We start from the raw sequence: 72,089 nt of genomic DNA, 5'->3' as shown, positions 1-72,089 counted from the left end.
AAACAAATGTGCTAACATTTAAGCTTAGACAAAGAACAATTGTCTAACACATTGACAACAGTGATGATAAGGCAGAAAGCAGAGATGAAAATTCTAGTAGTATATGAGAGTTTATATATCCAGTGATTGCAATTGCAAGATGGTATTAACAGAAAAGCACAACCAGTCTAACTTAACATCTAAACAATAACTCTACAATTTTGGACTGACACATTCATCATATTAATTATGGCATACATAACTAAGATGGGTGAGAACAGAACAAGTTGATAGCTTTACGCTATTTTACATCACTCAACCAGCAATGCATATTAATCATATTCATTCCAAAAATGGACATTTAGACAAAGGAGGAAGAATGTTGTAGCACCTCCTTGATACCATGGAGAAAATGATTTCTTCCAACAAATTGCACAACAGCTCTACACTGGGGGCATAAGACACTTGAATGTTTCTTCTGGCACCTCTTTAACCACTCTGAGAAGCACCCATTGCTGATAACATCAAGAACATATGCAGCAGAAGATGATTAATCCAAAGCAAATAATCCACTTCTTTTTAACTAAAACTAATTAGGCCAGCCAATAAAATTGTCAATGAAACTGAAAATTGACAAACCAGAAATTATGAAGGCAAGGAGCTGCAAGGAATCAGTATTTGAGGGAGGGGCACATTAGTCATAGCCTATTAGTAGTGTCTTGAGGAATAAGTTAGAGTTAGTTATGAGACTTTTTCTATAAATAGACCTCATTAGGAGGAGTAATTATCATGTTGAATATTGTGAGGATTCTTATTGGGAGAGAGTGAGCCTCTCGAAAGCTCATGTTAGGAGAGCATCCACCTCTCTAAAGTGGAATTATCGTTTGATTAGTGTTATTCACATATTATCAATATAATCAGCATTATTCTTCCCTAATTTCTGTCATATTTAGAGCTGTAATCTGGTCAGAAACCATGCTAATTCCTAGCAGGAGCTACTGTCACAACATCATGCCAAACATTCAAGCAAATGCAGCATTTTGTGTGCTCCGAATCTAGAAATATCTGAAGAAAAAAAAACCACATTGGCAGACATAGTAAGAAACAAAACTTAAACCTCCAACTAGTCAAAATAGAACCTTAAACCTCCAACTAGTCAAAATAGAACAGTTCACAAACTATTAACATAAACCAACCTTTAACTTATTCTCAAAGCGTTGTTCTTGGACAGGCATCACCTCAAATTTAAAGCTAAGATGCTCTGCATACCAAAAAAAAAGGAAATTAATTGAAACCGTAAAGTCGTAAACCTCAGAATGTTACCAATTGCTAGTGTTTTATATCATGTTTGTATATCTCTGAAAACTCTACATATAGCATATGGAGACCTAGATGCTGTAATGCAGTATAAGGAAAAAGTAATGTATAAAAATAAATACATACAAACACATTTAACAATAAAGCAAGCAAGAAGGATGTCTTATGGCTGACAAATTTATTTCTAATTTATTTATTCAATTATGAATTGAATACTATACGCAAATTAATACGGTTCTGAGAAGATACAGGCCAGTTGGTTCATCTCTTCAACTGTACAAAACCCCAATGTAAGGACGTCTATCCTCCCACTTTTAGCTCCTTACTTATGTCAGTCCTCCGTACGAAATCTCACTATTCTTTCCTCAAGTGCACTCATATCAGACACACACACACACACTCTTATTCTATATGTAGAAAAGAGCTCATATGAGAGCACCTCTCTTATATGAGAATTTAATTTAAATTCAAGAATTCATCTAAGCATAAAACTCAATATCTACTGTCAAAATTAGCTCCTTGATGTGTGTCCCTCTTTCTATCTCATTACTCTTAAATCTCTCTAGTTGCACACGTTTCTCTCATTCTTCAAACTGATTACAGTGAAACACCACTGGCTACTAGAGTTGTCAGTCTTGTCACCTACTGTCACAGAAGCTATAGTGCTGATGACAGCAAAAAAAAAACTTGTGACGCTGGTAGTTATGATAAGGTGACACTCCCTCTTTCTCTCTCCAAGTCTGAAACCAGGAAAAATAGCTTGCTCTTCTACTACCTGAACCACCAGTCCATCATATTACTCACCATCCAAAATAACCATTCTAAACGCACACCTTATTCCTGAGTTTTGCAACCTAAGCACTCCCTAAGATATTAAAAGATAGACTTGCTCTACCATTACAGGATCTAAACCCTTTGTTTTGAGTTACAAAGTATGTAATAGACCTCTAATTAAGAATTTAAGATGCCTGGCTGTAAAGCCTGTGATAAGGAATGTGTGACTTATGGGTGTGCTTATAGTCAAATAACGTGTTTATATTATCCTTGTAGAAAAAATACAAGAAATTGAAAGCTTTGAAAGGACTCAATGAAAGGTAGATGTCTATGCTAGTGAAATCCATCGGAACCAGTCAAGCCATTTTGATGGTATTCAGGAGTGCAAATAATGAGCAGGAAAGTCAAAGGGGTCTTAGTGAGTATTTTCATTCATAGTTTATGGCAATTATATTAATTATAAAGCTTTGAATTTCATAAGACAAACTATCATTGAGTTTATATGATAGATAAATTGATTAGTTGACGGAATATATATGTAAGAGTTCAAGATAGTTAACTAGTTTCACGCTTGGTGAATTAAGCTGGCTTTAAATAATGTCCTTTTGAGTTTCATGAGCAAATATGATATTAATTCATCATGAAAACGAATTGGTATACAACTTTAGTCTGGTTCTATGATTTAACCTATATTGAAAATCATTTAGTTTATATAAGTTTTAAGACACCAAAACAGCCTAATAAGTAATGCCCTTTCAAACAAATGTTAACTCCACTTCCTTTGCCAATAATTTTAAACAAACAAGACAAACATTGAGGATTAGCCTACAATTTGATATGTAGAGCAGAACATGCATTTTCATGAAAAAGAAAAAGTGAAGCCTTGGTTACATGATAATCATGTCCTCGTAATATTGAAAACCTTCTAAAAATCAATAACTGACCTACTTTAGTGGAAGCTGGCACTATTTCACAGCCACACTTAATACTAACTACATCTTCACTCTCCAGTATAGCCCCATCAATGAGTATAATACTTGACCTGCATCATAAGATCACCAGAAAAAAAAAAGTAAGAAATCAAGGATAAATCTGTAATGCAAAAGGATATCTACATTTCATAACAAGAAAGAGAAACAATTAGCAAGAGATAAGACACTGACCTACATTAAATACAAGGTTATCTGAAAAGGTAAAGGAACAACAAAAATCTGGAATGTAAATGGTACCAACACTTCAAAATAAGAATGATCAAAATATATTTACTCATGGTTGGCACTAGGCCATGGTGAGCTGGTGCGCGACCCATGGCATGGTATGAACAGGCACCAGGACAATGACATTCAATATCCTGAGTTACGACATTATACATAAGTGTCATGCCAAGCCAAGTCATGCCTTCTCCACCAAGAATGCAGCCCAAACATGGCACAAGAGGCAGCCAGCAGGCCAATGGTTGCCATGAGGACTTTCTTAAAGGAACATTCTATACAGCAAATGATAAATTGAGACTCACAGTATCCTAAGAATGAATACCCTAATTATGGGGTTTCAAGAAGACAGGGGGAAGAATATCATCACTATTGCTTTTATAGTAGATATAATCTATTTTGCACACCCCAAAGTCTCTTTTCTTCCCTTTGACCTTCAGGCCCTCCATTAGTGGTTAGTAATGGAGCGATGGGTCCAAATACCAAGTTATAAATTTCATAATATAATATATCCCATTATCCCAACCGAGTTGTGTCAAAACAGTAACAACAAAAAAGTCATCTAGAATTAAAGTCAATGCCTTGCTTTCAATAGGGTTATCTTCCACCTTTTGACAGCTCCAAAACTCATACACCTCATTTTCAGCTCACCTATATGGTATCTAACAACCAGCTTACCAACTGCATGCTCTGGACCCTAACTCACATTGCCCTATTCTGACCTAATCTCCCCAAAACTATGTTTCTCTCCCTAATCCTCTTCTTCCCTCTTCTGTCTAACTTTCATTTACTCTTGCAAGCACATCCAACCAACAACTACCACTGACTCTTTTTGAGGAATGAACACAGTCAATATATACATTTAACCATGTGACTCATGGTTCTCCTGCGAATCAAGATAACCTCAATGTGGCAAAGCTTTGACAAGCCTCATATAACTACCATGATCAGGAGCAGCTACAGCAAACCTTCAACTATTTGAACCAGTTTCTGGCTAACTTACTCTTTTGATCCCTTACTGACTTCCTGGACATGATCATGGGTTCTTTAAAGATTTATATTCTTCAACTATTTGAACCTATCACATCATGGATTCTTTTAAAACGCAAGGGCATACACTTTTGAATCTATCAAATAAAAATTGTATTCATGGCCAAAACTCAATGAAAGTAAAACTAACATCTAAAACCTTAAGGCATAATGCATGTAATTGCTTAAATGAAAAAACAGTCATTCATGTAAATAACATTCTACACATGATCCAATATTAATAAAAAAAATATAAATTCATTCAAAAGTTTTCATACATCAAAAAATCATATCAAGTGATGTCAAGAAAACTTGCTTTTATAAAAATATATATACCTGCCCCTCCCCTCCCCTTCCCCCTCATATATACGGTATAACTCAAAAATCTACACAATTTATTCTGTCTTGGTAAAGCACCACATCAAGATCTATTGGCTCAAAAGGAAACAAGACAGGATGTGTACCTTTTGTTTCTGATAGTGGCTGAACAACGATCAGAGTTCCTTAGTATCTGGCACCATTCAAGGTTATCAGGAGTAGTCGAGATCTGTGAACATACAATTGTATCATCTGAGCTAATCTCAATGCTTGCATAGCTTGAATCAGATGGCACTACAAAGATGCAAAAGAAACTAAAGGGTTATTTGAACTCATATGTTAAGAAAATGAAACCAACAATAACTTATATTCAAACTCATATGCTAAGAAAATGAAACCAACAATAATTTGTATTCAAAACATAAAAAATCCGTATTCCCTGGTTCTAAACAAAGGTCCATTCAGTGGAAAACACATGATCAGTAATGGCATCAAAAGTGAAATGAAAATATGATGATGCCTCACTGGATAAATCTTCCCAGCTAGCTTTTAAATATTATGTCATACACTCGTACTCATCTAGCATCCAATTTTCTAATTTGAATCCTGCTACAATATGCTTTAATAAGGTGTTTAATGGAAGCATCTGGAGAAAACTCTTGGTTTCAAAACCAATTACGAAACAAATAAAATAAAAATGAAGAAGAAAATAAGAAAAGAAAAACAGAAGGAACCCCTTAAAATTGAACCGCTTTGATATTGGATTGAGGCAGCAGTTCCCATTACCTGTCTGTCCTCTCTACAACTATAAATGTCCTAATTCCTAAAGTCATAACATAATAAAACTGTTCAATACAAGCATGCAGGTTGGTCTGTTTTGGCATGATTTACAAAAAGAACCAAGCTTAGCAAAAAGCCAATGTCTCAAGGTAGCAAGGTACTACTCGAGCAGGAATTAGCGGTAGCCACAGCGATTTTGGGATTAGACAAGTTAATCCAATGACTGTAAAATTAAATTTCAATATAGTTACAGCTACAAGACGGAAACTTTTGGATGGGAAGAAGTGAAGAACAATGAAATACCTTCTTTTTTTTTAATTGAAGGAATGAACAAGAAATACATCCAACAAAGGTATTGGCAATTTGGCATTTAGCAAAAAGACATTGTAATTAGTCTAATTACCAATAAAAATGTTATTCCATAACACTAAATTTAGAAATTGTAACACTTGGAGACATAAATTGGCACAATTGCGAAAATTAGAACCTTGAAAAAATCTATAATTCTTTCAAATATCAGTAATCTACTTCCAAAAGAACAATGCAATCTTGTAAACAAAGAAAAGCATCCCAACCAAAATCAAACACCAAAAAAAATGTACACAGTTATTAACAAGATTATTTCTAATAATTTACAAAATGCATGATTACAAAAACTGAGAAAAACCCAGTTCATAATTTCTTAAAATTCACAATTCTAACGTATAACAGCATTGAGGGTCAATCAAATTAGGAGGGTTTTCTTCCAAAAAATACTACCCAGAAAATAAATTTCAATAAAATGATGGTATAACTATTTGATAGAGAGAAATTTAAATAAGGAAATTACTGTACCAAGTTTGGCCCAAACTTCATCAGAGGAATTTGAACCCGATGATTGCCCAACGTCCATTGATTTTTTTTTCAGGGTTTGAATTTTTTTTTTTTTTTGGTTTATTTTTTCTTAAATTTTTTTTGAAGAAAAAAAAAAAGAGTTGGGTTTTTAAAATGGTGATGAAAGTGGATTGCCACTATCAGAAGCTTGTGAGGGAAGATGGAGACGAAAAAAACGAAACCGATTGCTACCGGCCCTAATATATATTATGACAATTTTATGTATGGAAATTTTGTCTATACTAGGGCAGTGAAAGCGCGCGTTGCACGCGGGATGGTCAGCCCTTTTAGCTTAATTTTTCTTGAATTGTGTTTGCACTTGTCAAGGAGTTAATGAACTGATAGAGGAATATCTCTCTATTGCTTAGCCTTAATTTTTCTTGGCTTGTGTTTGCACTTTACATGGAGTTAATCGTTCGCTACCGAAGGCTCTTATCTTTGATGTTGTAGAATATTCTCAGAAATGTGATACAACATGCCGCACCCTTATTTAAGTAGTGAAAAAACACAACGCGCTAACACTTTATATAGGAATTTATGATATTAATATATGTTTTGCGCTCACTGACCTAATTGGAAACAAAAAGGTATCATATAGCAGTATATGGTACATCACAATACATATATAGTAGTGGCATTAATACATATTAGTATTCAGATACACATGATTTCACAATGCTCAAAAGTTAACAAATAATCAGAAAATGAACTCGGACAAAATGCTTCTAACAATTTGGTTTTGCAGTAAATTAACCCTATGCAACCCATAATTCCCTTAATAATTCCCTTGAATCCCTTCTTGCTTTCTTCCCTTTTTCACCGTAGTCAGTTTGGTTTCCTTTCTTTCTAGTACATCTATTTCGGCACAATCATATATTAATTTCATTGGTTTCAATGTCCTTTAAACACAATTATGCGTAAGTCGTTAATTTTGACCTTCACAAAATATAGAAAAAAAAACTCCCACATAAAGCAACAATTTTTCATTGTCTAGTGACTAATCTTGTCATGTAATAAAATCATAATACCCATTAAATTAAATATAGAAAATTTTAAACTTTATTATTCCATTCTTCATTTAATTTCTAATTAATTGATGGGTCTTAAGAAAAATTACAACATTACACTTGGGAGTAAGAAGGTAAAAAAAACATTTGAAGGGGTATAATAGTCCGTGCATTATTCATAAGAACAATCTCCCACTTTTTATAAGGTAGGAAAATACTCTAAAGATAGGGTTATTTATAAACAATTACCCGTTTTTTTTTTTTTAATTAGTTAACAACTACCTAGAAATTAAGAAAAGTTTGGGTAACACTACCCATTAACGTTTTCCTCCAAAAAAAACGTTAATGGACCCACTTTTTCACTTTTCCCACTTAATTAACACCCTAATTACCTTCTCTCTCCTCCCTAATTAACTTCCCCTAAACCCTAAAAATCAAAACCCGCAAATTTAGACTTCCTACCAATTACAATGGTCAATTAGACATTCTACCAATTACAATGGTCAATTAGTAATTAAAATGCAATTGAATTCATTTTCAAAATCAAAATAACCGAAACCTAAAACTCAATTGAACCCCTAAACCCTAAAAATAAAGCCCCCAATTTTTTTGAACCCATAAACCCTAATACGAATCACTAATTTACACCCTAAATATGTAAATTGCGTTCAATTAAAACTTGTAAACAAATACAAGTTACAACAAACAATATATGAATTAATTAAAAGAAAAGTGTGAAACATTACATGAATAATTGAGAATTTGTGTTCAATTGATTAAGGGCCTGTTCTCATTGACTGAACTCAGCTGAACTGAACTGAACTGGACTGAACTGAACTGAACTGAACTCAGCTGAACTGAACTGAACTGAACTGAAATGAATATTTTATAAGAGAAGGAAATTAGGAGCTGAACTGAACTGAACTGAACTGAATTGAGCTGAGCTGAACTGAACTCAGCTGAACTGAACTGAACTGAACTGAACTGAATTTCAACGTAAGAGAACAGGCCCTGAGTATGTTCTCTTGAATTTTTTTAAGTGAGATTGGAGGAATTAGGGAGGAGAAGGAAGGTAACTAGTGGAATTAATTAAGTGGGAAAAGTAAAAAAGTGAGCCCAATAACGTCTTAATTGAACGGAAATGTTAATGGTAGTGCTACCCAAACGTTTTGTAACTTTCGGGTAATTCTAAACAAATAAAAAAAAATGGGTATCACAAATGACCCTATCTTTAGGGTAGTTTTAGACAAAATTTCCTTTATGTATTTAAGATTTGAAAACCAACTTTTTTTTCTTCTTGTTTCTCTGCTCACGCGGTTGTACGGAGTACTTGTTAATTTGTTATACTACGTAATTACGTATGTACTCTTATGACTTAGATTGGTTATGAACGATAAATTAATTGCCAGAGGCTCAATGTTAAATTGAATTTAAAGGGAATTTTTAAATGTAGTGTTTCTTTGTATTTAAAAGTTTTTCATATTTAATTTAAACGGTATTTATTTCATAAAAAAATCAAAACCAAAGGACTTTTAAAGATGAATTTAAAGATTGAGGGACTACTTAAGACATGTTCTGATTAACTGAATTGAGCTAAACTGAACTGAATTTATTGGAGCTGAATTGAACATTTTACGAGAAAATGAAATTAAGAACCGAACTAACAAGAACAAACAACCTTGCATTCCCTCCCTTTGCAATACGGCGGAACTCGGTTGCCAAATTGTTTTACAAAGGGTTCTTGTTTTCGCTTGTTGTTGTGAGTGTTGAGAGCAGTGGTTTGGACGACACATTAATTTCTTCATTATAGTAGAATAAGAGGGAGTAAGAATAAAGATCATAAGAGTTGGATGTATACGGAATTGGTTCTTGGAAATAGGATTTAAAGTATTGACATTTTGAGGTGGAAGTTCAATTTCGTGACATATAAAGGTAGACAATTTCAAGGGCTTAAGACACATTCTTGGGGGTTAATGAATCGTACTTGAGTAAATTTTCTAGTTTAAACAGTCTAGGTGTATATGGAAAATAGTGTAGTACTCATAAGTCATGGGAAAATTTCAGTATTTCTCATATTCGTGCCCTGCTTGGACCTATGGCTATAGGCAGCATTTAGTATTCAGTGGTCGGGGTGAGCATAAAGGAAATATTATCAATGTTTGGGGATTAGATTTCCATTCACGGATCACACCACTGCAACTTCCAAATGTTATCTTCATACTTTTAGTGCAGAATAACCTGTTGCAGCGTTAATCTGTTATGCGTTTTCCCTTATGAACTTGAAAAGAAAAGAAAAGAAAAATAATTAAGGTGCTGAACATTTCTGCCATAGCAGATATTACCACTGTTAGAAACATTGGCCAATTATGTATGATTCTGGCAATATTAAGCCATCAGCGACCTGAGTTGGAGAATTCATGTAGGAAGGATCATCTTGTGCCTGTGAATTTCTTCAAAAGCCTTTACAATATGCATAGAGTTGGAAGGCAACTGTAGAACTTCTAGGACGGGTGAATGACTACAAAGCTCTCACTTATAGACAGAACTTGAAAGCAAAGGATGTTGAAAAGTACAGAAAGGCAGATGTATATTTTCATACTCTGAAAGCATTCTGACTAATGTCCATGTGCTCCTGATTGCAAGAATCAAGTGAGAGCTCAGCACAAGGTTTGGGTTTGTTTCTAATGTGCTCTATGCTCATGGTTGCTGAGCAATAGTAAGTGGTTGAATTTTGTCCCCCTTCTTTTCTTTTACCCCACTTTTGCACTCAGCAATGGATGGGAAGTGGATGTCTCACCCCTTACTGCTCTCCCAAAATAAAAAAAAAGAATTTTTTGGATTCCTGGTCAATGTAGAACTCTAGAAGATATTCAACTTTACAGCTTGTTTGTCAAGTTAATTTTCTCCTTCTGTTCAAGCATTTTGGGTTGTAAAAAAAGAGATTGAATAGGAAGTACATATCCCAACTTTTCACCACGGATCTATCTGTGCATTGGGAGGTAACGACTTTTTCGTTACCCCAGCAATTGACCTAGGATAGTTATACTAGACCTAGCAATTGATTTAGGCTAGGGAAGAGGGAGTCATTCGCTGTGCTTAACTTAGGAGCAATCTTGAATTCTTAACAATCCTCAATTCCTCACCGAGAAAGAAGGTTGGTTAAAAACTTAAAATGAGTCCTATTCAAAGAGATACAATAAAGGCCTTAAGGGAGGGCTATCTTAAAAAGATTCATTTTATTTTTTACTTCGTATTTTTTCGGGAGGGGGTGTTTGTTCTTGTGTCTTCTCTGATGTTTTTTTTTTGTGCAGTGGGGCTATGTTGTAATTACAACTCCGAACGATGTCCTGGACCATGAAGAAGCCATCAAACAAAATGTGGGGGGCAAGTTCTTGGTTATTTTCATTGATTACAAACTTGATACGACTTCTGTAGTCAATATACTGGTGGAAATGATTGTGGTTATGAGATTGTAGCCCCTATTTTAACAAAGTTGCATGAGACAGAAGTTTGAACTACTCAATATCACATCATTTTCATGTTTGAAGATGCTACTAATTAGGTCTCGGCCAAATATCATGTATTCTTCATTGTGTCATTATCCCGGATTAGTTTGGTGCAGAAATGATATTCTACAGAAATTCATGTGAAAAGAATTCCTATGCCTATAGGGGCTTCAGCAATTACTGTATAATCTTCTAGTGAAAAGTTGAATGGTTTTTTGCTATTATTTGAATAAGCTCATAAACTCCAGATATGGCTCTAGATCTTATTTTATTTATGTCACTCTTCAAGGAGGATAAAATACTACAGAGTAACAAATAGGGCTTAATTTACCCAAATTGTTCAGTTTTTGGACTAAATTATTGCATTTGACAGTAAAGATTAGTGAGGTATTGAAGTATTGACAGCAAAAGGAATGATGAAAGGTTGATTGATAACAAATAAACTATGACAAGAAAAGGCATTGCAGTGATTATCATTAATTGAATCTCTTTAGAAAGGCCCTACAGCAAGGCTGTAACACGTTGCCTAAGATTGCAGCGAACTAGAATTGTTCATAATAATGGTTGTTTTTATTTCAACGAAAGACAGAGAAAAAAAAAAAAAAAAAAAAAAAATAATAATAATAATAATAATAATAATATTTAATAAATAAATAAAATTGTAAAATATGAACTACATGCTGCTGGCTAAATTGCTTTGTCAACATGCAAAGGGATGAGAAAGAGAAAACAAACTTTGCTCAAAAGGTTGAGGAAGAAGATGATAAGCTTTTCTAAAGTCGGTGTGTCGAGATTGTGTCGTGAAAGTCGCGGTCGTGGTACCTAGCTTGAGTGTCGTGAGTCAATGCATGTCGAGTTCAAGGTCGTGTTTGCACGTTCATGGTCGTGGTTGTGTAACTTGTACCTTGATAGTCCGTAGTTGAGTTCAGTAAGTTTGAATCAAGGGGGTGTGTTGGTTGATTAATTCAAACTTAATTGGAGTATTTTTAGGAATATAGTTTTTAGTGTTTTGGTTATGTACGTAGTGGAGTATTTACTTGTCATTAGTGGGTCAAATATAGTTGCATGAAATTAGGATATGGTGGATTATGCTTCCATCATTTTAGCTTAGTGGTTTATCATTTATTCTCTATTTAAGTAGTAGTGCAATACGTTAGTTTGTGTGTGCAAGTGAATAAAAATTCAGTTTTTGTTTCTCTCTCTCTTTAGTTCCAACATGGTATCAAGAGCTTCAGGTTAGATCCGGGAAGGGAGAGAAATGAAGGAAAAAAAAAAAAAGTCGTGAGTGAAACAAATTAAAATTATCAGTCGTGTTTGTTGTGAGTAAAAGAGTCGTGAGGTTTGCGTGTAAAACACATTAATTGAGTTTTTTTTTCTTTCAGAATGAATTTTATTTTTTGTGTGTTTAGTCATTGTAGAAATGAGTGTGTTTAATGGGTCGATGGGTTCTTATTTTATAAGTTGTCGCGGTCGTCGCGGGTATGCAAGTGGTCGTAGTTATCGTCGAGGTGGTCATGGTTATGAAAAAGATGGAGGTCGTGGTCGAGGTAGTCGTGGTCGTGGTCAAGGTCGTGAAGAAAGTGGTGGTCGTGGTAGTGGTCGGGGTCGTTCATCAATGAGTAGTGTTCAATGCTATTATTGCAAGAGGTATGGTCACAAAGAAGACCGTTGTTGGGATAAGCAAAGGGACGAGCAAGGTGGTGAACAAAACAATTTTGCTCAAAAGGTTGAGGAAGAGAGCAGACTCTTCTAGGTTCAAGTGTTTGTTGTTGAAGAGAGCAAGTCGTGGTCGTGTACATGCCTATTAGTGCATACAAGTCGTGATGTTTTTGGTGTCGAGATGAAGTCGTGTTCAAGTCGAGATTGCAAGTTCATAGTCGTGAGATTCTTGGAGCAGTGAGTGCATACAAGTTTTTTTTTATCTTTTTGAAGCAAGGGGGTGTGTTGGTAATTGCTTCAAATTATTAGTCGTTAGTATTTCCTATGTTCTTGTTAGTTGTTGTTAGAGTATCCTTATTATAAGGAGTATAGTTAGTGGGTCTTAGGATATTTACTAGTAGTGGGTTAGTTAGTGGGATATACGTAGCATATTCTTAGAATGATGCAGTTACTTAGTCCGGGTCTTTAGGCATGCAGTATGTTAGTGGATAAGATGGTATTTAGTCTATATATAGGTTATGTACTTTGCTTTTTAAAAAAAGATATGAAGTTGTAGTCGTTGTTTAGCATTATATTATTTTCATATTCATTGTTTTTAGTTTCAACAAAAAAAAAAAAAAAAAAAAAAAAAAAAAAAAAAAAAAAAAACCTACATGCTGCTGGCTAAATTGCTTTGTCAACATGCTTGAATTTGATGCCAAATTGCAAATGCATCAAAATTTTGTTACACTTAACTTAAGAACCAGTGTAAAATAAGATCAACCTGGAACTCTGGAAGCAGAAAACATTTTAACATTAGATATTCAAGATATTTGATGGGGAGATGCAAGAAATTTTGAACATGGCGTACGCAGACAATAACACATTTGTGTTCAAGTCTGTCCATGCTCATCATGGATGTTCCCAGCAAACACACAAGGTTATATAATAACTACTAAAGTCATAACCATTCACCATGTAGGTTGAATTAACAAGCAAAATTAAATGGATAGCTCAGTACATAAAGGCAACCAGTTTCGTTACAATAGAATACAAAGGGCAAGAGCCCTACTACTATATTTGATTTCCATTCCTCGGAAACATGGAAGATAGATGGCATATTTCACAGCGCTCAGCCATATAACTTCGCAGTAGCTACTTCAGATGACATGGTACATGAATCCACTCCCTGCAAGATTGTAACCAGCACAAATTATCAATCTGTTCAACAATTTTAGATAGTGAAGATAATGGACAAAAAACAAGGGAAACATAAATGAACACACATATACTAAACACAGTATAACCTAACCAATGTCATTATTATAAATGACTCATTACAAACAGCGAGCTGCATAAACATCTCCCATCACTTCAAGTTGGACAAGCATAAAGGATACAGATGAACTCATTATACTTCTACATGTGGAACAATTGAACCTTTCTTTTTACTTACTTGTTTGTCCTCCCCTCCCCCTAATCCTTTCTTCTTTGGGCCACGCCATGAACAATTGAACCCATTATACTGCAAGCATGATGCCTTGTCAACATTTCCCTTGGTATTGGAGGGCAACATAAGGCATCAATCACATTAACAATCAACAATGTGAGCCAACTTATGGTCTCAAACTGGATAGGAGTTGGGACCATCCAAACCATCAATGACATGGGGTCCTTCAGATACTCCTTATTGTAGTATAGTTAGAGTCTCATGAGTGATATTAAGTTAATGCATGCTTCGAGTTTCTAGATTCATCAAAAAAATACAAGGCTAGAGGAGTGAAAGATAATCGACAACAGCAAAGTTGGAAAATAGCAGGAAAGGAAGAAAACAAAAGATGCAATCACTCAATTTAAAGAACAGATAAGAGCAGCTACAAGGTGCAAAGCAGTATACAACCAGAGCTTCAATTTCCACATGAAAAGCAGATAATATGACGACTTCAGGTGCCAGAAAGAGACAATAAACCCTTGTAAATTGTTACTTTATGAATACAAAAGACCATTAAAAAAAAAAAAAAAAAAACATAAACAATACTGCCTTCGTCCCTTATTGACCTTATGGTGAAAGTTCACGGTAATTAAGAAACTTAAATAATAGAATACTCATTGAAGCTCATACCTAAAGATAACATCAGTCATCATCTTCATAAGTTCGTTTCTGGCTCTTCTTGTCTGAGCGCTTTGAGTGCCTTCCAATCCTAGAATCCTCTGAGTCACTGACATTGGAAACAGAAGGTGACCTAGCCCTCCTGCTCTTTCTCTTACGTCGCTTCAGAGATTCATCAGTATCATCTGAATCATCTGCATGTCGATGGCTCCTCCTCCTCCTCTTCTCCTTCCTTCTCTTCCTCTTTCGACATTCCTCCTCTTCATCAGATGATTCATCCTTCTTCCTTCTCTTTTCCTTTCTCCTCTTCCTGCGAACATCATTCTCATCATCTGAATCGGTCCCTGATCTTTTCCCACTCCTCCTGCTCTTTCTCTTACGTCGCTTCAGAGATTCATCAGTATCATCTGAATCATCTGCATGTCGATGGCTCCTCCTCCTCCTCTTCTCCTTCCTTCTCTTCCTCTTTCGACATTCCTCCTCTTCATCAGATGATTCATCCTTCTTCCTTCTCTTTTCCTTTCTCCTCTTCCTGCGAACATCATTCTCATCATCTGAATCGGTCCCTGATCTTTTCCCACTCCTCCTCTTCTTTGACCTACCCCTTTTCTTCCTCCTTCCAGAATCAGAATCTTCATCATCCGAGGAATCTTTCTTCTTTTTTGTAGACTTCAATTTGCTACTGGCCTCAGAACTCTTCTCTCCACTCTCAGCAGCCACTTTACGAAACCTACCCTTACTTTTCTGCAGCCCTGCCAAGACATTGACCTGAATCAGATCTTGGTCTTTCTCATCCTCTTTAACACTCAAAAAGTTCCTACACTGAAAAGTAGAATGCCCGACACGGCCACACTTCTTGCAAGCACCACGGTCCTCATCGTTTTTCTCCTGCAGGTAACATTCATTATTGAGCAAAATTGTCGCAAGATACAAATTTGAAAATTTGCATGTTCAATCAAATTAAGACCCAAATTTTGCATGTTCAACCATCATAGTTAGCAAGCATCATAAGCAAAATAACATCACAACATGCATCTGCTACGATCTCTAGCACCTAACCATTAAAATAAAACAGAAGAATAACTAATATCTACAAGATCAAAAAAACCAGAACAGACCAAAGATTACTTAAGATTGTACAGAAATCAAATTATACCTTACTAAGGTCCTTTTGATGAAAATATACGATGTCACCAAGATTACACCCGAGGTTCCAGGCCATTCTTCCATTCTGTGACCCATAACGATTATCAACTTGTATAAATTGATTTTCGTACACAAAATACATGAGAAGAATTTGACGAAGATAGCACACCCCATTTTTCCGTTGACATTGAAGGGCGTGCTCCCCGACAACATGTAACAGCTTGTCGTGGAGTTTCTGCGCCTTCAATCCAACCCATGCCCCTCTTATGTTGACTTGTTCATTTTTCACTGAAAAAGTAAAAGAAATAATAAATGCTACTGCCTCTAATTTTCTTTACTTGTGAAATAAATTGTCATATATCAATCAGCTATTAGACAACATTTGATCATTGATTTTTAGGAAATGATAATTGATATATCTATATAAATATGAGTAAATATGATTGTAACAGAACATATAATTCAATCGCAACACACAAAACTGACAAATCCAAATAAACCCAATCCAGAACTAACATAATCACTTTAAAGAAACAAAATCAATTTAAAATTTAAAGTAACAACATTGAAAAATACCCAATTAAAAGAAACAAAACCAATTTAAAATTTTAAACAAATTATAACAGAACATATAATTCAATAATCAATTTATATTTACCAATCAGGAGTAACAAGTCATTTATTTTCTTGCAAGCAGGAACGCCCAATCGCAAAAGACTACGAAAAAACTCTGTTTCTGACAATCCAAATTTGTTACCATGCAGTGACCACTCCTGTTTCCATAAGGACTTAAAGTTTGAATATTTTCTGAAATCCCTCATATGTGCCTTCAAAAGCTCATTTTCCTCTGTAGTCAGTGTTAACTTCTGCAAAAAAAAAAAAAAAAAAAAATTTAAAACAAGAAACAAAAATGCAAATGCTAAACAATTTCAAACAATTTCTTACATTGGCATCAAGTGAATGGTTAGTATATGGATGAGGATTCGAAGAATTTGAATCTTTTAGATAGATCCCATGAATAAAAGGACAGTTAAGCAGCTCAGTGGGAACTTTATCAATGTAGTTACATTCACACAAAGCATAGAAAGTTGACGGGATTGTCAACCCTAATCGGCACATCGGCATTTTTGGGTGTAATTTGAGGGGAAAGATTACAACGATTACTTTCTTGAAGATAATTGAAGTTTTCAAGAACAGGGAATTCGGGTGTAATTTGAGGAGAAAGATTACAACTTCGATTATTTTCCTGAATTTAAATTTAACGGTACTTTTAAGACCCGACCCGATAAACCGGGTGATGGGTCGTAAACCGGGTATCGGTTCATAAGCCGGTTACCGGTAAGATCAAAAACAAAACAAATAAACATCAGAAGGAAAAAAAAAAACAGGCAACGCATACCTTGTTTACTCTGTTCAGCGTGAAAGAGGGGTTTACTGAAGAGCAAGGGGAGAGAGGGGAGAGAGGGGAGAGAATCCTCTGTTGTCGGCAAAGAGAGTTTAAAAATTAGGGTTATGTTTATTTTCTATTTATAAGAGAGAAAAATTAGGTAAGCCTAAACAGTAAGGGTATACTCGTAATATTTAGCTTGTTCTTTTTTTTTTTTTTTTTTTTTTTTGAAAACATATTTAGCTTGTTCTTTCTACAGTGCAGTATATGCCAAATCAGACAGTCTCAAAGATAAGTAGCAAATAAAGAGCAAAAAACTAAAAGTCAACACTAAAAAACCAAGGAAACATGAACAAGGAGACAAAGATTAAGCCAACACCACAGAATTACTGACAGTATATATGCAAGTAGACACAGTGCCAGGGTTTTTGCATATACAATTTTAAATTCCTGTTTAACTTTCATATGATCAAGGGAGGTCAGGGTTACAGATCATACATGGTTTATGTTATACCAAATGTAGTAGAAGTAAGGATAATTGCTTCTTTTTTATTAAGTTAATCCATAAATCCTAAAGTCAATCTTTGGGCATCAAAGCACAAAGAGGCAAATATGCAAGTACACCAACACTGTTTGTCATGTTATCCATTACTGAATACTGAGTGTGATAAATTGCTCCAGCAACGGCCTCCACCAACAAAACAGGGACAAATTCCCACTACAGCCCTTAGCTCCACTATTAACAGCTAGAAGCCTAGAAGAAATGCAAATTCTAAAGCATGAAATTCAATATTCTGGCACCACTATTAACAGCTAGAAGCCTAGAAGAAAAGTAATAGGTAATTTCCTAACATATATTTGTAGCATTCTTGTCCTCCATGGCTCTATGGGTGACTGCAAAAAATGTCATCCTCTATCATGGGATTGTAATCTTATAATCTACAGATTAGCTACCAGCTTAATTCCGAAAGCTGGGCTAACCTAATGAAATCCTAGGAACACACAAGAGCAATAAAAAGCAATAAAAATTCTCATATTGCATATGCCAAACTAAAACAAGCGGCAAGTAAGATTTCCAACAAACAGCAAAACATAGTCGGTAAAACTAATGTGAGACGAGTGAATGAAAAGGCCAGAGGCGACTAACACGGGACATGAGCTGAATTATATGAGAAACCTTTGCAGAATGGTGGCATTCGATTTGATATGAGGCAACTTTGACTATCATAAAAACCCGTTTTTTCCTAGACTTTGAGTAATCAACCATAATCACTGTCCGACGACACAAGCAGACAATAATGCAACAAAAAGAAAAAACAAATTTGATGAGTGAATAAAACTTCCAAAAATAATTCAAGCATAAGCAATGATTAGACATTTAGACAAAGGCCCAAGATTACAGTTAATATCTAGCACACTGCACAAATACTGAAATTCAACGTCCAATTGATCACAAACTAAACCTAAATCAAACCTGTTAGAGATATAGATAAATACACAACTTATTCATGAATAATAATCAAGCAATCAAAGCCATTCTATTCTATTTCCTCACTAATTTATCAAAACCCCATATACCAAAATAATCAATCAAATGCAAATTCAATTAAACACACAAATTAAAATAGACAATTAAGACAAACAATGGATCGGCCACTGAACACTCCAAACAGAACGAGCTAAACACTCGACGAACTCCCTAAACAAACAAACCCTAATAATCGAATCTACACCCACAATCCAACCCTAAATCAATCCCTACCCACTAATCAAATCCACCATACCTGCACAATCGAAGCCCAATTGAAGTATTAATGAAGATTAGAGAGAAAATTAAGATTTTTTGGGAAGTCGGAAAAAAAATTTATACTTCCTTAATGTGGAAAATCGGAGAAAATATCGCCAAGTAAACGAGGAGAGGAGAGAGAAAGGCGGCTTTCTGGTGGAAAGGGTAAAAAGAGAGGAGGATGATAGGGTTGATTTGGGTTTTTGAGAGGATATAGAAAACTGTTTTTAGGAGAGAGACAGTGAGTTTCAAAATTCAAATTATTTGTAACGTTTACACCGTGTTTGGCAAGTGCAAATATGAGTATAAGAATTAGTTTTGTTAGTTAGATTTTGTGTGTGTGAGAGACTTTCTAGAGTATACTGTCACTTTTAATTTTAATTTTTGGCCCACCAAATTATATTATAAGCTTTTTATTTAAAAAGTTAAATAAATAAATAAAATTAAAACTTAAATAAATTACAAAAATATATTATAATATTAATAAAGGCCTACATTTTTTGTTAAATGAGACTCAGAAATATCTATTTACATATTCCTCTTGCTACAATCTCTACACCGAGATTCAAAAAAAAAAAAATTTAAAAATTAAAAAATAAAATAAAAAGGGGGTGATTGCTTAATACCTCCTCCTTTAGGCTTAAGTTCGTACTCTAAGGTGTAATAAGCTAATGATTATGCAATATTCTAATCCACGATTGAAAACAAAAGATGAATTGTATCATAAAGTATTTGCAATTAAAAAGGTTCTAATGCCCCCAGAATCAAACCTGGGTCTCCTGGGTGAAAGGCAGATTTCCGAACCGCTGGACGACATCGGATTTGTTGATAATTGAGACAACAGCAATGTTAGCATTAACATAAACTATTGGTATTGCCTATTGTTTCATCTATAATCATATAATAACTAATATATAAAGCTAAACTTTTAGCCAGACCACGACATTGCGACACTTGGCGTTCTAACTTTTCGCCAAGTGTCGCGCCACGTTGGATATATTTAGATAGATTTCATAGGATAAAAAAAAAAGTTTAAAATTCTATTTTCAATCAAATTTGGATAGAATTTTAAGATAAAATTGTTAGTTGAGAGTTTTATTTTCGATAAAATACCAATATTTCATATGTATGAATTGAATTATAATTTTATTCAAAAAAAAATATTATATTATAACTTTAAAAAAAAATACCAATATTATTACTTCCTCCGTTAACCATTATCTGCAACTTTGGGGCATGACACGGACTCCAATGCAAAATTTCATAATTGTGATTAGTAAATTAAAATGGTATGTAATTAAGGTGAAGAGAGAGAAAGAAGATCTAACACCAACACCAACCAACCACCCACTGTCACCACCAAGACCAGGCAACACCACTCACGCCGCTTCACCACCACCACCACCACCAATACCCCCACGAAAACCTACCACTACCACCAACACCCCCACGAAAACCCACCATCACCACCAACACCCTGACGAAAACCCACCACCAACACCCCCATGAAAACCCACCACCTCCACAAAATCACCCCACGAAAGCCACCTATACAAAACCCACCAGCCCCACGAAACCCAGGCCACCAGCCCCACGAATCTCTCCTCCACAAAACCCAGGCACCACCTCGAAAAAAACCCCACTCCCACGAAAATCTACCCCCACGAAATCCAGGCTATCATTCTCACGAAATCCCCCTCGGATCTGACAGAAACCACCGCGAAATCACCACCAATTCGAAAAACCCACCACGAATTGATGAATTTCTTGAAAAGTTGAAGCAAGAGAAGGAAGATCTCAAATCCATGAAACCCACTACAAATTTTTTGAAAGTTGAAGAGAGAGAAAGAAGATCTAAACAAGATGAAGAGAGATAATGAGATTGAAAGAGGAGAGAGAAATTATGGGGGAAGATGAATGCAGATGAAGATGAATGGAGATGGATTTTGGTTACTTGAAATCTTTAATTGAAGGTGAAGAGTAGATAATTAATTAGAATGGGTGGTAATTAGTGAGTAATTAAATCTTATTATAGTAGGTAAATTGTATTTTAAATTTTTAAATGAGGGTAAAGTGGTCTTTTCATCAGTTTTTTTTTACTAAAAGAGGAAATAAATTTTTTTGTTGCACATAATGTTAGCGGCCAAAAATAGTAAAAGTTGCAGATAATGGTTAACGGAGGAAGTATTAGTTATTTACATGCCTACTACTACATAGTTTAAATCGTCACAAAAGCACATCAATTTCTAACTAATTTTGTATTAGAGATTTAGAGATATATTTTGAAATTTGATTAAAATTTATCTCAAAATTTAATAAACAACCCGGGAATCGCACGGGGCACAAAACTAGTATTATTAAAACCCAAGGGAACAACATGGTCATGCCATGTGTCACTCTTCCAACAACTTGACTAGGCGACACATGTGTGTGAGGTGGCATCTTGCGTGTCACGTCTTTCCCCAATATAAATTGATTCCATCGATATTAATTAAAACTCTATAACTTTAATTAAAAAAAAAATAAAAAAAACTCTTCAAATGTATAACCTCCAAATTTAATTCCATAACTTTAATTCTCTATAATAATGTTTAATTTTCATCAAAAGCTCTTCATATGCATAACCTCCAAATTTAAATTTGACATGCTTATTTTAAATATATATTAATGAAAGATCATATAGATTATTACTCCGTATATATTTAAGTCACTTATTAGTAATCCGTATTGTTTAACATTAATCCTTTTTTATTAATTTTGATCAAACTTAATTATAAATTTATGATGTATCGGGGCATCACCCATGCCAATAACTAGTTCTTGATTAAAGGTGATCTTGACTAAGAATAAATTAGAACTGATTTTCTTTTGCACGATAACAAGGATGTCAATGGGGTTGGTTAAGTGAAGAAAACACCTTACATTGGCTTAGCGCTTGTTTTGATTTACTAAACTGAGCTGAGCTGAACTGAACTGAATGTTTTATGAAAGGAGGAAATTAGAAAATGAACTGAAAATAAACTGAAGTAAATAGACCCTTAGTTATGTTGAATAAATAAGGGTTTAATGGGTAAAATGTATACCTAAAGATTAAAAATGTACCCTTGTTATTCCCAAAAGTTAAACTCGTCTTTCAATTTAAGTCATTTTAAATTGATATACTAGCTAATACTTAATTTTTTTTTTCTAGATTCACTTTTATTATCTTACCCTTATACAATCATACGATCACTCCCCATACTATTTTTATTATCCACCTACCTTACTGAGAACATACAAGTTTATATTCAATACTAGATTAGTTCTCGTGCGATACACGGTAGTAATAATCTTTTTCCCATAATTAATTGTAATGTAATATATAAAAATGAGGCAACTCATGTGGAATTAACAAATGTAATGCATATAGAAAAATAATATAATAAGGCAATAATCATAAGAAGTTAAGAACTACCACTTGAGGAAAATAAAATTATTGTTGATTAGATGTGTTGAAAATATTTTAAAGTGGTATATATTATATAACATTAATATAATGATGCATATTATTCTCAATATAACTATAAAATTTAGTGACTATATAACTAATGTAGGGAATATTTCAATCCATCCCACACTTGAGCCTCACTGTGATTATACACTTAAGCATGGTGGCGTCCAAAGGGAAGGAAACTAGAGTAAAAGAGTCGCCAACAAGTTTTAGGAACTTGTAAACCGTTCACAGGGTGAAGGTTACACCCTTTAACGATCCAGGAGATCGTTAACTCCAATAGGTCTTGAACCATGACTGGAAGTTCGGGGATGAAGGTACAAATCCAACCTAAAAGAGATTGAACCTGCCCCAAAATAGGCCTCTACTTTATTCTTCTCATATTTATGTGCGTTTTCTGACTAACATGCAATCAATAGGCTTACCCTAAACCTGTTTAATCTATGTTGGTTGAATATTAATGCACAAATAAATCTATTATTGGCGATCACTTGAATTATAATCAAATTAACCCTAAACAAGATTATTAATTATCTTATTAAGCGTGATTGCAAATACAAATTCCCTTTAAACATGCATAAAAGGCGTGATCAAGCAATAACAATAAATCAAGCAACATAATAAATAATAACAATAATCATCATAAAAATAATAATCACAATTATCATAATCATGTTAAAGCATAATATTATTAGCAAGATCCTAGGCATGATACTAACAAGATTAATAACAAACCCTAGCATGTCACTAAACATAAAAGATCAATTAGCCCTAACATGATATTAGGAAAGAAATAGGAAGCATCATAAACAAACATGATATTAGAAATTTTAGTTATTACCCTAAACATGATACTAGGTAGCAATAAAACATCCTAACATGATACTAGGAATCAAAAAAATAATCTAAGCATGATTTCTATATCAAAAGATCATTAAGCAATTAATAAATTACTTACTTCGATGCCTCGTACCTCTTTCTAATAACAAAATACATGCGTGTTAGTAACTTCAAGGAAAATAATAAACAAATAATTAAATTAAATAATTGAAATTTTGGGACCAAACACTCAGAAATATCAAACCTTTCACGTTTAGGACGAAGGCAACTTCGATCTAGGCTAGGTGTGTCTAGAACTAGTGAGTGAGGAATTTTGTAAGAGGGAAGGTTTAGAAAAAGAATAGAGAGAGAAAGAAAGCTTCTAGCTTTTAGAAAGAGAGAAAGAGAATTCCTGGTCTTAGATCATAGATGTAGATGATTAAAAATTGGGAAATACGACCCCTATTTATAGGAAAAATAGCACGGGATCAAAGAAAATCATATTCGGAATAAAATACCTCCTGTCGCAAACGACAGTAGTCGGCGCCAGACGACAGGCTTGTGGCCAGACGACAGCTGCAGCGCCAGGCGACGACTCTGTCGTCTCGCGCTGGTTCAAAAGTACAACGCGCTTTTACACGCGGAATCATCTTTTGAACCGGTTACAGGTAATTCCGTGTCCAAGCAGATTTAAAATCAGATCTAATATATTTTACTCAAAATAAAAACATCTTTTAAAAATATAATTATTAATCATAATCTCATTAGAATTAAAGAGAACCTTTTAGATGTTCCTAGAAGATTAAAATCAATCCTAATCACTTTAGGAATAATAATTAATAGGCCCTCCCCTAGATCATTGGGCCACATGTAAAATCATTGGGCCTAATTTAACTTAATCCATAACTTCCTCATAATTCATCGGAATTGGGCTTATAATATATCATTGGAAAGCTCTTTTCGAGCCCAATCCAACTTCACTATTATTGAACCCTTATCATGGACCAAAACAAATTAGACTGGCTATTTTTCCTAAATAGGGTAAGAAAAGAAATATTTTTGAAAACAAAGAGAGAAATATTTTAATAAAAACATCTTCATCACTAGACTTTCCACACTTCCACTCCGTTCGATAATCAAATGACGTGAAAGGTATTCATCACTGGGTTTGATTTTGGGGAGACACATTTGGGTGTCTACAACTAAAGACTTATTTATAAAATCCTTTTTTAATAAACATCTAAATATTAATCAAACAACAGACTAAAACCTACATTAAAACTATATTAGTACAATGCAACATACATGTAAATATATATATTACAAATAATATATCACCTTTAATTCCAACGGATCATTAAAGGCAATAATAATAATCCATAATTAGGCAACACTAACCTATATTATTAGTATTGCATTTTCTATTTATGGATTAATGCTCTACATACATGATATAGTCACTCTTTGTTATTATATAATTAAAAATGTGATTGAATCTAACCAATAATTGTACTTTGATCATTGTTTGCTTATTGCCTTATAAGTTTATTTGTAGATGATAGATACTTACACCTTTCAAAAAAAAAAAAAAAAAAAAAAAAAAAAAAAAGATGATAGATATTCATTAAAAAAAAAAATATACAAGAAGATGTCATTTGTCATCACTATGTCCGATTTGTCTTTTACTATACAGCTTGTTTATGAATATTAATAGCTCCATCCCTTCCAAACCAACTTGATGCATTAAGAACTCGTGGTTCGGACCCGCTTGTGCCCGCCTTGAATTATCGGCCGTCGCAAGCCCTGACCACCCGCACTCCGTCGCCCAAATAGACGTGAGTGCTCCTTTGATTTAATTGCCCTCTTGTGTTGCTTTGTGCTCACAAGCCCCTCTTCCGCTCAAGGCTAGCGTTCTTGCCGCCAAAAGGCTAGAGCGCGCCGTGTGTTTCGGGGTCCAAACTCCCAGACTGTGACAGTAACACAATAATGGGACCTCAAGCTAATAAAACATAAACTAAACACTAAGAAAGCATCTAAAGGGAATCTAATACATCTAAAGGAGTTGGATTCTAACATCCTCCCCCACTTAAGCTGTCGACGACCTCGTCGGCTTACAAGAGTTACAAACAAAATTAGAAAATTCTAAACTATCTTGAGTCTCTGCTGTGCCGTTGATGCGGCTGACTACTGGAATCTTTGTTGACTCTGGTGCTTGTCTCTAGGGTGTCTCTGGGCTCGTCGCTCTTTGATTTGAACTGGGTGTCTGATTTTGAGTTTGGCGGGTGTGTATCTAGGATGTTGCCGGCTCTCTGGGCTTCATCTCCCGCCTCTGGGTGTCTCTAGTGCGAGCTTTGTTTCTTCGATGTCGCCTCTTTCTCTGGCTCCATCACTCGCATTGTTGATAGGTACCGGAATTTAGGTTCTGGGGCAGTCATTCTCATGGAGTGCATCCCGTAGTATGGGATGTTGTCTCTGCTGGTCTCTTTCTCCTCTAGGATCTCCTGCACGGACATAGATGACAATCTCTTTTAGATCTTGTCAAGCTCTTCTCTATGCTCACACTCCCACCATTTGTGTGAGCCTCGACAAAGAATACAGTTCAGCGGCTTGGTATTTGTCGAGGACACGCTGGCCTTAGAGTTTCCGGAGTTGTGGGAGGCGGTCGATGTAGACTCTGCCCATCACTGTAACACCCCAATAATTCTCCTTTTTCCAAACCACTTAATTAAATAAAATAGAGGAGAACCACTGGCATGTTACCGCCACGTGTTAAAACGTTAAGGCTTTTTCAAAGTATCGTAGCAGAAATCCAACTTAAATCTTAAAAATAATATAATTTAGAAAACCAATAAGTCAAAGCTTACAAATTGGAACCATAAAGGCCCTTACTAAAACCAAACCAATATTCAAAATCCCAAAACATAACTGAAATAGTAAAACATAAATAAGTTCAACACAAAGAACGAATACTCTCAATCACACCAATCCATTGACAATGCGTATGTCAAATCCCCGAACTTTACATCATCAAGCTAACTTGTGCAATACTGCTCCCTAATAATACAAGTGTAATAATTGGATCATCACAAGGTCATTGAAAGGCGAAGGCCATGTCTAAAAGTAACACACACAAAAGCACGCAATCAGCAAACCTGAGTACATACAAGCTACAACGTACCAAACCTAACATGCTCAATTAATTAAAGTAAATAAACATACAACATGAATTCATTAATCAAGACTCCACACTTAAACAATTCAATTGACTCACATACTTACTAACCAATTTCAAACACTCGACTCTTTATATTTATTTTGATTAATTTAATTTGGAGTAAGCAATAGACGAGGTTGTCCAACCCACCAAATCATTTTGGTCCCAAATGACCATTTAAAATAAAAGTTTAGCGCAATGCAAGAATGGGCGCAACTCCACTCTCACAAAGTTAGTCTAGGATCCCATCTAATTTTCATTATAAAATAAAAATGTAAATACCAAAAGAGAAGAGGACATGTTGATCAAACAAGCCTCGGAAAGCCACGGGCTACCACCGTATACCCCAACCCATAATCAATACTCTAGAAGTTGCACACTTTCCAGAGTTTTATTGTTGTAGACACCCATTCGTGTCTCCCTAAAACCAAACCCAGTGATGAATACCTTTTGCGTCGAATGATAATCGAATAAAGTGAAAGTGTGAAAGGTCAAGTGTTGCGGTTGGTTTTATTAAAAATTCTTTCTTTCTGTTTTCGAAAAACAACTCTATTTTATGAAAATAGTCAATCCAGTTTAGTTTGGTCCACGGAAAGGGTCCAATAATAGTGTAGTTGGATGGGGCTTGCAAAGAGCTTTTTAACGATATATTATAAGCCCAATTCCGATGAATAATGAGGAAGTTATGGCCAAAATAACTAAACTGGGCCCGGTTTGATCTTTACATGCGGCCCGATAATCTAGGGGAGGGCCCAATGTTAATTACTATTCCTAAAGTTATTAGAATTAATTATAGTCTTCTAGAATTTTCTAGAAGGTTCTCTTAAGTTCTAATAAAATTAAAATTAATAATTATATTTTGATAAGTTTTACTTGGAATAAAATATTATTTTATGAAAAATACAATTTTAGTTTTCATACGGACTTTACAAGTCAATTTTGATTGATAAGTGGACTCTGTGTTTCAATGCGCGTAGGAATCCAGGCTGTCGCCAAACGACAGGCCTGTCGCTACGCGACAAGTTGGTTTTGTGGCGACAGCGTGGAGTTTTATTCCTTATCAATATCTACCTATTTCCGGACTGTTTTCTTATAAATAGGGTCCTGAACCTCCGTTTTTATTCATCTACAATCTACAATCAACAATCAATCTATTCTCTAAATTCTCTCTAAGCTCTCATCTCTCTAGTTTTTCACAAACACAATTCCGTATACACGAGATCTAGAAACACCTAACCAAGTTCGAAGTTGCCTTCGCCCTAGACGTGAAAGGTTTATACTTTTCTGAGGGTTTGGTCCCAAATCTCTATTTCCATTATTTAATTTAATTGTTTGATTTTATTACTTTTCCTTGAAGTTTACTAACGCGTGTATTTTGTTATTAGAAAGAGGTACGAGGCATCAAAGTATGTAATCTTATTGCTCTATTCTTGTAGAAAGTATGTTTAAATTTATTTAATTCCTAGCATCATGTTAGGATGTTTCTATTGCTTTCTAGTATCATGTTTCGGGTGCCTTTTACTCTTTTCTAATATCATGTTAGTACCATGTTAGGTTTAAAGCTTTGATCTTTATTGCTTAGTGACATGCTAGGGTTTGTTATTAATCTTGTTAGTATCATGCCTAGGATCTTGCTAATAATATTACGCTTTAACATGATTGTTTTAATTATGATTGTTATTATGATTACAATTATGATTTATGATTATCATGTTGCTTGATGCTTATTTATTGTTATTGCTTGATCACGCCTTTTATGCATGTTTAAAGGGAATTTGTACTTGAAATCACGCTTAATAAGATAATTAATTATTTTGTTTAGGCTAATATGATTTTAATTCAAGTGATCGCCAATAATAGTGTTATTCGTGCATTAATATTCAACCAACATAGATAAACAGGTTTAGGATTAATCTAATGTTTTCATGTTAGTCAAAAAGCGCACATGAATACGAGTAGAATAAAGTAGAGGCCTATTTTATAGAGCGAGTTCTTTCTTTTGTAGATTGGATTCGTACCCTCATCCCCGAACCCTATTTGGTTCAAGAACTTTTGGAGTTGACGATCTCATGGATCGTTAAGGGGTGTAACCTTCACCCTGTGAACGGTTTACAAGTTCCTAAAACTTGTTGGCGACTCTTTTGCTCTAGCTTCCTTCCCTTTGGACGCCACCATACTTAAGTGTATGATCACAGTGGGGCTCAAGTTTGGGATGGCTTGAAATATTCCCTACAGTTTTTGGCGACTCCACCGGGGATGATTTCTATTTTAATTTCTAAAGTTTATTTTGGCAATGATTTAGAATGAGCGGAAGAGACTCGAAAAGTTCTAAGTGTTTCATGTGCGTAATTTTGATTAGCATTATTGTCATATGCATAAAAAAAATCCTCATTGGATAGACCATCCGAAATGAGTAAAAAACATAGGATTTTTACACGTAGGAAACTTGAGAAATATCTTTCACAACTAGAATTGAAATAATACTGCGAAATCTGGAAAATTCTAAGAACGTAGATACCTGCTGAGGCATGTAAGAACTAGCGTCTAGAAAACAGGGCAGATTCAATCTCTTTTAGGTTGGATTTGTACCTTCATCCCCGAACTTCCAGTCTTGGTTCCAGACCTATTGGAGTTGACGATCTCATGGATCATTAAGGGGTGTAACCTTCACCCTGTGAACGGTTTACAAGTTCCTAAAACTTGTTGGCGACTCTTTTGCTCTAGCTTCCTTTCCTTTGGACGCCACCATACTTAAGTGTATGATCACAGTGGGGCTCAAGTTTGGGACGGCTTGAAATATTCCCTGCAATTGCTCATCCATGTTTCACTTTACGTGATTACAATTTTAAATTAATAGCCGACTCATTCAAGTAGACCATACATAACAATCATACATCAATTCACTTTTAATCTTATTTAGGACAATGGTGATCACGTCACAAATTGACCTTTATTCCATTAAACTTCCAAATTATCCAAATTGTTGAACGTAGTCAACCCACCTAGCCATTTCGGCTTAATCCACTTTTACTCAACATACTAACAAGTCATGCTTGAGTAATAAATAAAATAATAATAATAACCTTGTGGAATTTTTAATAAATTCATTCCACTTAAACCATTCAATTCTAATCCTTTAATAATCCAAATGTGGTTAACAAACCAATCCAATAAAATTATGCTTGTATCAACATTCCATACAAACAAGTAATCCAATATAATTCAACATGCTTGCATCCATGGTTCCATACAAATATAATCAATTCACCAAAACATGTCTCATAAACATAAGCACATGAATTAATTAAATGTATAACCAAACAATTTTCATCCAAGTGTTCTCTAAACATGAAACTAAGTTCTTTTCTTTTGGTACCTAAACATGATACTACTTACAATGAAGTAGACATATACGTACCTCGTGTAAACAATCCTTTTTGTCATTTTTAATCACTTAAAATTCTCCTAGGGAATAATCACTTCCTAGAAAACAACCGACAACAATAAATTAATACTTAACCAAATTTCTAGTAATATAGTTAGATTAAAAACTCCTTAAAACTTCATTAAAAACATGCTTTTATACTTAATTAATCAATAGAAATCCAATAGGAACAAAAGCCCCAAATTAATTGATTATTAGAACCCTAAAATCCCAATTTCAATGAATTAGAACCCTAGGTTGTAAAATTATAAAATCTGAAAATTATAACAACAATTAAAATCTAAAATTTATAATCTTTATACTATCAAAATATAATTTGATACTAATTTAATTAATTTCAAACAAATAAAACTAAAACTCAAAACAAAAATAATAATTTTGAAGCAAGATATAAGAAAACAAAGGAGGAGGAAAGGGCAGCCATGGTGGGCCGCCGGCGATATGAGGGGCGGCGGCAGGGAGGTGGGTGTGCGCCGGAGGTGGCTAGGCGGTAGCGGCAGCAGGCAGAAGGTGGGCAGCAGTGAGGATTTCCTCACGTGAAGGAGGAAGAAGAAAGAAAGAAAAAGAAAGAAAAAAGAAAAGGAAAATAAAAGAAAAGAAAGAAAAAAAAATAAAGGAAAATAAAAATAAAGAAAATAAAGGGAAAAGAAAATAAGAATAACCTTTTGTGTGGGAAAATTTTTGGGGATTTATGGGGTATTTATAGGAGAGAGAGTTGTAGGGTAAGTAGGAGTATTGGGCCTCATAAAAATAATGGGCCAATGAAGGAATAAAATGGACTAGACTTAATTTGTATTGGCATAAATTGTAGAATATAGGTTCATAAAAAATTCTTTGTAATAAAATCGTTTATCAACCCAAAAATGATTTGAAATTTTTTAAAATAAAATCCGGAAAAATACAAATAAATATTATAAATAAAATGAAATTTCATTTATAAAATATTTAAAAATACGGGGGATTACAATCACCTCCTCCAATTCTTCTCTGATAAGTATTAATGGTGTTGGAAGATACTCAAGAGCTGTTCTCTGCGCCCTTTGGAGAGCTTGGAATCGGGCTATTGGAGCGTGTTGACGTCCCGCTTGAATCATTCTCAGATTGCCGGCCGTTTATGAATATCAAATGTAATAAATTTATTATCTTAATAAAATGTTTCAGCAAAAGATAATAATTTTTTTTGTATTTACTAAGATATTAATTGTTTTTTAATTGCGTAATAAAAAAAAAACTTGATTGATATTTTACATTTTCCTATAATTAGACATATGATATAATTATTGAACACAACATTTATTTTATAGTCATATCTAATACTCTATTAATCTAAGAAACAAAATATTATAGGTATTTGAAAAAAAATTAAAGTGGTTTTTAAAGTAATTTTTTTAATATCAATTATATGAATAAATATTATTATTACCTTTTCGGCAAAATTCAATAATACTCCTTGTCTAGGCGATAATGATAGTATCTTATTATAACTAAACCAGTGGCTCACTTATTCTATAATTAGAAAAGATTGTTGGAAAGTTGAAATAATATTATAAGTAAATGTGTAACACGAAATAATAAAAAGGAATAAATTTTACATAAAGAAAATATATTAGATTGGAAATCTATACTATATACTAAAGTAATCACCGGAGGGACACTTGACAAGATTTTTATGAAAAAATTTCCCCCCAAAATGCTCTTTAAAAAAAAAATTCTATTAAAAAAATTTAAAGGATAGACATTATTAAATTCAAATTTAACAATAAAAAATAAGTGCTACATAAGTTATTTAATTTCAATTAACTCTATTTCAATTGACTATTATTATATCATACTTTATAAATTCGTGCATTGCACGAGGACAAAACTAGTAATATTATTATAGTTGTATTATACAAATATTTCAAAAATAAAAGATTTTTTGCTAATAAGGGAGGGGAATTTGGAGGGGAAAAAACGCACCATAAAGTGACACGTGTCATTTCTGGTATCTGTTTGAGTATTATGTTATTAATTAACAAATTTTTTTATTTATTTTTTTTTATTTTTAGGAAAAACAAATTTTTACCTTATTACCCATCTATTTTTATTTTATTCATTTTTTTATTACAACCATCCACTTGTTTCGTGCCAAAATTACTTCTAAAAAAAATATTATTACATTAAAAAAAAGGATTACATTTAATCATGACTTTTATTTTATATAAAATTTAAAGTAAACTTTCTTAAATATCGACTTGCACATTATAACTGTCACATATTTAAATATTTTCTCTCTCATGTTTTTATTGTTTTAATATGAATTGTATTTCATTTTTAATACGAACTGTATTTCATACGGTTTAATACTGATCATTCGATTTAGTTTTTTAATATCTAATTATATTTTCATTATAATTAGTCAATATCCGTGCATTGCACGGGTTTCACCTAGTTACACATATTGGTAAGTAAGTCGAACATTTTTTTTTTTGAAGAAAGGTGAGTCAAACTTTTGGGAATGAACATATTACCAGTTAACTACTCATCCGGTTTTTTTTATTTTTTTTTTACATCCTTTTCTTATGCTTTGTTAAACCCACTTAGGGTCTGTACTGATTTACTAAACTGAGTTGAACTAAACCGATTGGAACTGAACTGAACAGAACTGAATAGAGCTGAAATGAATTGTTTATGAGAGTAGGAAATAGGAACTGAACTAAACTAAACTGAACTGAATTGATTGGAGATGAACTTGATGCGGATCAAGCATCAAAATTCTAGTCTAGGTGATAGTAGTTTGTTAATTTATCTTTTTCATAGTCGTATGATTTATTTAAGATAAAGATTAGGAATATTTATTTTTTATAAGATATTGTTAGAGTGTTATGATTTTATTTTATCTTTTAGGCTTGTGTATCCTATTAGGCATGATATTGTATGCCTATAAATATTTGTTTTAGTTATTGAGAATAGAGAGACTGATTGAGTTTATGAAAATATGAAATTGTGAGTTAGGTCGAGTGATCGAATTAATTTCAAAACGTTGCTTTTCTTTCGAAAAGATCAAAATTTACGTTGCTTTTCTTCTTGTTTTAGTCGAAAAGATCAAATCTTTATTGAATTAGGTTTACCCTAATTACTAGTATCCCTTTTCGTGGTTTTAATTCACATCTGAACTGGACTGAAGTGAACTGAAATTAAGTTGAAAAGAACAAACACTTACGGCCTTACTCACTCACATTTTACATAAAAGAGTGTGGATTTCAACCAACCTTAATTTGGTTAAAGTATTGAGGTAGTATTCGAGATCAAATCCCATCTAAATCATGCCTCTTGCGACTATCTCTAAAAAGAATCTTTTTTTTTTTTTGGCTTTGGTAATTGGTACTGATTTTAATATGGTTGGTATAAAACTATAAATAATATGTCGATCGGTATATCAGTTGGTTCAAACACGTGATGATCTTTTTCACTATCTCTAATATACTTCCCCACTTTCAAATACAAGCCATGGATGTGTTGCAAAATATTAATAAAAAAAAAATGGGGTATTGCTTAATTATTTTTCGTTTTGGCTGATTTGTTTACAATAAACTATTTGCAACTAAAAAGGTTTCTATGCCCGGAATTGAACCGGGTCTCTTGGGTGAAAGACAGCTATCCTAACCGCTGGACGACATCGGATTTTTGAGCATTTAGCGCGCTATTAATTATACCAAGTACACTACAACATTTTCTCTTCACTGTGTTCTAACTGTTCTTCAATCTTGCGTACTCTGAATTCTCCATTGAAGTGGATTTTGAGCTTTCTCTCCTCCATTGAAGCAGCTTCTGAGGTAAGACTTCTTCTTTATTGAAACATCGAATATCAATTTCACAATCTAGGTTAAACGTCAATTTTTGCAAATTAGGGTTCTTTCAAGGTGGATTGATTTTTGAATTATATGTTAGTTATAATTTAATTATTCTAAGTTTAACATTTTACTATTCATTTATAACTTTCTAAAGCGAGAAGAATTTAATTTCATAATCTGCTGCAAAACAAAACCATTTAATCTTCCAATTGTGATTGTAAAATTCCAAAATCTGATCAAACAATATTGTGAGTTGATAATTCTGGAAGTTGAAGTCTTGTTCGTGGATAATCTATGTTGAAGATAAATGGAATCTCGAATTTTCAATTTGCAATTTTTTAGGAGAACTATAATTAGTTGAAGGTTGATAATTGTTAGAATGTGTTTCAATTTCAGGATAAGCTCTAATGGAGGGTACAGAGATTTATGGTAGAAGGGGTAGCCAGCTTGTGAAAGAGCTTGCTTGTGCCGAACCGGGTCAACTTACTCGATTCAATGTGAGCTTTCTCCTTTATATGAAGTACTTGTTCAGTTGTTTGTAGATAATCTACACCCTTTGTTCAATCTATATTTAGCTTCCCATTTGTGTAAGGCAAGGAAATTAAGAGTAGATGTTAAATGCGGAATTGAAATACCGAAAGAGGATGGAGAGAATTTGTTAAAGAAAATGTCGAAATTATGATAGAAATTATTTTGGGGAAATTGCTTTGTCTTCCATTAACTTTGTTCTTGTGTTCACCAGGATGATTTATTTAATCAAGTTATCAAAGAATGTGCTGTGCACTACAGTCAATTTTACGAACTTACTAGGTAAACGAAATTATTCTTGCCATGCGCCCATGCTTCTTCCCCTCAGCACTTGAACAAGCCATTCATCTGTTTCTGCATAACTGAACCGCCACTAAACAACTACTGTACTGATGCTGTCCCAGAAGCTATGTGATTTTCTGTTGAGTTTGAGAAACATCTCATCGGCTCTCAACTGTACTTATCCTTCCCGAACTTTCAATAATCCATTCAACTGGATGACAAGTACCATTTTTTAGCTTGTACTATGCATATGCTAGCTTTGATGATCTCTAGTTGTTTCCATTGCAACATATTATGTAAATTTATCCTCCATCCTCAAATAGTTGCCTAGCTTGAAATTGCAACTCGCAAAGCTTTGTCACAGATTTATGAAGCAAAATGGGAAACTTGAGTATTTTAGTCAGTCTATAATAATTTATTCTTGACCCCAATTTTAGGATTAAGGCTTTGATTGTTGTTGTTGTTTACACTAGTTTATTCTTGTGAACTTTTGTGTACTGATGAGCCTGATCTTTTTGGCAGGAAAATGCAAGATGAAGGATTGGATGTCCAATCAGCTAGAAATGCTGATCACTTTGGCATGCTTATCCATCATCTTTCTCTATTACGCAGCAAGCGCTGCCTAATGGCATATGTGTAAGTAATAGCTTATGATCCTGTTCTCACTTGATCTTTAGCTATCCCGCCAATCATTTGTTATCTCAACTATCAGTTTCTGAAAATTGCAGGCATAACCGATCTGAAATTATACAGAACCTAAGCTGGAAGATTGGACGGGTGCTTCCTGAAGAAATTGAGCACAAGCTAAGTGATCCAGAAAAGCGTTACTTTAGGAGCCACTCTTCAGCTTTACAATCGTATATGAGGGACATGGATGGCCTTGATTTGACTGTGGTACGCGTCCATTCTTCTTTCTCCCTATCTTCTACTCATCATTTTCTTGCTACTGCAAAATCTGAACAATTCTCCTTCACATGAACTCTGAAGAAGTTGTGGATACTAAATTGTGGGTTTCTGTGGCAGGATATGGTGCCACCAAAAGATCCCTACATTAAAGTAAGAGTCCTTGATGATATTGGTGTGACAGCAATGGGAGAACGAGCACACCACTCAATCCACTTCCTCAAACGAAGTGATGCTGAGCATTACATGTTTCAGGTAGATGGACAGTAAGACAACCTTTTTTGCTCGTTTTAAACATTTTGTATCTAGAGATCACTCAACTTAAAATCTTGTTTTTCAAACAGGGGATGATGGAAGAACTCCTAGGGTGATATAAAATGTGTAGTCCCATAGTCTCATCATACATGCCAGTGTCCTAATCCATGTCTCATAGTCTCTCATACATGCTAGTGTGCTACTCAGTATGCTGTTTGTTTCAAGATCTCCATGCTCAGATGTTTGGCTTTGACTGGGCAGAAAACTCAACCGTAAAGTACGCTTATCTGAGCAGAAGACTCAACCGTCTTTTTAAAGTATGCATGTCTGGGCAGAAGTGCAAGCAAAAGCTGTCAGATCATGAGATCTGTGATTTAACTGTGCAGCTGTGCAGGACCTGTAAACTGTGGTGTTTTGCTGCTGTTATTCATCTAGGATTGTAACTAGCCTCTTTCCTCTAAAAACCAATAGAAATAGAAGAAACTTTTTATAAGCAATTTTTATTGATTACTGTATCCAGCTGTGGATGATAATAAATTTTGTTTGATAAATTGACAGTAATAGCTGAGATGCTCTCTAATGTTTGTCATTGAGTAGCCGTAGATTTGATATGTTTATTGACAAGCTGGCCTCTATCGGGGATTCTTTGTCTTGGATTAGGTATTTTAGTTGTACTTTTTAAGCCAGTTACTTAGATTTGCTAACCAATCAAGCTTAACTCCAAATCTAAATTGTTGACCTGTAATAGGGTAAAAGGCCCTAAATTCATCACAAGGCCAACCTATTTGACAATGTCTAACTTGCATAATGATAGAGGAAAGGCGAATAAAACTAGAACTGTTTATATTATTTGATGATATGAATATATCTTCACAATTTAATAACATATTCATAATTAATGAACAAAGTTTTCACTGCATCTAAGTAAGTTTGTGCTCATATAGAACCATAACGTGAATCAAAATTTCATGTATGATATGCTTTTGAAGTATTTTGCAATTTCATTTATTATATTCTCTCATCTCTGATTTACCTCAACTTTTCTCTCTATATCACTTTCTGACAAATTAGGGAGAAGGGAGAATAGAATGCATGTTGAATATTTATACAAAACCTACGCTTATAAGATATGAAACAATCTTCCTAAAAGATGTACCATATATCCTAACGATATATTCACTAAATATTATCTTAACATAAATAAACCTAAATATATTATTCTCGTAATAAGATATATATATTGAAAATATATCACACATATATTTTCCGATTTTTCATATCTCTAAAACCCTCTCACAATCGTAACGGCAGTAACAAATCGGTCGAGTAGCAATACTCTGTTGAAGTCGCCTTTAAATTTTTTTTGTTTCTTCAATGATGAGAACGTTCATCTTTTTGAACTCATCACTCATCAATCAAGCGGGAACGTCATTCTCATATTTGAGTAATTTGACATTAGTAACACGATTCAGATCTCCAAGCTAAATGCAACTACACAAGTTTTTAGTGGGATGAAGTGATTATTATTTTGGGAATTTCCTTGTGTCATGAATTGAAGCCTATTCATTTCCCTTTCCCAAAGGGAAGGCAAACATGTAAGTTCAAATTTGCACTCTTTCTGTTTCTGTCTGGATCTGATCTCCCCAAGAACTCGGACCTGAGATCCTGATACTCCTATCGGCAAGCTGAGAACCTACACAATGAGAAGAAGTTAGCTAACCCCGGGGTGGTCCGGGGATAACCACTCCGATGACAAAGTCAGAATGTGTTTTAGAGAAGAAGGTAAATATGAGAGAGAAAGTAGAGAGAGAGAGAGAGTAATTAATGCCCTCATTAATGAGGTCTTACCTACTATTTATAATGATCCACCTTGACAGGTGGCTCTCATCCATGCAAAGCCTCCTACGCCAAGTGTCGAGCTTCTGTTGCCACGTGCCGAATTCCGACAAGTCGGTATGTCTGCTTTCTGGTGCATATCGGCGCCTTTTCACAATTGTTCGGGGTTTGGTCACGTGCTTTTACAAGATATCGGTCATGCCCATATATCATCCCATACAATTAGCCCCCCAAGTGAGGACGCATGATCATATATCATCGTTCTCAGTTAATGCAGCTAACAAACTTAACCTAACTAAACAAACTTTGGGTTCCACTTCCCATTCTTCAAATTTTACCTCATTTTGGAAGTTTCTTGTGATAACGTTTCTTGTACTCTGTCAAGCACTGTATATTAACAAAACTCTATTGCTGTTCTTGCCGTTGCTGCAGTTCATTATACCCATTTGGCTTATTTTCAAACATCGCATCGGATGTAGTTTGAGGATACCTCAGAGACTCACATCTTTTGCTGAGAAGATTTGTTTCTATGTTCTTTAAAGCTCTATATTCTTTTGCTGAGAAGATTTATTCTTATTTATTACTATTATTTTTTAATTATTATTTTTTAACTTTGTACAGTATTATAATCCCATATTGTATCCATTTGCATTATCCTTGGCATTAGCTCTCAAATTTATACTTTTTATACTTCCTCGACGCATTACTCTTTTAAGTTCTAGTGACCCCGTGTTCCCCCTCAAGTGACCTTGTGTGCTGATAGCAGACAAGGTCTACTTGTTACAAAATACCTGGGAGCGAAAAACTCCGTTTTTCCCCCCAAGTGACCTTGTGTGCCGATAGCAGACAAGGTCTACTTGTTACAAAATACCTAGGAGCGGAAAACTCCGTTTTCCCCCCCCCAAGTGACCTTGTGTGCCGATAGCAGACAAGGTCTACTTGTTACAAAATACCTGGGAGCGAGCGAAAAACTCCGTTTTCCCCCCCCAAATGACCTTGTGTGCCGATAGCAGACAAGGTCTACTTGTTACAAAATACCTAGGAGCGGAAAACTCCGTTTTCCCCCCCAAGTGACCTTGTGTGCCGATAGCAGACAAGGTCTACTTGTTACAAAATACCTGGGAGCGAAAAACTCCGTTTTCCCCCCCAAGTGACCTTGTGTGCTGATAGCAGACAAGGTCTACCTGTTACAAAATACCTAGGAGCGGAAAACTCCGTTTCCCCCCCCCCAAGTGACCTTGTGTGCCGATAGCAGACAAGGTCTACTTGTTACAAAATACATGGGAGCGAAAAACTCCGTTTCCCCCCCCCCCCAAGTGACCTTGTGTGCTGATAGCAGACAAGGTCTACCTGTTACAAAATACCTAGGAGCGGAAAACTAATTGTATGGGATGATATCTGGGCATGACCGATATCTTGTAAAAGCACGTGACCAAACCCCGAACAATTGTGAAAAGGCGCCGATATGCACCAGAAAGCAGACATACCGGCTTGTCGGAATTCGGCACGTGGCAACAGAAGCTCGACACTTGGCGTAGGAGGCTTTGCATGGATGAGAGCCACCTGTCAAGGTGGATCATTATAAATAGTAGGTAAGACCTCATTAATTAGGGCATTAATTACTCTCTCTCTCTCTCTCTCTACTTTCTCTCTCAATTTACCTTCTTCTCTAAAACACATTCTGACTTTGTCATCGGAGTGGTTATCCCCGGACCACCCCGGGGTTAGCTAACTTCTTCTCATTGTGTAGGTTCTCAGCTTGCCGATAGGAGTATCAGGATCTCAGGTCCGAGTTCTTGGGGAGATCAGATCCAGACAGAAACACTTTCAAACTTCTGAGATTTGTTACTTGTAATAACTTTCTTCTTGCGTAAACTAAAATTTTAAATTTCATCCATTCTTTAATTGACACAACTTTAATTTTAGCACTATTCAACATTCACACACACTTGACTAATGTGATTTATATTTATGAAAAAAATATACTAATGTGATTTATATTTATGGAAAAAATATAATTACATGAAATCTTATTAAATTTTTTTTAATCATTTTCTTCTCGAATATGCATTATCAAATTAGCTAAAAAAAAACGTGTTAAATAGAAAAAGAACGAAATCTGTGGAATTTTGGCCCTTTTGAAAAGCAGCAATAAAATTAGTGACGTGACTATTTGAATGGGCGACACTCAGTTGAGCTTCAATGCACACAACAACAACAAATGAGAGCCACTAAAAACGACCCACGGAAAGTAGTTAACATTATCTGTTTATCTCATACAAGGCAAGGCACACTTTCTCGGACAATGATACATATACATTCCCAACATACATTACCAATTAAAAATTGACAACTCATCATTAGCTAAAAAATAAAAGGGAAAATTAAGAGGGAATTTTTTTGGGTTTTGGCGTCATTTACCATAAGAAGGCGGGACAAATTTCATTGGCGCCAAATAATTTTTCTTGTTACTAAAAAAATATTTTAGGTTACTAAAATACACAATTTTGTTACTGAGAAAATAGATCCTAGTCAACGTCATTAATGAAGAGAGATGTTTATTATAAAAATCGAATAATACTTCATTTGACGATATTTTACAAACTATAAATCAAAAAATTATTATAAAAAAACCAATGAAATTATTTTTTAAAGAGCTTTTTATAGACATCCATATCGATATATTTTCAAAAAATTTATGTAGTTAGACAATTTTAACCTTACTATGTTTGTTAAATTTTTTAAAGAAGTGTTAGTAATTTGTCATTATTGTTACTACAAAAATTTCAAACATACTGAAAAAAAGTACAGATTATATATTTATTACATATAAGGAACTATATAAAATTAAATAAGTGTTAGCTACAATTATACAATTATCAAGTGTTGTACGGATTAATTCATACATTGGAGGGTTTTATTCCTTTCTTAAAGGTTTTTAATCAAATAATTGAGAGTTAACATGAAATCACAAAAGTAAGGTTACACACAAACTTTTATCACTTATTGCTAAATACTCTCGCGTGTTTATAACTTTTTATTTTTTTATTTTTTTTTTTTATTTTTTTTTTTGCGTTACTAAATAAGTTGGTTTAATTTTTTAATTTGATTTTATCACATTTACGTATACTAGTTTACTCATATTATGTTTCAAAAAAAAATTTACTCATATTAAATATGTGGAAAAGACTAGTTTGCTTATAGTATCAATAAATACAAAGTGGTAATAAAAACAAGTAGTGTTAGATAGATACAAAGTCTTAATAAAATAAATACAAAGTGTTATTAAAAAAAAAAGGTGCTTTTTTTTAAAAAAGGATGAATTATATGCTTGTAAACATCAAAATTGAAACATCATTGAGGCCTAGCTTTGAGAGTTACAATCTAAGTGTAGTAGATTTACTTTATAGATTTGAAGATTTATATAAAATAATTAAGAGTTTAAGGGCATGTTCACTTCAGCTTAATTTCAGTTAAGTTAAGTTCAGTTCAGTTCAGTTCAGTTCAGTTCAGTTCAGTTCAGCTCCAATTAGTTCAGTTCAGCTCTTAATTTTCTTCTCTCATAAAATATACATTTCATCTCTATTTAGTTCTGTTCAGTTCAGCTCAATTAGTTCAATTCAGCTCAGTTCAGTAAATATGTTACTTATTGTTAAATATCCCATATGTTTACGACATATTTTTTTAATAATAAGTTATTACTTTTCGTTTGTTAAAAAAAAAGGTTGTTACTGACAAAAGTGTCATATAAGAATAAAATATATAATTTCGAATACTATATTTAATTTTTGTTTTGAATGTCTAAATAAGGACACCACTTTATTTAGGAAGAAATTGTATATCATGAATAATTTCCTTATAACAACTAAAATAAAAATACTACGTATTGAATAATATTTAGAGGACTTATTTCAAACTCTATCTTTAGACATTGTTCAACTACTAATTAATTATTTTGGGATACTAGTTAAACAAAACATGTTACCAAACAAATAAAAAACGATTGTAATTTGTACTGTAGTCAATTTTACCGTGGTTACCAAATATACCTTTATTGTTACTATAAAACAATTAAACTTAACATTTTGACACAAAAATGTATTTGTCCTGTATTTTATGGTGGAATAAAATAAAAACGCAAGAGATAATTTTTGTACAAAGATTGTTTCATACTAAGTATTTGTTTATTTTTCAAATCCAATTTAAAATGTTTATTTTTCTTTCCAAATTGGTGTACAACTTTTTATTAAAGTCATACCTCGCGTATTTTCAAGAGAAAGAGATTATAGTACTGATAACCTTTTTATCATCTTTCAATATTTATATAAGATATGTCGCATATTAATAAGGACTTTTTACAAATGAAGACTCTTCAAAAAAAACAATTATATAGAATGAAATACAAGCCAATAATTATTTTTTTAGGGGACCTTATCAAATCGTGATGCTAGTCTATTAAGGATTTGAGAAAAAATAATACATTTATTACAATTTTATACTCCGTAACATAGAAAGTTCCTTTGACAAGTATACATTTTTTAATTGTTTGAAAGTGATCCGTCAACAAATTTATAGTATTTACTTCATTATTTTGATTATGTATGACAATTTTCACACTAAATGATTTCTTCAATTGCTAAAAAATTATCATTGCTAAATTATCCATAATCTTTACTTGATAAGGCGGCATATTTTCCTCAAAACATGAATTTATTTTAAACAAATACAATTATACATGATCAACACCACTTTAAAATTATAAATAACTTTTTTGTAACCTTTGGTAGTTATAATTACCAAAAACATAATTACACAAGATCACTGTAAAAGGTAACAACAAAAAATAAAATAAAAGGGAGAAATATCGCTTTAAATAATCACGTAAGTCAGAATCGATATGTGCTTACCATATATATGCGTTCTTATGTTACTAAAATCCATAGTATGAATTGTTGTGTCGTTATCAAATTTGTGCGTACCAAATTTAGTTTCCTGAGTTACTAAAAAAATTTCTAATAACATCGTTCGAATATTTTGGGGGTTTTCCGCCATTGTTGACGACCTAAGATCATTTTCAACCACTGCTGTTGTAGGCCTTCAAGTCTCCTATTTATTTACTCCGTATTGATCAATATGCCCTCAGTTACTTGTGTGCCTTTAACAATTATAGTATTTCAACAAAAAATCCAAATTAAATCCATTTGAAATCGATAGGAAAAGAAGACCCATTTCACTACTCAATTGAAAATGGGTATATTCTGCAAGCATATCCATTTACGAATTGGAGACGATTAATGGAGGAAGAATAAGTCAATTAAACCGCAAAACCTTAATAAGGAGACAACTCGCACCAATAGCGGCACTGAGCGGCCGGAGATTGATTGAAAAGCCAGCCCGCCTCTTTAGGATTGTGATAAAGAGCACACACACGGGACCTGACCTATCATGACATTGAAATTTTAGCTAAACTTCTGATTTCTCTCTTTCTTCTAGTTTGATGTTAGTTCTTGGCATTCTTGTAGTATTAACAAAATAGCATATCTTAATCTAACTATTGACATCACTGGGTTACAGTAGGTATGATCGGGCTGCGAGCATAGTTTAATTGGTAAGGTATTTGGATTAAGTCGCGTTAACAGCACCAGTTATGCGACTCCTTATGAACCTAAAAAAAAACAATTAGGTATGGTGTTTCAAATATGGGACCTTGCTAAGAGTCTACTTAGTATCTCTAGGATCATAATTCGTGCAATAAACATGAAATGATAGCAGCAGGTTTCCCTTTAAGTGCTAACTTAAACAACACGACGTCTTGGATGAGAAATCACCAGAAAATAAGATCATAAGGAATGTCATCGGCCTTTTGCCTTTGTGCTGTTCATCGAGTGTTGTATAAATGATTATTTATTTATTTATTTATTTATTTTGTACAAAAAAAGTATTAAATTACTTGCATTGGAAATGACAATTAATTTGAAATTCAAACCTTTGAATTTTTATTCAAATTTGAATGAAAATTGAAACTAGTGGATTTTGGGCCCCTTTAAAAGAATCAATAAAATGCTACAATGTCACAATGTATGTAGGAGCCACATACATTCAATGTATGTGTAGCTTTTTCGCACTTTCTCCATGCGATTTGTTGCATCATTTTCATCAGAACTCAATACACATTCCAGTCATAGAGATCTTAGAAGTTAGAATGGCATTACAGCAACCCTACCATTACCTTACAATACCATCCAACCGGAACCGAATATATCTTACTCAATCATCCGGTGACAAGAAAGGGAGGGGCACCCAGTATTCACCTGCCGAGCAATTTGCACCACTCGCATCGACATTTCAACGACGGCTTGTGATAGGAATTGGGTCAGCCTCTTTTGTAGCTATTGGTGCTAATTTCGGGGGGATCACAAGCTTCCTCCTCGGACTTTCACCGGATACAGGGCGTAATCTCAAGCTAGATGTTCTTTATCCAACAGGAGGATATAGTCGCTGCATTCAGCCAGATGAAGGATTTGGTTAGCAAGTTCATATCATACATGCAATCTATATATTATTTGAAGCCACTATAGAGCATGAATTTAAATGTTGAATGTTTATTTCTGGACAAATACAGAGTTCATCTATCCAGCTAAATGGGTGGCGGACCAAACATTATTCTATCGAGCAGCAGAACGGGCAGAACAGGAGAGGTCACTCGATCCCCCTCCACTCAATTCTGATAAACGTAGCAAAAGGAATGTGAATGAACCAGTCGTCGCCTTTGGTCCTCCTGGCTCGACTGGTGAGCTTACCGTCAGCGTCATTGTTTCACCAGTCTCCAGATTTCAGGTAATTAAGTTTGAAGCATGGTCTATTAGTCTCAATCCTCCACCCCTGAGGTACTCTACACTCTAGCGACTCAGTACTAAGGATAAAGAAAACACACTAGTTAAACAAAATATATCTAAAGCACATTGTAAACCAATGGCACAAGCCGTACATGTACCCATGCTGATCTTAGCGCATCATCAACTATGTTTTTTGATCCTTCACCTATCTTAAACTACTACAACTGATTTCTCTGATGTTAGCTGTAACAATCAACAGTTCAACATTTACTGTAATAGGAACATTTGAATTTTTTAGTCAAATAAACAAAATTCAAAGTGAGTTATATTAGCACAATAGCACCTCTACACCAATAAGGAACTATTTTGGTTTTTGAATCGTATTTTTTTCACAGGATCGAAGCATTTAGAGGACCAAAAGAGGTAGGAGAAGCTGTTATCAGACAATAACTGCTCCCACACGCCGTCCAGATGTGAAGGCTACATTGCTGAGATCAAACCTGAGAGGCGATTATCTGAAAGACGTAAATTATTATGAATTAGAATTTAGGGTTGAAAGCTCCTCGTTTCAGCGCCATAATGTGACTGTATGTTGTGCCCAAAATGGAAGGTTATACACACTCAACGCACAAGCTCCAGAATCAGCATGGCAAAAAGTGAAAGAAGACTTCTACAAAATTGCTGCCTCGTTTAGTCTAACTTCATAACATATGCATGGAAGCATGTGTATGTACAATAAAGAACCAAAGATCAAGTAACAAATTCATGTGGTTTAAGAAACTTATCTAGCTACATTTACAGTCAGACAAGAAGGTACTACGGAGTATGAAAGACGAAGTGTACAGAATTCAGAATCATTTTGCTAGGCTTTACTAAGGATTTTATATGGTATTTAATACATATGTATCCTGGTATCCTGATAAGCAATGCCACAGTGCTGCCCTTCAGCATTCTCTCACGATAGTCATAAATTTGAGAAGGAAAAAGGAACCTAGTGAATTTTATTTTCAATCTATCTTAAATTAAAAAAAGGGCAATAATCATGCAAAACATCATTCTGCTAAATGTCTAAAATGAGGATCCATTCAAGAATTGACCCTTTTAAAACATGTTAGAAGCTAACACGTTAACATATTAGCTTCCACAATTTTCATTTACCCAATGTCCCAGTGTAAGCAATTCTTCTAAAGACAGCCATAAAAACCCATGTCAATTAACATACTTGTGAAGCAGTACATCACGAGTTATGCTGTACGGAAAAATTTGTAAACAATCTTATGGCTCAAACTTCAGATATATTAAATTTTTAGCAATTACAGACATGAGTGCAAGAGCAGAACCAGGAGTCCATACTTTCTTCCCTTGTTTATACAATTAAGCAGGAAGGGTTTTACAGTTTTCTTTTAATGGATACTAGGCTATACACCCACGGGTACATGCCTGGGTGTATCTAAGAAAGTACATTCTATTTTTAATCTTTATAATAAAGCATCTATTTTTAATCTTTATAATATAACATATACTGTTTATAGGATTATGGTTTTGCACATGAAATTTTACACACCGCATATAAGTCTCAATATATTTGAAGAAAAATTATAGGAAAAATTAGAAATAATAATCCCAACTTTCATCAATTTTGATAGAATAATCCCAACTTTAGATTACACTGGAATAATCCGAACTTTAGGGGTCTTCTTTTTCTTCAATCCCAAATACCGGTTACCGGTTGAATGGGTTACTTATTTATTTATTTTTTAAAAAAAGTGACATGTGTCACGAGATAATTGGTTTAAAAATATAAAAACAAAAAAAAAAAAAAACAAACAAAATTTTTTTTAAAAAAAAAACAAAAACACCGGCCAACCCAGAATCCGGCCACCCGAATCTTGCCGGCGGCGGCTGTGCTACTCTCCCTTCCCCTGCGCCGGTTCCTCCCCTCCCCCAACGCCGATTTCCCCCCTCCCCCAACGCCGGTGATGCGAACAACCTTCCCCCCTCTTTTACCGCCAGCAACCACCACTCGAAATTACTCGTTTTCCAGCCGCCACCACCACTCGAAATTACTCGTTTTCCAGCCGCCACCACCACTCAAAATTCCTTTTCCAGCCACCATCACAACTCGAAACTCTCTATAAAACTCACCCCAACTCCCGAAAACCCCCAAACACCCTTCCTCCACCATCAAAAACCCTAGCCGTTGGTGTTTCGTGGTGAAGTTTTTAGGGGTTTTTTGTGGTGGTTTCAAGAGGGGGTTAGAGGGGATTTCGGGGAAGGGGGATAGTGACGGTCCGGCATGGGAAGAGTGGTGCTTCGGCGTGCGAAGATCGACAGTCGGCGAGGGAGTGGTGGCGGAGGTTAGGGTGGGACGGTGGTGGAGAGGAGGTTGCTGGGTTTTTCTGATTTTTTATTTTTTTAATTTTTGAACCAATCAGGGTTTGACACGTGTCAAGTGACCTGATATAATGTCATTGACTTTTGTTGACCGATTAGGGATTGAAGAAAAAGAAGACCCCCCAAAGTTAGGATTATTCCAGTATAATCCAAAGTTGGGAGTATTCCCAAATTGATGAAAGTTGGGATTATTATTTCTAATTTTTCCAAAATAATATAAAAAGAGTTGAAAAATCTTAAACTTGAGGTAATCTAATAAAGTTATACAAAGTATATATATATATATATATATATATATATATATATATATATATATATATATATATATATATATAAAGAAAAAATTTCTACCGTCTTGCCGGCCAAAGTTTGCCATTTTTTACCTTTACTTTGTTGAGAATTAATATGATGAGTAATTTAGGCATGTTATTATTGGATATATTTCCAATACAAACTTTTTTAAAAATCCAATGTACATTAAATACTTTGGATATAAAGTTTCCTGAAAATGATCAAAAGTTACCCCAATACAAGTAAAGGTTACCCTGATATAAATAAAAATTAAATATGTTCTATTGATGAAGTCGCTCTATTTTAGGATTGAAAATCAAATCTAAGTGAGTGAAAGTAATTATATTAACCTTGTAAACTTATCCCATGGCCTATTTACATTAAAATCATGTCAGATTCCAAAGACGGATAAAAGGTACCCCAAATGTTATCCTAGAATTCTTTGATGTACAAAAATATTATTGTAAACTGGGTGTATACGAAAATTTTTCTCTTGAAAATTTATGTATACTTGTTATAAAAAGGGGTAAAAATAGTCAAACTTTGCTCTCTGATACCATGGATGGATGATTTTTTTTTTTTTTCTGAACACAAAGAGTAACAGGTATAGCTGAAATTCATTTTTTGGGATAGGTTATACACAGGTATAAACCCTCTGTGTCATGCAGGGACTATAAATTCACTTTGTGCATGCACTTTTCTTTTCTTCCCCATTCAAACATTTAAAAAGGAACAGCCAGTTCATACTAATCCAAGGAAAAAAAAAAAAAAAAAAAAAAAAAAAAAAAAAAAAAAAAAAAAAAAAAAAAACCAATAACCAAATTAAATTGGAATGTATACAAACAGAAAGAAGCACAAGTTACCAAGATGTGAATATACATTTGTTCATGCACAGACAGCTTGCCTTTGTTTTTTCATTCTCTCCGGATTCTCTGAAGCCACTGCAGTCAGATTACGATCCTCAAACACAAGCTCCAGGCCAAGCCTGCAGCAAAATAACAACTAATTATGTTCAAATTAGTAAATTACACACATGCTCTGAATTAAACATAGACAAAGCATGCATGGCTACTTTCAGAGTCACAGGTAAATTATCCACATGAATTCACCGCAGTTGCAATCACTTTCTAGATTAAAAAATAGAGCACGATATAATTTAATTTTAAGGATCCCGCTTACTTTGGGTCAAGAACCAGCTTCTGCACCTCTTTGATTGCAGAACTAGCTGCATATAGAGATATCTTTCCAACCAGAGAGCACAAGAAGATGCAAGTCAGAAACCTTCACTGACATAGAGTGGCTTACTAGTCAATTACATAACAGCAAAATTTATTCGCAACTAAATCAAGAATATTTTACCTCTACCATTTGTAGCTTTGTTGCATGATCATTTGAAAGACAGCGAATTTCTTCTGCCAGTTTCACTGCCTGCTCTAAGCTCTCAGGTGACAAGAAATCGAGACCCAACTGAGCTGTGGACTGCAAAGTCACCAAATGAATACCACAAACATCCCACAGTCAGTATAACAACTCAAAATCATCTTGCAACTCACAAGTATTGGAAGTCAAAAAAAAAAAAAAAAAAAAAAAAAGGTCAAACATTGGAACTCATACACCTCTGCTGATTATTAGGACTTATTATTTGCTAATCTGTGTAATATCATTCTGTTACTAAAGCATAGCAGCATAAACAGATAGTTTGAATTTTCATGGACATGAAAGGGGAATATGATAAGCACCTAATGAAATTTAACTCTAAAATATACTTCATTGCTCTTCCCAAATAAAAAGTCTTGGACATAAAGTCTGGCTATAGGCTAAAGAAAACACGTATAGACACGACATAAGCTGCTACAGGCTTAAACAAAAGACAAGTGATAATGCAGACAAATCGGATTATGTTCCATTTAAGCATAAGCAAGTATCCATACTTGACAGATATTATTGTCAAATAAATCACATTGACAAAAGTAGCTTAAGACAGGACCAGGATACAAAAATCAACCATTGTTCTAAAAAAAATAAAATAAAATAAAAGGAAACAGAAATCAACCATAAACAATGAGGCAAATACCAGCATGATAAAGGTAGAAACTAGCAACTTATCAGGTCCAAAATAAACAGCAAGAAAGAATGAAATTAGGTATTGACATGACCACAGCATCTCCCACTAGTACCAAAGTATTCAAATGAACTCACCTGAAGATTTCTAACTTGGAATGGACATCCAGCAGGTACAAACACGGCTTGGCCTAAGTGTTGTTCAAATGACCATGGTTCAACCCCTAAAAAGATGTTATTAACCAAGTTATTTATTTGCATCCTAACTAGTTCACCAAATTATCGAGAATTTGTGTAAATCATGCTATGGTCAGAATATCGTAAAGATATGTTCCACAAGTACAGTTGTATAATGACTAGAGAACACAAAATTTCTTTTTTGCCCTGTCATAGTGGTAAAACATAATCACCATCACACCCAGGCACATAAGTAAAGATTCTCTCATAACAAATGAACAGCATGAGAAATAAAAGAAATTAAGAAAAGGCATAGGTACGAAAACAACAGAGGTGAAATAAACCTATGAACCATTGAGCTAGAGAGAAAAGCAAGTAGCAAAAAATGTTGTTATGGGTTGCAGCAAGAGGGAGGGGAGGCTATTGTAAGAGCATGAGATTGACCACAAGTTACTCAATTCAAGAAAGCCACATATGGTTTACATTAGAGTAGAAATATAGATAGATCATTTGAATATTAATTGGAACCCAAGGATTTCATATAAATCTAGCAATCTATAAGAAAAATGATGGAGAATACAAGAAGATACAGTAAAGGATATCACAAGTCCACTAAAAAAATCAAGCAGAAACAAATATAGGAGCCACAATCACGCATACAACAAGGGCCAATCTAGGAAGAACTGCGTGAAAATGATCACAGAAAGAAGCTAGATGGACAGCCTGAGTGCCTGACACCAGAAATAATCTGAACTTCACACTGGGTATCAAAATTTTCTATCAACATCCTGAGCCGACTAGATCTAAATGAAATTTTCTATCAAAACTCTGAGCCGACTGGATCTAACTTTTACACAAATGAAGACCAATCCCTGATGAGTGATTACAATATGGGCAGATTTTCCTAAATGAATGATGTTCTCAGTCCTACGCACATCTCAAAAGCATGAAACTTAACTATAAAAAGAGGCTGGTGGAAGCCAAAACATGGTTCAAACTATAAAGTACCACAATGAGACAAATAACAACCTATTGGATGGGAAACAACAAAGATTCAATGCCATTGACGGCAGTTCTCAATTATGTTTAGGTTAAAGACATACAAAGAAGTCAGAAACAAAAACCTCAATTACAGGATTCCTCAATGAACCAGCAACTTACCGACTTCCTCGATCAACTTTCGTTTATGGTGATCATTGAGATACACTGCTTCACTATAGAGAGGGCTAGTAACCTAAGATTCCAGAAATTAGGAATATTAGGATCAGAAAAAAGTTTTTATAGCTAGTGATTTCTCAAAAGATCATTGTTTACCGTATTGGACATTCCGAATTCCTCCTAATGGGATCTAAGATATTGAGTTAGCTTTGGAACATCCTCCCATCGAAAGACATCCCAAATGGCCCCTGGATGTTTGTCACAGGAAATCACTCCTTGTTCCATTTGCTCATGTCCAAGATCGATATTTTGGCATTCGGTATCTTCTATTTGCTCATCTAAATTTATATCAAGCTTACCCTTATTTACATTTTCCCTATCATCTCCATCAATGGGTAAACTAACTGGAACTTCTTCATTTAAGTCCCTGCATGGATATCCAGAAAAATCTTGCACCTGACTTTCCCCACAAGCTTTCTGTATCTTGGCATTGTTTTCTTTGACTTTCATTTCACAAGAATGCACCAAGAGGTATACCTGCAAGGAAATCAAGAAACATTGCCACTACCAAAGTAAGAAACATCTCAAACACAAAAGGCTGAAGGAGAGCGAAAAGATGAGACAGAATCAAGAATACTCTTGAACTTGAAATATTCTATGTTTATTTTTTATTTACATCAGTTTAAATAAGAATCATACATGAACCATGGAATCAAAATTGTTTATGATCTTAATAATGCCATTGTACTCAAATGATACTACCTCCGTTTCAAGTTTTTTGCAATTTTGGAGTCGACATGGACTCCTAGTCAAAATATGAGAAATGGAGATTAAGTAAAGAGAGGGCATGTGATTAAGAAGTATGAGAGAGAATGTGGGTCCCAGTTTGTTAAATTAACTTTATAAAATCTGCCAACTTTTTGGGGGTAAAAGTTTCCCCCCAAAAGCATTGTATTGAAATTTTCAACCAAAAAATAAGGAACTGCCAGTTTTTTTTTTGCATGGCTAACTTTAAATTTTACCCACAAAGTCATACCCTATTTATACAACTACAATTACCAAGGTTCAAAATTAATGTTTATCCACTACTACTAGAGCTTAAAAAAAAAAATCACAGTACACTACATAATAATAATGAAGTCCTAGCAGTGTACAATCTTCTAGCAGCCAAAAAATTCTTCTTCTACTCTCATTCAAACTGAAATTTAAAGAAAGAAAAGAACAAAAAAACCAAAAAAAAAAAAAAAAAAAAAAAACCACAACATGGCAGACATGTTTGATGAGGAATTTTACAATTTGGAGCGAATTTTAATGGAAGAGGAGCATATCATTCACTCAGAAAATGAAGAACAACATAGTCCACTAAACAAGAGACGCAAACCACATTTAAAGCTCCACAAAAAAAGGGCATTAATTGACACTATGTTAGCAATGCAACAAGATGGAAAGCTACCAAGGGGCCTCAAATTATCACTTTTCAGAGAGTGTGATGTTCACAAGAGTACAATAACAAGACTTTGGGATGATGTATGCAAGCAAAGACAAAATAGGGGGGTGGTTGATGTCAGTTCAAAGGCAATTGGCAAAACCGGGCCAAAACCAAAAGAGTACTCTGATGAATGGTTGCAGTTAGTTCCCCTCCACTTGCGGACAACTGAAAGAAGCTACGTTGGGTACTTAAAGATCAGCCATGTCACCATTCAAAGGCTGAAAAAGAGGGGTAAGCTGAGATGCCACGACATGAGCAACAACAAACCAGCTTTAACAGAAGCCCACAAGATAGCAAGATTGAAGTGGGTTTTGTCACACATCAACCCTCCTACTACCCCAGTATCGAATCCAACTTTTGATGACATGCAACATGTAGTACACATAGATGAAAAGTGGTTTTATTTATGCCGCGAGACAAGAAGGTTCTACTTGCTTCCCACAGAGGATAATCCATATAGATGCCAAGTGTCTAGAAGGTATAAGATCAAGGCTATGTTCATGGGTTTGATTTCAAGGCCAATATACAACCATAATGGGGTGATAACACATGATGGTAAGTACGGGATTTTTCCCTTTGTTTACTATCAAACAGCAAAAAAAAAAAAAAAAAAAAAAAAAAAAAAAAAAAAAGCAAGAACAGGAAGAAAGGAACTTTGGAACCAAAGGCATTGCAGAATGTTAACAGGGAAGTTATTAGGGACATGCTTATCAACAAAGTCATACCAACAATCAAGCAAAAATGGCCAGCAGATATGGACAAAAACATCTTCATCCAGTGGGACAACGCCAAACCCCATCAAATACCAAAAGATGAAGAGTTTGTTGCAGCGTGTACTCAAGATGGATTCAACATACAATTCATACATCAACCTCCTCAATCCCCAGACCTGAATGTGCTAGATTTGGGCTTATTCAACGCGATTCAATCCATCCAATATCATTCATTCCCAAAAAACCTAACTAAGTTAATAGAAAGGGTTGAAGAGGCATATGAGTGGTTTGAACCTCACGTAAACAGAAACAGTTGGTTGACTTTACAGGCTTGTATGATTGAGATACTAGGAAAACAAGGAGGTAACAACTACCCCCTCCTCATAAAGGCAAAAAAAGACTTGAAAATTTGGGATTGTTGCCTGATAATTTGGAGGTGGAGAAAGAGTTAGTGGAGGAAGTTGTGAAGTACCTTAATGAGAGGCTAATAGTAGCAGATCCAGAGGAAACAAACTAAGAAGTGGATGCTGATTAAGCATTTAAGCAAGAACCGACCAAGCAAAGACTGCCACACATAACCATTTTTTGCTTAAGCATACGAGAGGGACTCAAATATGATTTGGTTATGTGTGTAAACAAAGGTATTTTGTGCTTCTGTTTTTTTTTTTTTTTTTTTTTTAAGTGGTTTGGATATTATGTAATCAATCTAAAAGGCAGTCAGTCATGTAGTAATATCCATGGTCAGATAATTATGTCATTTTGTTCATCTATGTTTTTTTTGTTTTTTTTTTTTTTAGTGGTTTGGATATGTTTTGAATCTTAAGTGCAGTTAGTCACTTAGTGATAGCCATGGTCAGATAATTGTGTCATTTGTGCTAATTGAATGTTATGTAATGAAAAAGAGCATTTTGAATTTGAACATGAATGACATTCTAGCACATTCTAATCATAAGAAAACGGTTTACAGGTTTATGTGCATATTGAATCAATCTTGAGTGACATCTTAAATCCATCAGAGAGATTACAATTTAATCACGAGAAATGAAATCCTATTTGTTACCTCAACAATGTTAAAATTGGAGCAAATCAAACAAGACATTTCAAGAACAGATGAGTCCCCTCATCATTTAGATTTAGTAACAAGAATGATCTCTCAAATTGAATCATTGAGATCTTAGGGACTCTATGTTGCAAAAACAGACCACAACAAAGGGACTCACTTAGCATGTTTAAGACATGGTCCCTCAAAGACTTTTCATCGAGACCAAATACAAACATTTAGTATTGTCATCATCCATCAACCACCATAACCCCAACAGGGACTCACAAATTAAAGCACGTATGTGCTTACAAAGCACAAAGCACAGGGAGTAATAATACCAGAAGCAACAACAAACTCAATCACCCAAGCAACAACAAACTGAGTTCACTAAATCATATCAACAACAAAATTCACACCAATAGTTTCCGATTACACTACATAATCGGTTGGGATTTGGCCATTTCAGAATAAAATTGGATTGTATTAGTGATTAAAAGGTACTCAAAGTATATTGTGCCTACTTATAAGAGTCATAACTAAACAATTATTCTGTAAATGGATACAAGTTATATCGAATACTTGACACAAATTAGCATGTTTTATTACAGATGTTGCATTAGAATGATTGTTATGTTCAATTACAAGCTTAAAATGTTAAATCTTGATCACTACAAGAATAGCAACTGCTTATTCCACCAAGAAGCTGAGATTGTAAGGATTTTAAGGCAAGATCAATACAGTAAACTCACAAGCCTTTGTGCAACAAAATCATACTTATTTGATCCCCTCTCTTAAGTAACTAACTGTTAAATCCCAGCTAGAGGATGAACAAAAACAAGTCATAGTAAACTTCCTCAAGATCAAATAGAGTAAAGACAAGACTAGAGACTGAACAAATGTAATACAAGATCGGATTGACGAGATCGTGGAAGTGAGCTTTGAACTGATCTTTAGCTTGTTCAAGCAAGCAAAACTAGACGGCAAACACACATTGAGGTCATTGACTCGTACACCTTACAAGTGTTGCAACTTGTAAACCATTGCTAATGATCAACTGATCAGGCATTCAAGGACATAGCAATCGTGATTCATACAAAGACGAATGAACAAATCATTGAAGCGCGAACATAATCCCAATGAAACCAAGATCTAATTAACCAAGTCAATTAAGTAATTAACCATTACAACCCAAAATTTAACTATTAAGAGTCTATTAATAATTACATCTATTATAACCCTAACAATCGGATCACAAGCTACAAAACATTAGATGAACAATAATTTCCTCAATCCAATTTCGCCGTCAAAATTGAAACCACCCAATTCTTTACCAATCAATGCAAGCAAAAACAATTAGCACCATTTCATTACCATTAATTAATTCATTATTATTAATCAGCTTAAAATCAAATAGTATGACAATTATGTATCAAGATTCTACAAAATTAATTGCAGTTGTAACATTATTCAACTCAACAATTAACACTTTTTTTTTCTTCGTTACATAATTTAACACTTCCCATTATACAATCAACTTAAAAAAAAGTCGAATTTTGGTTAAGCACTTCCCATTATACAACCTAAATTCAACCACCAAGCACGTATGTATAAATTAACCATTACAACCAAAATTCAATCACCAAGCACGTATGTATAAAATTCGCCGTTGTTGCCCATTACAACCAAAATTTAACACTTCCCATTAGAACACAAAGCACGTATGTGCTCACAACGCACAGGAAGTAACAATACCAAAAGCAACAACAAACTCATTCACCAAAGCAACAACAAACTCAATCACCAAAGCAACAAAATTAATGTTAAACACAAAAGCAATAACAAACTGAGTCCACAAAATCATATCAACAACAAAATTCACACCCCCTGGCCAGCAACTACTGTTACTGGCAACCAATCAAGCACATACAAATCTCCTTCTCAATGTAACCAACAATTAACATATAACCAGGGACTCAATTTCACAATGCCCTAACAATTAACAATTACGGTAAAACATAATCAATATAAAAAAGGGATTCAGAAATCGTCACCAATGGAGGGTCAATTAACCCCTCTTTCGGAGCAGCAGCACTGGGATCATTTCCCCCCTCATTCAAAGCAGCAACAGGGTCATTTTTCCCTCATTCAAAGCAGCAACAGGGTCATTTTTCCCCTCATTTTCCCCCTCATCCTCTACATCAGATCTTTGTTTTTTCGCCCTTTCACTGCTCGTGGGTATCGTTTCTTCCAAAACCCTCTTTTTTTTCTCTTCTCCTCTTCTTCAGCATCAATAGATCTGAGAACTTTACCCACAGCGGTGAGGGAATTTTCGCTCAAAACATCACCGAACTTCCCAGAATTGTAGTATCTTCTAGCCCACAAAAACCCATCTTCCAGCGCATCGTATATAGCATCAAGCAACTCAACCTCCTTTTCATCCTTGCGAAAATAGCATATGCAAGAGGCTCGTAATCTATCATTTTTGTGGGACTCAAACACGCAGATCTACTCAATTTTTCCAGAGAAACGGATGAACAAGGAGGCTCGAGAGAGAAAGAGTGACTGAGTGAACAAGGAAGATCTGCTGTTTTTTGAAGAGAGAGAAACAAGGAAGATCTGCTCGTTTTTGAAGAGAGAGAAACAAGGAAACGAAGAGAGAGAAACAAGGAAGATGAAGAACAAGTAGAATTAGGGTTCAATTTCTGGAAATAACAATTGAAGGCTTGATGAATTAATGAGTTAGTTGGGAATTGGAATAAAGAATTAGATTTGGTGGGAACCTTCTGTCCCGTGCAATGTACGGGTTGTTCATAGATAATTGTATTGAGAGATGAGTGAGAAAATATCAATAAATTAGTATGGGTGTAATGTGTAACAAAAACCATGATTAAAGAAATTTATCTTTTTAGACTTTGATTCACAATGAAGCTGTGTAAAAAAGAAGGTGAGGGGAACTAAAATTAAATAAGAAAAGGAAAAGGTTGAATTGAAGAGGGGAGATGAAGATGAAAGGTTTAATGAAAGAGTGAAGAAAGATATTGTAATAAAAAAAAAATTAAACATATAAGATGACATGTGGCACATTGGCTTGGAAAAGAAGATGGAGAAGTGTAATAGGATGAGGACACATGTCTTTTTGGTTTGAGTTTTTAAATACTAATAAGTATAGAATACTAAGTATAGATGTTAGATTAGTAATTTCATAAGTTTACGGTTTAAATTCTAATTGGGGTTATTAAATTCTAAGTAAGGGTATATATGTCATTTCATTTAAAAAAACTTACTAAAAATGGAAAAAGTTGGAAAGTTGCAATAAATGTGTAGCAGATGTTTTTGGCAAAAGTTGCAAAAAACTTGAAACGGAGGTAGTATAATAAAGCACCCCCTCCCACAACATAAAAAAGGTTCTTTTTCTTACCCTACTCAAAAGTGAAATTCCTTTTTGTTTCCTACTTCAAAGGCTTTAAAAGGGTCTATTTATTGACTAAATAATAAAGCCCGAAATACAAGTTCAGCTCCGTGCGAAACAAATAATGTTTCTCACAGGGGTAAAAATGTCATGAAAAATGAAGTGCAGGGCTGAACTTGTAATTACATAAGTTCACGGCAATAATAGAGGAGATTGACTTCTAAAGTTTGACTAACGGTCAAGCACACTCACTAACGACTGTTAAACGAAGCCAAGCCCTAGGAGAGAGAGAAGGCGAAATTCTGAGTTCGAATGGGCGAATTACGACAACTTGAGTGGATGATCTGAGTATCGTCGGCTGAGTGGATGATCTGAGTATCGTCGACTGAGCTGAGTTCTGTATGTCGGAATTGATCGACTTCAGTCGGAATTGATCGAGTTCTGTCGGAATTGATCGAGTTCTGTCGGAACTGATTGTTCAATTCGTAACATTGTAAGTATGTGTTATGCTATTATGTGGTTTAATTCCATATTGAAATGTTTTGTATTCAATTTTGCCCTTTTAATTCCATATTGAACTGTTTTGTATTCAATTTTGCCCTTAGCTGCATGTTGATTCAACTTGGACAACTTGTTGATAAACAATTATACTTTTTATGTTTAAATTGTTGCCTTTATTCAATGCTGCACGTTGATTGATAATACCGATTGATAATGTGCTATGTCAAATATGGATGCCATATATAAGTGTTTGCAGTAAGTTTTTTCTCAATTATTGGAGATAATGTGCTCTGTCAAACATGGAAGAGGGATGTCATCAAAGGTAAATTAGAAATAAATTTCTGTTGTATTGACTTTGATCAATTTAGCAGTGTAGGAACTTTGTACATAATCGGTCAATTATAATGTTAACAGGGCAAAAATGGATTAGCAGATCTATGGGGGAAAGTACTACCAATTGAACTTTTTGTGGTAAGGATTTATAAGGAGCATTGTATTGTATTGAAATATTCAATTTATTATCTTAATTATGTTGTTTTTGTGAAGGATAATCTTATTAGCCTAGGCGGTCAAGTTAAGAGAAAGGGTGAGGTAATCAAGAAGCAAGGGGAATTGTTTGGTAGGGTATGTGTCACTATATTGATGAGTATGTTTTATGCTATTTTGAAGATCAAATGCATTTGTATAAATGAGTGTGTTTGTTATAATTTTGTGTTCGCTCCCATTTGAATTGCAGCCTCCAAATATGAACTGCCGTATTGTGACCTTTTCTAGAATATGCCACACATTCGATGAGAGAAGAACTCATTGGGTTAATGAAATAGGGTTAGGTGGGTTATTGACTATTCCAACTAACATACACTTGCCTCGACAGTTAGGGTATTGGATAATGACTCGTATTGATCCTGTGAATAAGGTGCTTATTGCTCCGGATGGCAAACAATTTAGGCTAGCTGCTAACCAAGTGCATTGGGTATTAGGCATTCCTAATGGGGGCATAACTGTCCCCACTAGTAAATCGATGTCACCTATGTTGCATGATAAGGTTATTAGCATCCAGGAAAAAATATGGTCAACCATCTAAGACTAGGTCAAAGAAGTTTGTCGGAAGGGTTTATACATCTATAGGCATACCTGTGAATTCCAAGATTATGGAACGGGTGGAGGGAAAATGGGAGGCACGTGAGGAGGAGGAATTTAAGACATTATTCTTGTTGTTATCACTTGAAATGGTGTTATGTCCAACACAGTCTCCAAGGTTGGCTTGTGATTTGTTTCCTGCTATTACCTGTGCAATGAATGCTTCCTGTTACAATTGGTGTGAGTTGGTGTTGAATAAGTTGATGGAGAGTGTTTCCCGTTTTGCACGGCGTTTTTACTCCACTAGTGTAGCCGGCGGATGTGGTGGTTGTACAATATTTGCTGCGGTATGTAATTAAAATTTCAAAACAAGCTAATTTATGTTTTGTTTTGTTCTGATGCAATTTTTATTGATATTTCATATTTGATGGTTGTGATAGGTATTTTATCTTGACAAGTTAAACCAGTTTCCTGTGCAATGGGGTGAATTTCCTAGATTTAAGGTGTGGAACATGAACAAGATTGGTGTTGCTATTAAGCGTGATCGGTTTGCAAGCGGAGGTGATTATGGAAAGTTAGGGGTTAGTGTACAATTTCAGTTAAAGGATTACTATGGTTGTGTTAACAATAATGAATTGTGATTATGTGTGTTAATTGTTATAGAGTTTAGATGTAACATATGGCGAGAATCATCCCAAGGATGCTAGGGATAGTAATGGCCCTTCGTCTATGACTGAGGTATATTAATGATTGTTTGTGACCTAGTTTTTATATTGTTCCACCTTTATTCTGGTTATAATAATGGAGTTGTATATTGTTTATATCCATGTTAGGGTTTTGTTCATGAGTTTGTTCAACCTCTCGGCTATGACTATACACGAGGCGGAGGCGTGGTGCTCCAAAGAACTCAATTCCAAATCAAGTAAAATGGAATAAACGTTGTTGTCGATCGACCTCTGAAGCAGGCCTTGTGTCTTCAAATCCAAGCAATTCCAATACTCAATTGCCATGTGCTGAAGAACCTCACCTCTGTCATGTTATTTCTGCTCGTGATGTCGGTTCATTAAATTGGTAGGTAACCTTGCTAATTATTTTGTACATGTTTTTATTGTGTTGTTTGTTAGCTGATTTAGCTGATTTGGCTCTCCTTTGATATCAATTGAAGGACCATATCTTCAGATTTGGTGTGTCTATTAACTCGACTTGTTACATAGGTAATGTTTAAGCAAACTCAATTGTCATAATTCTTATTTTTTTTACATGTCCACCGCACTTATGGTTTTGTAAACAGTTTCATAATGTACGAAGCAAACTCAATTGTCATAATTCTTATTTTTTTTACATGTCCACCGCACTTATGATTTTGTAAACAGTTTCATAATGTACGAAGGATGGGATTACGCGACGGTTGTAATCTTGTGAGAATGGCTGCCAGTACTCAGGTTTCACTACTAGAAATAGGACTATTTCCGACGGATTGGTTCCGACGGACACCTAATTCCGTCAGAAACATAGGAAATTCCGACGGATTTTTATTCCATAGGACATTTACGTCGGAAATCCGTCGGAAATTTTCCGACGGAATATAAATCTGTCGGAATATATGGGCTTTCCGACGGAATTTTCCGTCGAAAATGTAATTTTCCGACGGAATTAAAATCCGTTGGAAATTTCCGACGAAATATTCCGTCGGAATATATTTTTAAAAAAAAAATTTCAAACCCTAATATTCAGCCCCCCTTTTATATTTCACCCTCAGCCGTTTTTTTTCACTTCCCCCTTTTCATTCTCTCTCCTTTCTCCTTTTCCCTCCTCTTTCTCTCTCCTTCTCCCTCTGATGTTTCTTTCTCTTCTTTCCTCTCCTTCTCCCTCCTCTTTCTCTCTCCTTCTCCCTCATCTTTCTCCGTCATCTCACCAACGACTGCTGTCGTCTCACGCCGCTGCCACCCATATAAATCCCTTTGCCGCGCCAATTGTGCTACGTTTTTTATTTTATACGGTTTTTAAGGTTAAATTCGAGAGTTTTTATTGTCGAGTTAAGCCTTATTAACCTAAATTTGGTGAAATTCGAAGCTAATTTCATAATTAAAGGTATGTTTTGATGTTTTAATGTTCTTTCTTTTGTTTTAAAGTTTTTTTTTTTTAAAAAAATTTGGGTTCTGGTGGCTCGTTGGTGGTTTTAGAGTCAGTTTAAGGGTGGGTCGAGGGAGGTGGTGGTGGGTGCCACCAGGGCCAAGGGTTAGGGTTAGGGTGGGGTGGGTTAGGTTGGTAAGAGAAGGTTGGTTTGGTTACGGTTCGGTCGGGTCTAGGTTAGGGGTTTGGATGTTTTAGGTTGGGTCTGGGTTAGGGGTTTGGGTTTGGGTTAGACGTTTGGGTGTTTTAGGTCGGGTTTGGGTTAGGGTTTGGGTCTGGGTTAGGTTTGGTTTTGTGGGGTGGGTTAATTTAGTGGGTGGCGATTAGGGTTGAATGGGTTAAGGTGTTGGTAGATCTGGGTTATTGAGTTAGGGTCGTGGTGGGTCTGGTTGGTGGGTTCGTTCGGGTTAGGTGGGTTAGGGTTGAATGGGTTAAGGTGGTGGTGGTGGCTTAGGGTCTGGTTGGTTTAGATGGTGCGGTGCGTGGTAGCGGCTTGTGGGGTGGCAGTAGGGGTTGGACGTGGTGGTGGGTGGTGGTATGGGGTGGGGTGGGGTGGGTTTTTTTTATTTTTATTTTTTTTGGTAGACGTTTCCGACGGATTTGTTTTCCGTCGAAAATTTACGACGGACTTTCCCGGGCCGGAATATGTCTTCCGATGCATGATTTCCGTCGGAAAAGTGCTTCTGACGGAAATTCCGTCGGAAAAGCCCTTTTTCCTACAAAGGGTTCTCCGACGATAGTTTCCGACGGAATTCCGTCAGAAACCCTATTTCCGACGGAAAACAGGGAGTTTACGAGGGACTTTTTCCGTCGAAAATCGACACTTTTCTAGTAGTGCTTGTGGTTGTCCTTACCATTAATTTTTAGATGATATTATATTTGTTTGAAGAGTACTTACTCATTCTGCTGTTTATGCAGACTGAAGTGTTGTTCTGTGGTGGTGCTAATGGATTGCAACTACTGCTACATAGCCTAAATACCTTTCTCCAATCTCCATATAGTCAGTTTCTGGCACTTGTTGCACAGGTTAGTTTGGGTTTGTTTTCTGACATTTTCCTCAGAAAATTGGTTGATTTGGACTAATTTGATTGAAACTTATGGACCAGATGCATGATCGAGATGCTGGACGAAGTTGTACTTGGCTTGTTGCAAAATCAGGAACGCTAACAAAAAATGGAGAGCCTACTGAGTTATGTGTCTTGCGAGCTGACTATCCATCACCGTCCTTTCATGTTATAACGAGCCTTGTAAGTTTGTTAATCGTGTCATGTTGTCGCATAAAGGAGGATGATATTCGGATGCATTATGAATTAATCAACACTTGTGTTTTGTTTTCAAGGAGGAGCTTCAAAAGAATTTTATGCTGCTATTTATGATGAATGGTTCAAACATTTCCCATGTAAATTTATTGTACTAGCTAAATAAGGTCTTCCGTGTATTCGATAAATTGAAGGCATTTTTATCTTGTTTTATAGAGTACAATGTTTATTTGTTGTTGGAATAACAATTATTGGGCTATGTGATGTAGTACCCATTCATTGATAACATGAGTTTGTATTTTTTTTTTTCAGCCTTTGGTCTGGTGTTACATATTTGGGCTGGTGTTACATATTTGGGCTGGCCCAAATTATAGGTAATTTTGACCAAATTCATTCTTTCGTTTCAGTTTCAAATAAGCTCAATTTTGTCAAAGAAAATAAGAAAATAGATTTTGATAAAAAAATCTTGACTAAATATGAAATTATTGACAAATAATATTGATTGACTAAATCTGAAATAATTTACTCTGATTTTCGCGACTTTATTTGGCAAGAAAATATTTTTTTATAATAAAAATATGTACTTTAACATTTTTTGTTCTTGTCAAAGGAAACATTTGGACAAAAAATATTGACTTAATTTGAAAATATTGACAAAAAATATTGACAAAAAATGTACATCACTTATAGGAGGTTAATGATAAGTCTTGGTCATTTAGTCATTCATTTTTTGGTTGTAGTTAACAAGTTCCTATTTTGACCCTTCAAAATTACTATAAATCTTCATTTTTATATTCTAATTTTTTGATTTGTTAATTCCACTAATTATGCTATATTCCCATTCCCATTCCCATTATGCTCTACTAACTTTCATTCACCTAATACTATTATAGTAATGCATAACACACAATGGCAATTACATTGCCTTAATTCATACATTAAACAAAGTACTCGGAGTAACAGTCACATAAGTCTTAGTTAATACAAACCACCTACATACGAATTACATAAACTAAAAACGATAATAATAAAGACAAATCCTTAGGAGCAACACTTCTTTTGAAATACCACCTCCACCCATAGGAACAGATCTTAGGCATCTCCACCATAAGAACCACTTCCCTCGCCAGCAGCGGCGGTTGAATAACCACCTGCCTCACCATTGGCTGGGCTAGCAGGCTGCTTCGTTATAGATCACACAAAATAATTAATACTAGGCAACATTTACATAACAAATTATAATACAATGGGAAAAAAAGGAAAATTAGGAATGAATACTCACCATAAGAACGCCCAGGACCCTCAAAGGGCAATTCCCCATTCCAACAACAATAAACTCTCCCGAAGAAACCTTCCTTTCATTCCAAATCACAGCCACGCCACCACATATCCCAATACTCTCGTCAAGGGACTAGTCAACCTCGTTACCAAGAACCTTAACAACTTCTTCAAAGTTCTTCCTACCAACCCTAAGTTCGGTTATAATGAAAATGATTGGCTTGTGGACAACAAAAACATTAAGAACATTCCACCTAAATGAAGGACGGGTAACACCACGTGCATTCCATACAACAATGGACGAGCCTAAGTCAAATGCTAGACTACCTTTTTTGAAGCTACAGTCAAGTGCAACATCCATGTACCTAAGAAAAGGGTCAACCTTAAACCTACTAGTACACGCAGTAATCACTTCTCGATAAAACTTATCCACATTTTCCCTTCAAGTAAATAAAATGTGAAAAAGGAAAGATCAGATTGAATGATTTTGAACATTGCAGGCTGTGGAGCTCATTGCCTTCTGCTGCTGCCTTTGGTTGACTTAATTAAGGGAAAAATGCTCATAACGAAAACGACCATGGGGCATAACCCATTAACTGTGTAATCTTTGCTCCAAAAACTCAAAGTTTAATCGATGTACACATAGGGTCTGTTCTCATTGATTGAACTTAGCTGAACTGAACTAAACTCAGCTGAACTGAACTTAACTTAACTTATTAGAGCTGAGCTGAGCAGAACTGAACTGAATATTTTATAAGAGAAGGAAATTAGGAGCTGAACTGAACTTAACTGATTAGAGCTGAGCTGAACTGAAAATAATCGTATGAGAACAGGCCCATACTGTTTTAGAATTTTCTTGAAATTTATTAGTTACACTATGGAGGAGATAAAGTTCGGGATGAGGTAGATTTTGGGGTTTATTATTATCACCATTAACACGCGACATTTCTCAGCAACATCCACAGAGAAAACATTATCATAAAGTTCATGATCCCCCCCTAAACGACCTAGGCAAGCCTCCTCAACACGGTACTCTCATCAAACCACCTTTAAATCTTTTCAGATGAAGAATACCTGGCCTGGAGGAAATAAAATCGGTGCATCTGTAAGTATTGCTTTATCAGCTTCAAAGACCGCTCTTTGATTTAACTCCTGGAAAGATAGTAAGACACCAAAATAGTGAATAAGCAACACCACGATCAAGATTAAACATACATGTAAAATGTAAAGTAGATAAAATAAAATAAAAGGATTAGGAAAAAAATACTAATTTTAAACAAGAATATATGAAGCAACAGAAATAACACACATAATGATAAAGATATCACTATATAAATAAATCTCAAACAGTCTCAGGATTGGGCTTATAAATCATGGCAGCAATCAATCACTATAGAGGTTCATCTACAGCCTTATTTAGGGAGCCTATTGGCTTGGGCCATATAAACATCATCAAAGCAGTGGCATTATTTTATCATTATAGAGCATTAATTATCAATATGACATAAATATGTATTGGCTTACTTGAAAAGTTACATACATCATCGTAAAACACACTGTGAGTGAAAGTAAAAAGGATAATTAATGTTGAGGGTCATCATAATCATCTCCTCCATGGCTCCACATATTATCATCAGTTGAAACTTGTGCTTCCTCTATCACATCAACTTTTTCAAACAATAAAAAATATGATTCACTTTTGAGAAGTGGAATTAATCCTTCAACCCATTGAGATAACATCAATTTATATGCATACGGGCGCAAAGCACCACATCAAACATTATGATCTATTTTGAAATATAGGAGGTATACAGTCAACCAATTCTGTAAATATCGATACCAAAAGGATCAGGCGCAAAATACCATCAAACCACTATATCTAGTCTGTTTTGTATAAGGTGTGACAACCACAAAAATATATATTGCAAGACATATTTCAGTCTATGTCAATAAAAAGTTAAAAAGGAAACAAAAGAATAACGCGGTCTCAAAATAATAATGATGTATACTTGCAATATGTCAACTTCGCCATTTGACGCATAGCAGAAAGTCCTAGAAAATCAGAATAACAGACCAATAGTTCATTAATGCTCAATAAAAGTGCAAACCCAAAAATTATACAGGGTTAATGGTAGATACACCGTACTATACTATACCTTCATATCATTAATAAAACCTTCAATTGATCAATATGGTGTATATACAATTAGATCAAATCCCAGACTCTACAAAATTACATTATTATAAATGTCAAGGAACCAAAAAAAAAAAGGTATTATAAGGGGATATCAATTCACTAATTACATTCTCTATACTGTCTGTAGTGTTTTCTAGAAATGGTCTTGCATATCCCTCTGCTTAGGAGATACCTCACTACTTAGCCCAACTGACTATTTATTATTTTCTTTCAACTTATGATAGAGATGACATGTAATTTAGTATAGCAATTTTAAGTAAGAGTTTTTTGAGTTTAAATAAATTAAACATAACTCTCATCTACTTGCCCCCACTCCCACAAACACATTCCGTGGCTAGCCCCACCATACAGGCACACATTATCATGAAAATTCTACTGATACAACAAAAGAAGACCATTGTGGCTCATGACAAGGGGGGACATTACTGTAGACTGACCCAATTCCTAGCAAAGACAGTGACCCCAAATACCCTTTTTAATTTTTTTATGGGGAAATTTGGCATATCATAGTTTTAGTATAGATTATCTCAGTATTTGACATATATTCTTAGTTTTAGTGGAGATGGAATACCAGTAGTAAACAGAGAAAGAAGGTACGCTAATGAAGGAGAAGGAGAGAAAAGATTGTGTGGGGAGTGGTGTAAGTTTCATTCAGGAAATTTCCATCAATTTGATCGAAAAGAGTAGTAATATGTATCTCGAAGACTGAAATCACACAGTGAAGTATGGTCAAGGTATAGGGGCACCAATACAGTTCATATCTACAGAAAATATACAAGAGTACATGGGAATGGTGAGATCATAGAAACAACAATTTTAACAAAAAACAATATATATATATATATATATATATATATATATATATATATATATATATATATATATATATATATATATATATATATATATATATATATATATATATATATATATATATATATATATATACACACACACACACACATGTTAACCTGCATATTTGCATACCAAAATATTTTACTATTGAAGTAGATATAAATCTCCAAATTAGAAAAGTACATAAGACAGTGCTCTTTCACATATTTACCACTGGTTCCTAGTAATCTCCAACACATTCTAAATCAATACCAAAATAAGGGCGGGAAGGTACAAGGTAATTAAAAGTGGTGAAGGATAATATTCTACTTGAATACATTAGCCAAATACTGAATTGATAGAAACAACAATAATACAATAGATAACTTACATAACAGATTTTGGATGATACTCCATGACTGACCAGCAGAGACAAAACCTCTTATAGTATGTAAGTGCAGTAGCCTGAAATAGAGCATAGATGATTACAATGAAGAATTTCCACTCTGGTGACTTTGATTCACATCCACATAATATATGCAAACCTGGATTTTATGAGGAACTTTGAAGGCTCCACATACTTCTTGAATCTTGGTTTCATAATACACATGGAACATCTTTTCTTCTTCAACACTAAGTGGTTTCGCACGAGACTGCTTAACATCTTTGTTGAAAAACATAAAATGCAGTCACAAACATGAAATTTTACAAAACAAGTATTGATGAGACCCAAACTCATAGAAGCATAGCATTACCATTTGTATCCTTCTGGCTTCTAGGATGTGATAAAGACCCATCAGCATCAATAGCCAAATTTGTTGTACCATACTTCATGATGCATAAAATTAGTACATCAATTAGTGCTATATAAGATAAATACATAATGAAATCTAGTAAAAATGAGCAGGATCTCCATGAACTGCAGTTTATCCAGAGTTAGAAGACTTAGAACTTAGAAACAGCATACAACTTCAAACATAGATGAATGAAACGAGGCCGTGTAATGCTCTTAACAATTTAACATCAACCCAATACTCCTCGCATTGACCAATGATTTTTAACGAACTACTATCTCCGTCTAAATTAAGTTGTCACATCCACATCTACACCTAGAATATAAAAACCCTAACCCAATGGTAAGTACGTCATTCTTACTAATTTCTGCCATGTTTTTTGCAAAAAAAACCCCAAGAAAACGAGTAATGAAAATCACTAAAACTTATGAATGATGAGGAAGTTATGACCAAAATACTAAACTGGGCCCGGTTTGATCTTTACATGCGGCCCGATGATCTAGGGGAGGGCCCAATGTTAATTATTATTCCTAAAGTTATTAGAATTAATTATAGTCTTCTAGAATTCTCTAGAAGGTTCTTTTAAATCCTAATAAAATTAGAATTAATAATTATATTTTGATAAGTTTTACTTGGAATAAAATATTATTTTATGAAAAATACGATTTCGGTTTTCATACGGACTTTACAAGTCAATTTTGATTGATAAGTAGACCCCGTGTTTGAAAGCGCGTAGGAATCCAAGCTGTCGCCAAACAACAGGCCTGTCGCTACGCGACAAGCCTTGTCGCCACGCGACAGAGCTTGTCGCCAAGCGACAAATCTTGTCGCTAGGCGACAAGGTCGGTTTTGCGGCGACAGAGTGGAGTTTTATTCCTTATTGAATTCTACCTATTTCCGGACTGTTTTCTTATAAATAGGGTCCTGAACCTCCGTTTTCAATCATCTACAATCATCAATCATCTACAACAATCATCTTTCTCTCTCTAAAGCTAGAATCTTTCCTTCTCTCTATTCTTTTTCTAAACCTTCCCTCTTACACAATTCCTCATACATTAGCACTAGACACACCTAGTCAAGTTCAAAGTTGCCTTCGCTCTAAACGTGAAAGGTTATAATTTCTGAGGGTTTGGTCCCAAATCTCGATTTCAATTATTTAATTTGATTGTTTTGATTTATATTTTCCTTGAAGTTAATAACGCGTGTATTTTGTTATTAGAAAGAGGTACGAGGCATCAAAGTATGTAATCTTATTGCTCTATTCTTGTGGAAAGCATGTTTAAATTTGTTTAATTCCTAGTATCATGTTAGGATGTCTTTATTGCTTTCTAGTATCATGTTTAGGGTGCTTCCTATGCTTTCTAATATCATATCAATATCATGTTAGTATCATGTTAGGGCTAAAGCTTTGATCTTTATTGTTTAGTGACATGCTAGGGTTTGTTATTAATCTTGTTAGTATCATGCCTAGGATCTTGCTATTAATATTATGCTTTAACATGATTATGATAATTATGATTGTTATTATGATTATGATTATAATTATGATGATTGTTATTATGTTGCTTGATGATTATTATTGTTATTGCTTGATCACGCCTTTTATGCATGCCTAAAGGGAATTTGTACTTGTAATCACGCTTAATAAGATAATTAATAATCTTGTTTAGGCTAATATGATTATAATTCAAGTGATCACCAATAATAGTTTTATTTGTGCATTAAATGCAACCAACATAGATAAACAGGTTTAGGGTTAATCTGTTGATTGCATGTTAGTCAGAAAGCGCACATGAATACGAGAAAAATGAAGTAGAGGCCTATTATTAGGGCAGGTTCAATCTCTTTTAGGTTGGATTTGTACCTTCATCCCCGAACCCTATTTGGTTCAAGATCTTTTGGAGTTGGCGATCTCATAGATCGTTAAGGGGTGTAATCTTCAGCTTGTGAACAGTTTACAAGTTCCTAAAACTTGTTGGTGATTCTTTTGCTCTAGCTTCCTTCCCTTTGGACGCCACCATGCTTAAGTGTATGATCACAATGGGGTTCAAGTTTGGGGTAAGGTTTGAAATATTCCCTACAGTAATACTTTACCTTCCCAGTTATTTTTATTTTATTTATTTTAATTTTTTTGATAAATTGATCCGCTTACATCTTTTAAATTCTTAAAGTATGCTACTAAAAAGAAAACAAAAGAAGTACTTAATTTCCTCTCAAATCAATTTAAGCCAAGTCCATTTCGGATCATCCAACTATGGGTATGGTCTAAGTTCTATTTGAGTATATTTTGCCAAGTTTACCAACAACATCCTTTGTTTCACAACAATAGCATTGTACGGACTTTCTACCCCATTCTCATATTAACTTTGTATCAATGATTTAGTTGTTGTTGGATTAGGAATATATGAGGCATAATTCAATTTTTTTATTTAAATAAAATTAAAGGTAAAGTATGTAATTCTTCAAAAAAAAATAAAATAATAAATAAATAAATAATAAAACAATAAAGTATGTAAGGTTATAAAAACGATGCATGGTTAAAATAATGCAATTGGAAGTACATATGGTTATGGGACATGCCAAGCGGTAGACCTGCAAATGGTTCATTCGGGTCGGGTCATTTCGGGTCAGCTAACATTCAGGTCGGGTCGATTCGGGTTTCGAGTCAAGTTCGGGTCAGGTATCGGGTCAAGTTCGGGTCGGGTCAATTTCGGGTCGGGTCAATTCGGGTGGGGTTAGTTTCGGGTCAAGTATCTTCGGGTTGTTTCATTTGTAAATCAAGCTCAAATCAATAATTTTATACGGAGTTTATAGTTTGTTTATTGTTATAATAAAAACTATCAATTCAATTTATGAGCTTAACTACAATTGAAGATGAACAATTTGAGTTATTTTTGGTACAAGACATTTTAAGTTCAATTATAAGGTAATTTTAGTTCGGGACATTTCGGGTATCGGTTGTGTTCAGGTCAATTCGGGGATCGGGTCTATCCGGGTAAAACACTTCGGGTCAATTTCAGGCCGGGTCAACTTTGAGTCATTTTCGGGTCAGGATTGGGTCAACTCCATTTTTGGATCGGGTATGGGTCAGGTCGGGTCAATTTCGGGTTTCGGGTCATTTTCGGGTCAATGTTTTTGGGTTAATTTCGGGTCATGGGTTGGGTCATTCGGGTCGGGTCATCGAGTCTGGGTCAGGATTGCCAGGTCTACCAAGCGGGCAAGCCAATCCTTGTGCCAACTCTAGCTAGGGCCGATCCTCAAATTATGTGTCAAGCTTTGCCTTGTCACGCTTCTCCAAAGTAAAGGTGGCCCCACCCCGGCACGAACAATAACATGGTGTGCTATGCTTTTTTTGTGCAAGCCATGTTAAACTTCGTAATACAATTGAGGTTGGGCTTGACATCGCATATGTAAGGTTGTAAGAATGCTACAAAATTGGCCCAGGCAAGTAAAGTTGGAATTACTTGGCCGAGTAAAGTTGGAGTATCTTTTATGAAGAATTAAAATTGGGTAATTATCATTGGTACACTCGTGGTTTTGGCTTTTATCTTTGGTACACCTCATTAAAATATGATTATCAGCGGTACACTCATAATTAGCAACTAATTACTACAGTAACTAAAACGTTAACTAAACGTTAATTTGCCTAATTTTTAGGTTTAACCCACTTAACATAAAATGTCTAATTTGCCCCCCTACCCCAGAAACATTAAACCCCCCCTTTCAAATCACAACTACCTAATATTTATCACTCCCAAATTCTGAAACTCGTTCATCTTCTTCCTCTCACTTCCTCCCCTGTTTTTCGTATGCTGAGGTCGGTAAACGACGTGCGATTTGAAGAGCATTGTAGCATAATTTGCACTTTATTGTCGAAAGCTGAAGGTTAGTTTGTATTTTAGCCTTTGTTTTCTATGAATATCGCTTTGTTTTGGTAGTGTATGAATGTATTGGTTAAATGGTTGAATTATGGTGTTGATGTACAATTATTTGCGAATTATGGTTTAAATTATGCAGCAAAATCTTGTGATTAGTTGTAGTTGTTATATTGTTGAATTTTTTGCACAAATAATTCGATTTGGGTGTGTTTTGAGTACATATATGTATGTTGTGTGTTTGATAGGTAACCCTAAGTCAGATTCTTTGTTATTTGTTGTTGCATGGGTTGTTGAATTAAAGTTGGGGTATTGAAATGTGGTTTTTTGACCTAATTTTGCAGAATGGATGACAAGGTTGTGTTTAGATTTAGGTATAAGGTTCATATTATTGATATTGAAGTTGATCCTGATCTTTGTAATTTGATGGATTTAATCATTGAGTTTGAAGATAGGCTGCAAAAGAAAGGTGTAGTGATAGTGAACCCTATTTTTGCATATGCATATAGGGGCAAGCATTGGCCTATTGATGATGATGGGGGTATACAGAGGATGTTTAGGACATTTCCTACTACTAATGTTTTTGAAATTTTAGTTGGAACAAACCCATTGAGATCTAGTTACATGAATGACTTAGTCTCTGAGTTTAGGAGAAGAAATGTAGAGGCAGAACAAGCTAACCAAGCACATCCTATGGAAGAACCAGAATCACCTCCACATCCACCCCCACCCCCACCTCCACCTCCACATGTGAATGAACCAGAGTCACCTCCACTAGTGATGAGCCACATAATTAGACCTAGTAGTGAAGAACCTGTGATTGACCAGCTTCTGATTCAAACAAATATTCAGCAGCCTCTGCTTGAAACAAATCCTGAGCAACCTTCAAAAGAACATTTGGCCAAACTGAAACCTAGGAGGAGATTGGTCAAGAAATTTCAGGAAACCAAAGATGTAGATGCTATGCCTACAGACCCATCACTAGATGATTTTCCTACTGACCCCATTGTAGGTGACATGTTCCCTCCAGAGTTTAATTATGATCCAACTGTAACTGCAGTTGATTTGCAAAATGAAGTTGAGGATAGTGGTGTGGACATGT

The 72,089-nt window shown here is 34.7% G+C and overlaps 3 protein-coding genes and 1 pseudogene across 14 annotated transcripts in view; 1 reads left to right on the top strand and 3 right to left on the bottom strand.

The window, feature by feature from the left end:
• The window catches only part of LOC145603786 (uncharacterized), a 14,132-nt pseudogene extending 7,692 nt beyond the window's left edge, over window positions 1-6,440 (bottom strand). The window contains exons 1-7 of the transcript XR_014104907.1: window positions 6,243-6,440; window positions 4,775-4,922; window positions 3,015-3,112; window positions 1,176-1,240; window positions 954-1,044; window positions 619-640; window positions 371-494 (exon numbers count right to left, since the gene is read on the bottom strand). The product of XR_014104907.1 is annotated as an uncharacterized LOC145603786 (transcript). The remainder of the gene's footprint in view (window positions 1-370; window positions 495-618; window positions 641-953; window positions 1,045-1,175; window positions 1,241-3,014; window positions 3,113-4,774; window positions 4,923-6,242) is intronic.
• A 6,785-nt stretch (window positions 6,441-13,225) lies between these two features.
• Window positions 13,226-19,101, bottom strand: LOC145603643 (uncharacterized). Of its 2 annotated transcripts, XM_081659591.1 has the most exons (6): window positions 18,860-19,101; window positions 17,088-17,165; window positions 16,347-16,554; window positions 15,699-15,976; window positions 14,555-15,430; window positions 13,226-13,621 (listed from the first exon to the last, which is right to left on the bottom strand). In XM_081659591.1, exons 3-5 carry the CDS (start codon window positions 16,507-16,509, stop codon window positions 14,567-14,569), a joined length of 1,305 nt encoding a protein of 434 aa, XP_081515717.1. In that variant the 5' UTR covers window positions 16,510-16,554; window positions 17,088-17,165; window positions 18,860-19,101; the 3' UTR covers window positions 13,226-13,621; window positions 14,555-14,566. The 2 variants fall into 2 exon arrangements, with proteins under 2 accessions (XP_081515717.1, XP_081515718.1); XM_081659592.1 differs by lacking the exon at window positions 17,088-17,165.
• A 14,182-nt stretch (window positions 19,102-33,283) lies between these two features.
• Window positions 33,284-36,145, top strand: LOC145605517 (uncharacterized). 2 transcript variants are annotated; one of them, XM_081661586.1, is made up of 7 exons: window positions 33,284-33,644; window positions 34,059-34,159; window positions 34,405-34,472; window positions 34,995-35,108; window positions 35,201-35,366; window positions 35,496-35,630; window positions 35,892-36,145. In XM_081661586.1, exons 2-7 carry the CDS (start codon window positions 34,070-34,072, stop codon window positions 35,904-35,906), a joined length of 588 nt encoding a protein of 195 aa, XP_081517712.1. In that variant the 5' UTR covers window positions 33,284-33,644; window positions 34,059-34,069; the 3' UTR covers window positions 35,907-36,145. The 2 variants fall into 2 exon arrangements, with proteins under 2 accessions (XP_081517712.1, XP_081517711.1); XM_081661585.1 differs by having other exon boundaries at window positions 33,286-33,644; window positions 35,720-36,145.
• Window positions 36,146-43,438: 7,293 nt separating this feature from the next.
• LOC145605568 (E3 ubiquitin-protein ligase JMJ24-like) lies at window positions 43,439-56,330 on the bottom strand. 9 transcript variants are annotated; one of them, XR_014105099.1, is made up of 7 exons: window positions 55,679-56,330; window positions 50,743-50,920; window positions 49,187-49,272; window positions 48,347-48,466; window positions 48,167-48,228; window positions 47,851-47,989; window positions 43,439-43,964 (listed from the first exon to the last, which is right to left on the bottom strand). XR_014105099.1 is itself a non-coding variant. In XM_081661643.1 (7 exons), exons 2-6 carry the CDS (start codon window positions 50,891-50,893, stop codon window positions 47,935-47,937), a joined length of 474 nt encoding a protein of 157 aa, XP_081517769.1. In that variant the 5' UTR covers window positions 50,894-50,920; window positions 55,679-56,330; the 3' UTR covers window positions 43,439-43,964; window positions 47,892-47,934. The 9 variants fall into 9 exon arrangements, 7 of the variants coding, with proteins under 7 accessions (XP_081517769.1, XP_081517767.1, XP_081517765.1 ...); XR_014105098.1 differs by having other exon boundaries at window positions 47,867-47,989; XM_081661643.1 differs by having other exon boundaries at window positions 47,892-47,989.
• Between the last annotated feature and the right edge of the window lie 15,759 nt (window positions 56,331-72,089).

This window comes from Chenopodium album, chromosome 22, assembly GCF_948465745.1.
Source record: "Chenopodium album chromosome 22, dcCheAlbu1.1, whole genome shotgun sequence".
In the NCBI taxonomy this organism is placed as follows: Eukaryota; Viridiplantae; Streptophyta; class Magnoliopsida; order Caryophyllales; family Amaranthaceae; genus Chenopodium; species Chenopodium album.
This window is presented reverse-complemented; position numbering and strand designations above follow the sequence as displayed.

Bases quoted from the DNA above. Each gene is read 5' to 3' on its own strand.
- LOC145603643 (XM_081659591.1), bottom strand. From the start codon at position 16,509: ATGAGGGATTTCAGAAAATATTCAAACTTTAAGTCCTTATGGAAACAG. The intron at 15,977-16,346 runs GTAAATATAAAT...TTACTTTTTCAG, and splicing joins TGACTTGTTACTCCTGATTG to TGAAAAATGAACAAGTCAAC. The intron at 15,431-15,698 runs GTATAATTTGAT...TGTTACCTGCAG, and splicing joins ATCAAAAGGACCTTAGTAAG to GAGAAAAACGATGAGGACCG.
- LOC145605517 (XM_081661585.1), top strand. From the start codon at position 34,070: ATGGAGGGTACAGAGATTTATGGTAGAAGGGGTAGCCAGCTTGTGAAA. The intron at 35,367-35,495 runs GTACGCGTCCAT...TTTCTGTGGCAG, and splicing joins ATGGCCTTGATTTGACTGTG to GATATGGTGCCACCAAAAGA. The intron at 35,631-35,719 runs GTAGATGGACAG...TTTTTCAAACAG, and splicing joins CTGAGCATTACATGTTTCAG to GGGATGATGGAAGAACTCCT.
- LOC145605568 (XM_081661638.1), bottom strand. From the start codon at position 50,893: ATGAAAGTCAAAGAAAACAATGCCAAGATACAGAAAGCTTGTGGGGAA. The intron at 49,273-50,742 runs GTAAGCTTGATA...ACATCTTTTTAG, and splicing joins TAGGGAAAATGTAAATAAGG to GGGTTGAACCATGGTCATTT. The intron at 48,467-49,186 runs GTGAGTTCATTT...GTGACTTTGCAG, and splicing joins TCCAAGTTAGAAATCTTCAG to TCCACAGCTCAGTTGGGTCT.